The following is a 72089-nucleotide window of genomic DNA, read 5'->3' as shown; positions in this document are numbered from 1 at the left end:
CTAACTTAAAAACTATACTCAATATTTGCCAAATCTGCCCTAAAATGTACAAAAGGCATACATTTCCATTTAAGGCAAATTCCTAAGGTAGAGTTAAATCAACACTGAACTGAGAATCTAAAACCTGGGGCTGAACCTGCATCCCATAGGGGTGTCACCATTTGACCTTGAAGAATTTCTTCAACTTCCCCAAGAATCAGTTCTTCCTCTGTAAAGTCAGGGTAATATCTCACAGTTTGTTGTTGTTTTAATGTCTAAGACCAAATATGATGATGCATGTAAAATGATAAATTCAAAAGTGCAAGCTCAGGGTTTTCCTGGTTGTTCAGTGGTAAAGAATCCACCTGCCAATGCAGGAGACACAGGTTCGATCCCTGGTCTGGGAAGATCCCACATGGCACAGAGCAACTAAGCCTGGGCGCCACCACTACTGAGCCTGTGCCCCAGAGCCCAGGAGCCCCAACTACTGAGCCCACGTGCCTCAACTACTGAAGCCTGAGTGCCCTTTGGTCTGTGCTCTGCAACAAGAGAAGCCACCGCAATGAGAAACCCATGCCCCACAATGAAGAGTAGCCCTCACTCGCTGCAGCTAGAGAAAAGCCTGTGCAGCCATGAAGACTCAGCACAGCCAAAAGTACAACTGAAATACATAACTAACTAACTAAATAAAAATATTTTTACAAACAACGAAACAGCAAGTGCAGCAAGATCAGATGACAAGAGGGTCCACGATTCCCTCTGCCTTGGACAATCTGCCGTGAGCTGTCATTTTTTTTTTTTAATAAAGCAAGTGATAAAAATACACTGTGATTATAACATGCAGCTGCATCAACAGACCAAAATAAACCTGATTAAGACACAGTTCTTTAAAGAGTGATGGTTCCTTGGGTTTTCCCATTCAAGCGTGAGATTCCTGTGATGCCCAGAAGGCAGCCTTAAACCAGGGATTAACCGGAGATGCCAAAAGGATTTGTGGAGAAGGCATCAAGTCACAGGTTGAGACAAAGATGACGGCAGCTTATTTAACCTAGAGAGAGACTGGAAGAGAGTGGTGAGGTCCCTGGGCTCTGGAGCCAGATTCCAGTTCAACCCCTGGCTCACCTACCTTTGCTATGTAAATAGCCTCAGACCAACCTCCCCCTCATCTAAAAGACGGAGACAATCCCTAGGCTTATCCTGAGGACTACATGAGCAACCACCTATGGAGCACTTAGAAGACCTATATTCAACCAAGGAATTCTCATGGGAAAGCAAGTGTGGGGAAACAAAACAAAGTTCAATATATTCACACAGAGGATTGAAGTGTTTTTCCAGCCCATTAAGTAAAGGCCAGAGAAGAAGTGGAGAAGCACCTTCTCATTAGGAGGCGAAACAAAGAAAACCTAAAGCCAAAGGGAATACTAAAATAGACGTGAAATAGACATGACTTAGGCTATGTGTGCCTCCAGTGTGAAGATTATCCACAGAAGGGACACTCTCTGACTTGCTCACTTGAGGACAAAGAAAGAAAACAAAGACAGTGAAGTCACTCAGCCATGTCCGACTCTTTGCGATCCCATGGACTATAGCCTACTAGGCTCCTCCATCCATGGGATTTTCCAGGCAATGGGTTGCCATTTCCTTCGCCAGGGGATCTTCCCAACGCAGGGATCGAACCTGGGTCTCCGGCATTGCAGGCAGACGCTTTACCATCTGAGCCACCAGGGAAGCCTAGTGGGACAGGGAAGCCACTGGAGGACAGAGCGCTAGCAATTTCTGGTCACCCTAAACCTGAGGATCTCTCCGAGGGGTTCAGGGACAGCAGGTTCCACATCGCCTGGCAGCTTGGAGGACATGTGCATTCTGGGGCTTCAGACACTGTGAACCAGAGACTGGTGAGTCTGGGCCTCAGCCATCTAAGTTTCAACAAGCCTCCAGATGGTGGGGACAGGCTCCAAAGTCTGAGAACCACTACCCTCAGCCATCCACTCCCACAAGAGATTAAAAGATCCTGCGGAGGATCACACTTCACTCTTCACTGCTTTATCTAAGAGACTAACTTAGTGTTTAGCTGCAAGAAAATGACTTTCGGTTTAGTTCAGTTCAGTCACTCAGTCGTGTCCGACTTTTTGCGACCCCATGAATTGCAGCACACCAGGCCTCCCTGTCCATCACCAACTCCCAGAGTTCACTCAGACTCACGTCCATCCAGTCAGTGATGCCCTCCAGCCATCTCATCCTCTGTCGTCCCCTTCTCCTCCTGCCCCCAATCCCTCCCAGCATCAGAGTCTTTTCCAATGAGTCAACTCTTCTCATGAGGTGGCCAAAGGACTGGAGTTTCAGCTTTAGCATCATTCCTTCCAAAGAAATCCCAGGGCTAATCTCCTTCAGAAAGGACTGGTTGGATCTCCTTGCAGTCCAAGGGACTCTCAAGAGTCTTCTCCAACACCACGGTTCAAAAGCATCAATTCTTTGGTGCTCAGCTTTCTTCACAGTCCAACTCTCACATCCATACATGACCACTGGAAAAACCATAGCCTTGACTAGATGGACCTTTGTTGGCAAAGTAATGTCTCTGCTTTTGAATATGCTATCTAGGTTGGTCATAACTTTTCTTCCAAGGAGTAAGCGTCTTTTAATTTCATGGCTAGAGTCACCATCTGCAGTGATTTTGGAGCCCAGAAAAATAAAGTATGACACTGTTTCCACTGTTTCCCCATCTATTACCCATGAAGTGATGGGACCAGATGCCATGATCTTTGTTTTCTGAATGTTGAGCTTTAAGCCAACTTTTTCACTCTCCTCTTTCACTTTCATCAAGAGACTTTTTAGTTCCTCTTCACTTTCTGCCAACACTAAATGTAAGCATTATTCATGGCAGTTTAGTCACTAAGATCGTTTCTGACTCTTAACAACCCCAAGGACTGTAGTCCACCAGGCACCTCTGTCCATGGGATTTTTCAGGCAAGAATACTGGAGTGGGTTGTCAGTTCCTTCTCCAGGGAAGAAGGCTTCCGTGGTGGCTCAGATGGTAAAGCATCTGACTGCAGTGAGGGAGAACTGGGTTCAATCCCTGGGTTGGGAAGATCCCCTGAAGAAGGAAATGGGAACCCATTCCAGTACTCTTGCCTGGAAAATCCCATGGATGGAGGAGCCTGGTAGGCTAGTCCATGTGGTCACAGAGAGTCGGACAGGACTGAGAGACTTCACTTTCTTTCACTTTCTTTTCTTTTCTCCAGGGGAGCTTCTTGACCCAGGAATTGAATCTGGGTCTCTCGCATTGCAGGCAGATCCTTTACTGACTAAGCCACCAGTTTGCCAGGACACAAAATCTTTAACTCACAAATATCCATCCAGCTACCACCCTATACACCAGGAGAGACAAAAAGAATAAAGCATAGATATTGTTCCCTGGGAATTTATAACATTATGAGGTACTCAGACCCAGAAATACTAACAAAAATACAAAGCCTTAGCTCCTGCTGTCACAGCTAAGAAGCAACCGAGCAAGGTTCTGGAAGACTAAACACGCAAGGAACACTTACGACAGCAATTGGTCAGGTCTGGAGGGAGGCAAGGAGGTAACAAGGGTATTCTTAGGAGGCTGGACATGCAACTGGGACTTGATTGCCATCCTGAGGAGTCTGGTCTTTATTTTATTTTTCAGTACAAAGTTATTGAAGGTTTTAGAGAAAGATTATGCTTCTCCATGTCCCGCAAACTCAGTTCAGGATGATAGTTTAGTGCAGATTAGAGGTACAGAGGCAAAAAAAAAAAAAGACTAGATAGAAATTTGAAGAATAGACTGTTGTGCAGAGAAACAGAAGTGATGATGAAATGCAAGAAAACACACAGTATAGTTAGGACAGAGTCTACAAGGGCATCAGTGACAAGTTGCTACATGTGTCAAATATGGTCCAAAGGTATCAAAGTAAAATCTAAAAGTTTTGTTTTAAAAGTGTTAGCCGCTCAATAGTGTCTGACTTTTTGTGACCCTATGGACTCTGAAGGAGATCAACCCTGGGATTTTTTTGGAAGGAATGATGCTAAAGCTGAAGCTCCAGTACTTTGGCCACCTCATGCAAAGAGTTGACTCTTTGGAAAAGACTTTGATGCTGGGAGGGATTGGGGGCAGGAGGAGAAGGGGACGGCCGAGGATGAGATGGCTGGATGGCATCAATGACTCGATGGACACGAGTCTGAGTGAACTCCGGGATTTGGTGATGGACAGGGAGGCCTGGCGTGCTGCGATTCATGGGGTCACAGAGTCGGACATGATTGAGCAACTGAACTGAACTGAACTGAACTGAGTGTCTGACTTTTTGTGATCCTATGGACTGTAGCCCTCCAGGCTCCTCTGTCCATGGAATCCTCCAGGCAAGAATACTGGGGTGGGTTGTCATTTCCTTCTCCAGGGGATCTTCATGACCCAGGGATCAAACCCACATCTCCCACATTGCAGGCAGATTCTTTACTGTCTGAGCCACTGGGGAAGACCCTCAAAGTAAAATGAAGCCCCCCAAATATATTTTCCTTCAACATGCCTGTGGAATTGGATATGATGCATTTTCTGATTGTGTAGCTGAAACTGAACTACGTATAATATGCTTAAAATGTATATTCAGACTGGAAAAAAAAATTGAGCTTTATATGACAGGTTACTTGCACAAGAAACAAAACCAAAACCGCAGCACTTTAGAGGGTTAAACTAAAATGGAAACTTGATTATGGAAACCCCTTTAATACTAAGACTGTTTTATTCTCAAATGTATCAAATTTCCACAAGTCCATGTGTATAGTTGAAATGAGTCAGTGATAACATACCAACATCCAATTAGCTGATTTGAGAACATGCATTTTAAACATATCACATCCTTCTTTAGATATCTATGCTGAAAAATCATTCCTATACTACCAACGTCAGGACTAGATTCCCAAATTCTAAAGTTTGTTCTAAATGCTGAAAACATCCGTTTTCATATGTCAATGTTCTCTACTTGCATGGGATTAATTTAAATCTGGTACAAGAAAGTCAGTTCAGTGGCTCAGTCCTGTCTGACTCTCTGTGACCCCATGGACTGCAGCACACCAGGCTTCCCTGTCCAGCACCAACTCCTGGAGCCTGCTCAAACTCATGTCCATCAAGTCGGTGAAGCCATCCAACCAGCTCATCCTCTGTCATTCCCTCCTCCTCCTGCCTCCAATATTTCCCAGAATCAGAGTCTTTTCTAATGAGTCAGTTCTTCATATCAGGTGGACAAAGATTGGAGCTTCAGAAATGGGCCCGGTACTCCCTGGTGGTCCCATGGTCAACACTCTGTGCTTTGACTGCAGGGGCACAGATATGTTCCCTGATCAAGCAACTAAGATCCTGCAAGCTGCCAGCAACTAAGATCCTGCAAGCTGCTTGGTATGGAGAAAGGGGAAAGGAGGAAACAAAAAAAGAGAGAGAGAAGAAAAAAAAAAGGAAGGAAGGAAAGGAGAAATGGGCCTCCCTGTGGAGGAAATTTTGAAAAGAGACCAAGAAGACAAGGACGTATCAGCCATATCAAGTGTAAAGCTCCATCCAAGACCTCTGTGCAGGAACATGTGGCAGACGAAAAGGCACCGGGGCAGGAACACACCTGGTCTCTGAGAGAAATGGAGATGCCACGGGCAGGTGGGCACAGAGGGCAAAGGGGCATGTCCTTGCAGGCCACAGAAAAGGTGGTCTCTCTAGTGCCTGGAATGGCTGGGTAGGGTGGTAAGCAGAAGAATAACATGACCTGATCACACTTGGGCCATGAGTTCATACTTATGTTGTCATGAGTAATGCAGAGCTCATCATCTGAACCCAGAATAATGTAAAGGAGGGAAAAAAAAAAAAAAAGCTCTTGCCTCATAAGGTTATCTGTGGGGTCAACAAGCATAAGAGCTAATACACATTAAATATGGGTTAACGTACTTAGCATCATACTTAATCATCAAGTTGAGCTAAGCTAAAATGTGCATATTTAATTACTGACTGCCTATTCTGTTAAAGAAAAAAATATCATCGCCATCTAAGGGAAATTACACCAGCCTGTTACCTTATGTGTGATGATATGGTACATAAGCACACAGAAAAGGAGGAAGACACGATTAATCTGTTACGACTCCAGCATAAGCCTTCCACCCGGGACCCACAAAAGGCTGACGAGGCCTGTTCACGGTCAGGACGAGGCTGGAGGAGACAGGACTTTCTGATAGGAAACATGTACACGGTGGGTTCCTTAGGAACACGTACGTGGGGCCCACAGCATGGCTGGGACTGCTTATGGCACTGGGTGTTGGACTTCCTGCCTCGAAACGTGACAGAACAAAATTATACAGGATTTCCTGGTGGTCCAGATGTGAGGACCGCACGCTTCCATTGCAGGGGGCATGGTTCAATCCCTGCTCAGGGAACAAGATCCCATATGCTGCAGGGTATAGCCAAGAAAATTAAAATAGAAACATCTATGCTCCATAAAAGAGAGAGAGAGAACAAAATTATAGCCAACGTGGCTCAAACCCAGCTCTGTACCCTTTTGGACACGAGGTTGGCTCCTGCTTGTTGTCCACTCTTGCTTCCCTCCAGTTTTAATTAGATCTTCCTTGTTACCTGTGTCTCCCTAAAAGCCTTCTTAGACATCTTCTAGAACAATCCTGGATACTATCTAATAACAACAGAAACAGGTGGCATAGGTGGTTTTACAGAATACCTCCTTGTAAAGATGTCAGTGGAAATGTACACAAAGTAATCCTGCAGTTGTGCACTGTGCGTGTGTGTGAGTGTGTGCTCTGTCGTGTCAAACCCTTTGTGATCCTATGGACTGTAGCCCACCAGGCTCCTCTGTCCATGGGATTTCCCAGGCAACAATACTAGAGTGGGCTGCCATTTCCTTCTCCAGGGGATCTTTCCAACCCAGGGATCAAACCCACGTCTCCTGCATTGGCAGGTGGGTTCTCTACCACTGCGCCAACTGGGAAGCCACAATTTTACAGGTAGTTAAATATCCAGGATTGGACTGAGGGGGTTTATGGCTGTCTAATATAGAAAACCTGCAGTGTTTATTGAGTGAATAAACCCAGAATTGCAAGTGTAATTATATACAACGTAAAAGTAAATAAGATATCAATATCTGTCTACTCTTCTAATGTTACCTACTAGCACTGCTCTGCATCCTATATCCCGTTCTTGATTTATTTATCCCGGATGCCTATTCTTAGCTCTAAAGCATTAATTACCCTGTGCTTGTCCTCCCTTCTCATTACCAACTTAATCAAATAACAATAAAAGAAAAATAGTAAAGCAGCAAGAATAATAATAGCTACTCTATTAGCAAGCTTAGATATACACACTCTCCCTGGGTTAAATGCTTTATCCATACTGTCTCGTTTGTTTGAAAAACTTAATGAGGAGGCTCCATGATGGTCTCTGTTTCACAGTTAAGACTTAAGGGTGTCCCCATGGTTACAAAGCTAATCGGTGTTGGAATCCAGCCTGACCTCAGACTCAGTCTGAATCCTGGCCTTAACAGCTTCTTCAGTACTGTCTGCTAACACAGCCCAATCTCTATTCCTGTATGGAACCTTCACTTCCCTTTAACACTTGCTAGAAGTAGTTGAAGCAGTTCATTTCTGGGCCACAGGTATTATACTTAACCCACAGTGCTTGCAGCTATAGTTTACACTTTCTGCACAAGTTAACTTCCACATGTCTACCTTCATGTAGCAACAGGTCTGGAAAAACAAAATGAAACAAGATGTACTAAACAACAATGAAAATAAGCATCAAAACATATTTCGGTTGATCATCAGACCCAATGGTCATTCATGAAATTATTACAGGAAGTATAACATACCAGTTCTCAGAAGAAATCAAATTCCTGCGTGTTCTGGTCCTCTTGAACCTCTAGCCCTCCTGAACCTCTGCATAGGAGGCTCATTCCCTGTGGACCAAAACTCCAAGATGAGAACAGCAGGACGATTAAGAGAAGAGGCTGGGCCCTGCTCAGACTACATCTTTTTCTTTCTCGAAGTCAGGAGATTTCCCTGACTATGCACAGAAAGGTCCCCTGGAGGTTAAAGGGGAGTGATGCTAAGGGATGCTATATCCATAGGCTTCTTTAGTAGGGTCCATCTTGCCTAAGAGATGTGTGCACATCAGGAGTATCCTGGACTCTGAACCAGGCAAATCAACATGACTGGCCAAAGGAAAACCGGGAGAAATGCCCCATGAATGCAATTCCAGCTGTTAAGGGTGCAACTTTCTCTCGGGGTCTGCCTATGCATCTGTCCACACATACGCTTTCTCCTCCTATTAAATTCTGGTTTCACTACTTTCTGTCTTTGTGAGAATTCTCTTCTGCAAGGGCCAGGGCCTCGTCACTGACCACTGGCCTAGTGGTTAAGATTCGGTGCTCTTACCGCTGTGACCCAACTTCAATCTCTGGTTGCGAACCACAGCCATGCTTCAAGGCGCTGCAGCCAGGGCCACCTGAGATAGACCTGGAGGGCCTCCACTGGTCCCTACCCTGCTGCTCACAGGCCTTCTTTCAACTCAAGGAAGGTACACACTTTTTCTGTCTCAGAGTCTTAGCACATGCTCTCCTTAGAAGGTTCCATCTTCTACTATTATCCCTGAGAACTAGGGCTCACTCTGGAGGCCCACTTACATATAAGTATCTTTCTCATGCACATGAGCCTCCCAAGACAACATGAGCCTTTGCCCAATATTCTGTCTCCCAGCATCCTGCTGTTTTCACACTTATGCTTTATCTCAGCCCCCCAGTAAGACCAAACACCATGAGGGCAGGCAGTATATCTATTCTGGATTAAACGCTCTGCCCTCAAACTTGCCACAGTATAAGCATAGTACAGATACTACCAGCCTGAGATTGACAGATTCTTCCCCAGTCTTTTATTTGCCCTATACCCAAAGAACTGTCAAAGTAAGAAAACAAAAGAAATGCAGTCTGAATTGTTGCTCTGTTTTTTAGGCAGATGTCAATCATACATTGGCTCATCTTATGAATCAAAATCAATCAGGTGAAATCTCTAAAATATTTCTGGTTCAACTGGATTAAACTATGATAAAAAATGCTAATATTAAGCAATTTTACTGGACAGTCAATTTGAAACACAACTTCATTCAGATACTGGACTCTGCTTCGGATGTCCTGGGTTTCTAATCTGCCAGAAAATGCTGGAGGAACAGTGATTATATCAGTATCTCAGCCCTGCCACTTCAATTGCCCAAGAAAAAATTCCAGGAGTACTAAGAATGACAAAATTGCTACTTCTTGCAACTTGCTCACCCTGGAATTAACTAGCAAGTGATTTCACTAAGTATTAATATATAGCACTGAGATGCTTTTGAATTCTTAAGAGCATATGAATGCATAGATGGTGTGTATTTGTAACGATACACCATTTTTTAAAACGTAGGGATGTTTTATAACTGAGACTTAATGGCTATACAAATGCTTTAATCTCCCCTTCAATTCTTTTGTTGAGAAGCATTACATATTCTAACCAAAAGAGTTCTCACACTTCCTTCTCTGCAACTATTTTTTGCAGATTTACTAAGTGTCAACCACTGGTCAATCCTATAATCACATTTGCTGGGCACATCCCTTCTCAGTACATGCCAAAGCACAGTTATGGATGTCATTTTTTTTTTAAATAATATCACACTCTATAACATTTCAAAAGACACATGATCAATACCATTTAACAGAGAGCTGAGTGAGCAATTCTCTAATTCTCTATTAGAGTTGGTACTTTTAAGCGCATCTGTAAATTTTACTGTTTCAGAATCTTAACTGGATTTCTGGTAATTATATATAAAATCCTATAATGTACATAAGAAGTGTTCCAATTACACGATAGGAAAAAAGGAAAACACACACACATAACTTTACTGCTTGTAACAATTACATCTTATGGAAGCCAGAGGTCAGTTGGTTGTTTATTTTTTAACAAGTGCTATAATTCACCTTACAGCACACTTTTACAAAGAAGCTAAACCTGGTAATTTAGATACCAATTAGAACTGTTAATTTGCTTTAGTTCAAGTGGTGATCTCAGCTACTATTATGCGGCATTTAGACATAATAGTTCTTGAAGAAGACTGCCAAATCTCATTAATCCAATATCTCACATAAAACATTCCATCTCTGTAAGTACTGTAAGCACAAAAGCGGAGCACAAGATCTAACTAAATTTTCCTCTATGTTTTACTATGGGAATAGAATTTTTCTCTCAATAAGATGTAAGTTTCTTTTTGTTGTTAAATGTTAAAAAATAATGTCTTCTGAAATCTCTCTATTGCAAATCACAATCTATATTGTGTTATTAAATGACAGTCTTCTAAGGACTTTCCTGGTGGTCCAGCGGTTAAGACTTCGTGCCTCCAATGCAGGGGCCGTGGTTCGATCCCTAGTTAGGGAACTAAGATCCTGCATGCTGAGCAGTACAGCCAAGAAAATAAATTTTAAAAAAAAAACACACCATTTTTTTTTAAATGACAGTTTTAAATTTCTGAGAAACACTGGAATGTCCTTGGTTCTGCTAAATTGTAAACCACAGAAAATGACTTAGACAGAAAACAAACTACACACACACTTTTTCTCAATGCATACATAGCCCAATTTTACGTCTACATAATGACAAACTACATTATGGCTATATAATTACATATATATAATGACATACCAACCACTCACTTTCACGTTTCAGAATCCTATGAAGTAGAGAGCTCAATGCCATACTTGCATAATCCACAGCCTGCTGGACACCTTCACTCCAACACAAGATAAAAAATGCTGTCACATAACACAGCTGTAACACATTAACAAACAGAAGTGATCCACAGAACTTCTGTCTCAACCTTTACTCTCTCCCCTCTCGCCAGACAGCCAACTCGCTTATCCCAGCTGCCATCAGAAACCTGGAGTCATTTTTCATCCCTCCGTTTCTTACACCCCTGTCCAATTGGTCAGCAAGCTCTTTAATCTTCAGAACATATCCAAAATATGATCTCTTCTCTCACCATCTCCATACCACTGTCCAAGCCAATCGCTCTCGTCCGGTTCCCTGCAAGAGGCTTCCAGCTGAGCTTCCCGCTTCCAGCCGCGCCCTCGTTCAATTCTTCCAAGGTAATGAAAGAATTCTCTTAAAATGTGGATTAAATCATGTCCCTTCTCTTCTCAAAACTCTTCAGAACGACAGTGACAGTGTCCTCACGGCAGCCACTGGATTTGCCCACCCATCGCTGCGCTGACATCATGACTACATTTCCTGTTGGTTATCCTCCTCTGCTCCAGCCACGACTGGCCTCCTTGTTATTCCTGGAGGACACTGGGCTTTCTCACACCTGGGGAACCTCATCCACTGCTTCCTTGCTCTGTGGCCAGCTATCCAGAAAGCTAACAGTCCCACCTTCTTGAAACTATAGCTCAAATGACACTTCTCAATCTAGCCTACCTTGACCACCCTGTTTAAAATTTCAAAACAGTACTCCCTATTTTTTCCTGGTGGCTCAGACAATAAAAAATCCACCTGCATTGCGGGACATGAGGGTTTGATCCCTGGGTCAGGAAGTTCCCCTGGAGAAGGGAAGGGCTACCCACTCAAGTGTTCTCGGCTGGAGAATTCCATGGCCAGAGGAGCCTGGTCGGCTACAGTCCATGGGGTCACAAAGGGTCAGACATGACCTAGCAACTAACACACGCACCTTTTAATACCCAATCCCTTTACCCTTGCTCTACATTATTTTTTTCATAGTATTATCACCTTCTCCTCTAATTGGGTGAAATGAAATGAAATGACAAATAAAAATCGAGACTTCTTCCAACTGCTAATTTAACCAAATATCCATATTTGTATAAGCATGGAAAAATTGTTACAAAACATTTCTCAAAGACTTCTGTTTTAGCCAATATAAACTAGCAAATATGAAGGTATTTGCAACAGTCATTCATGTTTGCTACAGCATTATAAGGACTACTGGTCAAATCTTGAGGACGTTCCCTTTCAAATCACTGAATCTGTTCAAGAATTCATTAACATCCCCTTTTCCTGCTTTGAAGGCACTATGGTTTTATAATAAACTCATATTCCTCCAATTCAAAAAGTCTATCTCAAATGTACATTTGTATAGAACAGTGAAAATTTCAGGAAACAAAAACTTGATGCTTTCCTTAGCATTTAGTACTAAATAAAAGTTTTAGTGAGTTACCTTATAATCCTAAAAAGTAGACATTTTGAAGTGTTACTGAAAAAAAAAATTCATACTACTGCTACTTCTTATTCTTTCTCATTCCCACTCTTCCACTCAAAAGGAGTCTTCATTTTAATCATAATTATTTGAACCTTGTTTCTTGATTACACTTCAGTCTATTTCCTTTGACGTATGGCCAACTCTTCCACTTATAGCCTCCTGACGTCTCTCAAATGTCTTTGCATTTATGGCCAATCCACTTGTGGATACATATAAGGTGACACAAACAAGGCTCATATTGAATTGAGCATCAAAACTGAATATGAATGAAGTAAAGGGAATATCATTTGAAGACACAAGATAAAAATAAAACATCTTCTGTATCCCATTCAAAAGAAGAATTGGGGCTAAAGTGAAATGTGAAGGCTAGTTAGACTTCAAGGCTCAGTGACGCTGCTCAGACCTGATCTGGAGGCTTTGTGTAGCCTAGGACTTCCCACTTTAACAACACAATCTGATGGTATCTATTTTCTCATATTTAACCCTTAAACTGACTTTTGAAACTGAAAGCTTTCTCTCAAAGAGAATAAATTATATATTGATGTCCATACACATCTTCCCTGGTACCCAGCACACTGTTATGCAAATAAATACTCAATAATAAAGCTGTGGATTGTCAGACACTTGCTATTTCTTAACATAAATGGCACATTCTGAAACATATTCTCTTTCACAATCTGAGAGCTGTAGATCTCAAAGGATTTTACTCCATGGGAATAAATCAGGTTATGAAGCCAGCTATATCACAATCGGATCCCACACATAATAGCTTCCCTAGCTTCCAAACCAATTATTTCTCATTGATAAAAGCATTACATGGAAGGACACTACCATGGGCACAACATTATTAATAACTTCCAGCAGTAAATTCAATTATTAGGACAGTAGGTGCTTATGTATGTGTTACATGGGCAAAGCTGTTGGGGAGGGGAGCTCTTTCTTTTTAGTGCTGATTTTTATGAAAATAAAGTCTGAGCACTGGAAGCTCAACTTAACAATTGCTCAGTAAATATCAAAGCGCTACAAGTATGTAAGCATAAAATTGTAACCACCATACTTTGCTTCTTCCATCAAAGCACCACTTCTGTCCAAAATAAATTGAAGACTATTTTAATCACATTTTTGAAGGCAATTTATTATACAGAATATAAGTAATTAGGGATGGTCTGATTTACATTTGTCTGAGACAAAGAATTGGATTTATGATTCCAAATTCTAGAATTCTCTCCAACATTCTCTCTAAAAAATGAATGATGATTATTTGAGATCAGAAGAGGTACACCCTGGGCTAACACCCACTAACCAATCTTAGGTCTAATCTGTGGTCCACACAGAACAGGACTCTGATTTCTTTCAATAGTTTGGGTCTTTATTGGTTCATCATAACTGGATCATAAATACTGGCTAGTTTTTATTGCACTGCTCAGGTCAAGATTTCCACCTCTTCATTATTCCTTGTCTTGTTTTGTCTTTTATTAATCACAGGAGGACATTCCTCCCAAATGAAGGGTATAGCTCCAAGAGCTAACCCAAAGATGCTACTACCAAGGGCCTTGAGTGACACTCAGTTCAAGGAAAAAAGGTTTCATTCACAGAAGCAAAGAGTCATTTAATTTTAAAGTCAGAGAAATGATGCTGAACTTCTTAGAAATGTCGATTATAGTTATACAGCAGAAATCACCGTTGTGCTACCAGCAAATGTGGAAACCACACTAAACAGAGGCAAAACACTGCATTTCTTTACAAATCCTTGAACATGAAAAACGAAGACAATAATCTTAAAATGAAGAAAAGGTGTAGGTTTATCTGAAAGTGTCATTTTCTTCCCTGGAATGACAGCTCAGCTTACTGCACTCAGCCTTGCTGCGGCTGCCTGGCAGACATGGAACTGGCACTCAGGGCACTTCCTAGATCTACCAGGGAGCCTTACAGTCTTCAGCAGAGTTTCTCAAACACAGGAGTCTAACCTTATGGGTCAGAAAACTCTTTGCTTGGTGGGGTGGCCGGGTGGGGCTGTTGCTGCTGTCCTGTGCCTTGAAGGATGCCAACAGCATTCCATGACCCTACAAACTAGACACCAATAGCTCCACTCTTCCTCCCCTAGTCGTGACAAGGAAAGCATCTCTCATCCTCAGATGAGAGTCACTAACCTGAGAGTCCCAATTGCTGCTGTTAATCTGTAAAATGGGCTAATAGCAGAAGAAGAAAAGCATATTTACAAAGGTTTCTTTCAGGATGAATATTCTCAAGTTGCCTTTTTTTTTTTTTTTTTGGTAGCCTATCTGTGACTGAGAGAGATCTTAAGAGGCCTGAGATGGGAAGAATTTTCTTGTTGGAAAAAGGAGGAAAATTTACCAATAACTCTAGAGAGAAAAGGAAAAGAGAGAAAGGGGGAAGAGAGGTGGTATCATCATCAATTCTTTAGCCCTTGATAATGTGAATAAACTCCTGATATAATTGAGATAGGGCTTTCCCAGTAGCTCAGTAGTAAAGAATCTGCCTGTAATTCAGGAGACAGCAGGAGACACACTTTCTATCCCTCGTCAGCAAGATCCCCTGGAGGAGGGAATGGCAACCCACTCCTCTATTCTTGCCTGGAGAATCCCAGTGACAAAGAAGCCTGGTAGGCTATAGTCCATAGCATCGCAAAGAGTCAGACACGACTGAAGTGACTGAAAACACACACACATAAATGAGATAAATGGTTTCTTAATAGAGATAAGAATGGTGTCAGATTTTTACTTTCAGACTGAATCACTATGGCAGAGAAAATGATGCTCCTAAGAGATGTCTCTACCCTTCTCCTCCCTGGACCCCCATGAATATTTTATGTTACATGCAAAATGGAGGTAAGGATGCAGAGAGAACTGAGCTTGCTAATCAGCTAACATTCAAATAGGGAGATAATCCTGGATTATCCCAATGAATCCACAAGAGCCCCCAAAACTGAGGAAAGGATATGATGTGAACAGGACTCAATCTTCTGCTGCTGGCTTTGAATATGGAGGAAAAGGCCAGAAGCCAAAGAATGCAGGCAGCCTCTAGAAGCCAGAAGAGGCAAGAAACAGATTCTCCCCTAGAGCCTGCAGAAAGGAACACAGTCCTCTGTGTTCACCTTGAATTTAGCCAAGTGAGACCCACATAGGACTTCTCAAGAACCAAAAGGGGATAGATTTGTGTCGTTTTAAGCCACTCAAGGTATGGTGTTTGTTACAGTAGCAATAGCAAAATACAGTAGTTATGTATGGATGGGAGAGGTGGACCATAAAGAGGCTGAATGCCAAAGAATTGATGTTTCAGAACTGGTGTTGGAGAAGACCCTCGAGATTCCCTTGGACAGCAAGGAGATCAAAGCAGTCAATCCTAAAGGAAATCAACCCTGAATATTTATTGGAAGGACTGATGCTGAAGCTGAAGCTCCAATACTTCAGCCATAGGATGCAAAGAGTTGACTCATTGGGAAAAACCCTGATGCCAGGAAAGATTGAAGGCAAAAGGAGAAGGGCGTGGCAGAGGATGAGATGGTTAGATAGCATCACTGACTCAATGACCACGAATTTGAGCAAACTCCAGGAAACAGAGGAGGTCGGAGGAGCCTGGCATGCTTTACTCCTTTGGGTCGCAAAGTCAGACACAACAACTGAACAACAACAGTCAGCTCTACCTGACGGTTCACATTAAGAATACAGCCTTTGGCCACAGGGAAGCCTGAACAAATGAACTATCAGGAATTTACAGAAACTGTACAGTGGAAAATGCCTACATCTCAACAGCCTTATCAAGGGGAATGTGGGCCACCACTCATCAGGCATGAAAATCAGGAGCCTTAGCTGACATCTGTGATACAGGAAATAGAAGAAGAAATCCATCTCAGAGACCCACTGGGAGATTTTAAGGGGATTCTGTATGTAAACTGTTGGAGAAGGCAATGGCACCCCACTCCAGTACTCCTGCCTGGAAAAGCCTATCGACAGAGGAGCCTGGTGGGCTGCAGTCCACGGGGTCGCTAAGAGTCAGACATGACTGAGCGACTTCACTTTCACTTTTCACTTTCATGCATTGGAGAAGGAAATGGCAACCCACTCCAGTGTTCTTGCCTGGAGAATCCCAGGGACAGGGGAGCCTGGTGGGCTGCTGTCTATGGGGTCGCACAGAGTCGGACACAACTGAAGCGACTTAGCAGCAGTAGCAGCAGTAGTATGTAAACTGTACAGCCCAGTGCCAAACAAAGGCTTACAATGGATATTCTACTTCATTTCCCCTACAGACACATAGAAAAGCTTTTTCCACGATGGAATAATCTTTCCTGTATTGGCCTGATGACAAGCCATACCTCTGCTCATGCAAAATGCGCAGAGAGCGAGAGAAATCACATGTGATTAGGTCTCTCTCTGACTCCTCAGGAAGATCAATAACTGCATGCTCTTCTGTGTGGTCCAGATCAATACACGATTCCAGTCATCATGAACTCAGTCCAAGTTGCTGCCTCCCTGACACCTTATCGGGAGCAGGAGATAAGCAATAACCATTTTTCTGGATCCCTGCAAGCACATCTATCACTGTGACAAACGCTTGATACAGCATTCTATTTCCTCTACGGAGCCTCATTTTAATATCACAAGTCTGCATGGAAGGCCCCGTGATTCTGATTCAAGCTTGCATCTTAATGCCTTCTAGACTATCAAAGCATAATAAGCTGGTCGACTGATGCAAAATATATAGTGAAGCCAAGGACACTTTCAACGAATTACATTACTCCAGAGAAGTGTGAACCTGCTGGAGGCTGCAGTGCTAATTTTATATCATGTCCATTCTGGCCAAGAAAAGTTGCTCAGGCTTTGTACCGATTTCAGAAAGAAATGTTCAGTAATTATTTGAGGCAAGAAATAATTGCTGTTTTTGATTTTATTTGGGAGAAGATAATAGACAAGCACAGAAAACATTATAGACGAAGAGGAACATCTCAGCTTACTGTCATCAGCCAATCAGAACTTTAATGAGTTAAGATTTTCTTTCTCTGTCCTCCCTGGAGATGGCAGTTCTGTCCCATCGCTAGGATGCTGTGTCACACTGGCAGAAAACTTAGAGGTTACTATTTGGGAGACCAATGATCATCATTTTTAGAATTATTGTGGATTAGGCCTGAGAGTAGCTTGAAGGAGCAATCACTTTTGCCTTTAGTGACAGATAGGGACATTCTTCACTTTCAACAATAAAATCTACCCTCTGTAAGGCCAGTGCAGGTCTCAAATAGTTAGATACAGATCCCTGCACAGCTCAGCAATCAGTGACAAAGCTGTGCTCCTAGGCCATGAACTTTTCATAGGTCAGGGCCATTGACATGTCTATTAAAATGCCAACTTACACTGTAACTAAAGAAAATAATCAAAGAACTAGAAAAATATATCCAAGACAGAAGCGGAATCTACACAAGAGTTGGACACCTAAAATTTTCCCTTGTTTCATGACCTAACCCAGCTCAGGTTCTCCTCCCAGCCGTCCTGGGCTTGGGACCATTCACAGGGCTCAGCATTACCTTGGATCATCCAGGAAAACCCAAGGATGCAGAAGCAGGGACAGCAAGCACCGAGTCCCAGTGTGGGGACAAACGTGACTGCATGTGATTTTTGGCAAGTCATTTTCCCATCCTTATCCTCATCTTTCTCATCCATATTACAGAGTGGCCTTCATGCTCACAGGGTAGTCATTTTCCCATCCTTATCCTCATCTTTCTCACCAATATTACAGAATGACCTTCATGCTCATGGGGTTCCTGGGTGGTCTCACCAGGCTTTTATAATGAGAAACGTTGGCATCTTCACACTGATGAGCAACGATTAGGATGAACTTTACTATAGTGAGTTCCCACCATAAAACGCAGAGTGGGTCCTATGATTTGTGTCAGGATTTGCCAAGCTGTTCTGCGTACCATCACAGAGACCTGGGCTCAACGGGGAGAAGGGATGCAAGTAGGAACCCTCCGCTCTAAACGAAGGCTAGAGGCCACGTGTGGACACAGCCACAGTGAGATGTGAAGTGTGAGGACAGGGGTTCCCAGCCTCACTTACAGCCACTCTCCCTACAGTGCAGCTTTATGGTCACACTGACCACAACTAAGATCTGAGGCTGGACCAGTTGTCAGGAGAGCTTCTGTATGTCCCTCTGTGATCTGACTTTGGTATGAATGCCTATTGGAAACATCGATATTAGGACAGAGTACTAGCTCAAATGAGGGATGAAACTGATATAAACTAAATACATCAAATTAACACCCTTGATGTAAAACAACTGGATGGTCAGGATGAAGACAACCAAGCAATTCAACTGTTCTTTAAAAGTAGCCAGTTCAACAACAACTATAAAAATGAGGAAAACACAAGAAAGAGACATTTCTCCAAAGAAGTTACACTAACAGCCAATAAGCAAATGAGAAGATCCTCCACGTTAGTGGTCACCAGGAAAGAGCAAATGAAAACCACGATGAGATACAATCTCATACCCCTTAAGGTGCCTTTTTTTTTTTTTCAGTTGCACTGAGTCTTACTTGAGGCATGCAGGATCTTTACTGCGGTTTGTGGGATCTAGTTCACAGATTATGGGTGGAACGCAGGCCCCCAACATTGGCAGCACAGAGTCTTAACCACTGGACCACAAAGGAAGTCCCCATAATCTTTATACTTACAAAGAAATATTCAGCTATAAGTATCATGCAACATGAAATGCTGGGAACAAAAGAAAAAAAAAATGTGATTCCACTTATAGGTCATACCTGCTGCTGCTGCTGCTGCTGCTAAGTCGCTTCAGTCGTGTCCGACTCTGTGCGACCCCATAGACAGCAGCCCACCAGCCTCCCCCATCCCTGGGATTCTTCAGGCAAGAACATTGGAGTGGATTGCCGTTTCCTTCTCCAATGCATGAAAGTGAAAGTGAAGTCGCTCAGTCGTGTCCGACTCTTTGTGACTCCATGGACTGCAGCCTACCCGGCTCCTCCGTCCATGGAATTTTCCAGGCAGGAGTACTGGAGTGGGGTGCCATTGCCTTCTCCATAGGTTGTACCTAGAATAGCCAAATTTGCAGACTCTTTGTACCCCCATGGACTATAGCCTTCCAGGCTCCTCTGTCTATAGGATTTCCCAGGCAAGAATATTGGACTGGGTTGTCACTTCCTTCTCTAGGGGATCTTCCTGACCCAGGGATCAAACTTGCATCTCCTGTGTCTCCTGGTTTGGCAGGCTGATTCTTTACAGCTAAGCCACCTTGAAAGCCCAAATTCAGAGAGACAGAAAGTAGAACAATGGTTGCTAGTGGCTGGGGAGATATTACTTCACAGGGTCACACCTAGTCTCCCTGTGGGTTTGAGAATAAAAACTATTTGGCCATAAACTTGAGAGATATTTGGTTGATACTCACAAATCTAACTTTAATGCACTGTGGGCTACCTCTGTGTGTACACAACATGCGGTATTAATATTTTTAATCTTTTTTACTGAAGTATAGTTGATTCACAAAGTTCTGAGCATTTATTTAGTTTTTAATTTTTGACCACAGCCTGCATCATGTGGTATCTCAGTACTCTAACCAGGAATCGAACCTGCATCTGCACCATTGGAAGGCTAAGTCTTATCCACTGGACTCCTAGGGAAGTCCCAATATTAGTATTTTTGATACAAAAGGAAAGACATTTTTAATGGCAAGACTGACTACTGAGCAGGGCCAGCTTTCTCCTGGGGCAGCGTGTCTCCACATCAGCTCCAGTGACACTGTGAGCTGAATATCTCTTGGTTGTGAAGAGCCATCCCATGCATTATAGAATGTTGAGCAGCAGCACTGGCCTGTACCCACGAGATGCCAGGAGTACACCACTCCCCCACCAGCGGTGACAACCATGTCTCTGCCTGCAGGCTTAGAGGCTTCAGTCGTGTCTGACTCTTTCCAACCCTATGGACTGCAGCATGCCAGGCTCCTCTGTCCATGGGATTCTCCAGGTAAGAATACTGGAGTGGGTTGCCATTTCCTTCTCCAGGGGACCTTCTTGGCCCATGGATTGAACCCAGGTCTCCCATGTTGCAGACCAATTCTTAACCAGTGAGCCAGAGAGGAAGCCCCCAACCATATTGCTAGAGATTGCCAAATGTCTTTTGGGGCTAGAGAGTGGACTCACCCATGGATGATAACCATAATGTGGATCAAAAGAGGCTTTTACTGGGCCCACCCCCGATGCTGGCTTTTACTGGGCCCATCCCTGACCCTGGCTTTTACTGGGCCCACCCCCGACCCTGGCTTTTACTGGGCCCACCCCCGACCCTGGCTTTTACTGGACCCACTCCACACCTCCCAACAGCCCCACACGCTCCCTTCTGGCCCCCTTGCTGGGGTCACTCTGACAGATGTGGTGGACTTGGCCGTGAACTCCCTTCCCCTCACAGTCAAACTCTTCATGCGGTGTCTGCCACGTGGTTCTCAGGCTCCAGCAAGGTGTCCTTTTTACAGGAAAGAGAATTCAGGTCCTATAGTGCCTTGAGCACTTGACAGAGGCTGATTTCCTGGAACTCCTCCCTTCTCTTTACTGTTTCATTTCGTTCAGAACCATCAGATTTATAACTCTCTGTATTTCCTAAAAAAGAAAAGATGCTGAAGTCTACAGAGGCTTAGCTGACAGTTTATGAACCAAGACCGACTTTCTGGCCCCCTCTAGACGGTTTACTTGTGTCTCTAGATAATTCCCACTAAGTATGTGGTTCTTCCTGGTGAGGCTGGTTATGTTTCAGTAACTTAAATGGAAGCCACTCTTCACAACTCATTTTGAGACCTGAGTCTGGAGAAGAATAAGAGACGATTGAGGTTGTAAGACTTGTTGCTGGCCAATCTCCTATCCTAGTACTGGGAGGGAGAAATGATTACACATTTGGGGGAGGGTAAAGAACATAGTATGATTTGATGTAATAATTTCTGAAAACTTCCTACAGAAAACCTGTTCATTCCTAAATAGTTACTTAATGATCTCTTGCATGTCTGTCCAAAATTCCCACACAACAACAACAACAACAAAAAGCCAAAGATAGTTCCAAAATATTTACAGTGTGTAAGGCAGAGCACACTCAGAATTATTTATAAGCTAATCGCTGGAATTTCCCTGGTGGTCCAGCAGTTAAGACTTTGCCTTCCAATGCAGGGGGTGCAGGTTCGATCCTGGTCTGGGAGCCAAGATCCCATGACCTCACGGCCAGGAAGCCAATACATAAAACAGAAGCAGTATGTTGACAAATACACTTAAGATTTTAGGACACACAGACACAGACTTATGGTTGCCAGAGTTGGGGGGGAGGGATTGGGGGAAGGGACAGTTAGGGAGTTTGAGATGAACATGTACACACCACTATATTTAAAATGGGTAACCAACAAGGACCTACTGTAGAGCACACGGAACTCTGCTCAATGTCATGTGGCAGCCTGGATGGGAGGGGAGTCTGGGGAAGAATGGACACATGTATATATATGGCTGAGTCCCTTTGCTATCCACCTGAAACTATCACAACATTGTTAATCGGCTATATCACAATACAAAATAAAACGTTAAAAATAAGACTTCATAAATGGCCCACATTAAAACAGTCTTTTTTTAAAAAAGCAGAAAACTTTTTAAAAATAAATAAAAGTTAATCACCATCAAACTCTGGGAGTTAGTGATAGACAGGGAGGTCTGGTGAGCTGTGGCCCATGGGGTCGCAAAAGAGTCAGACACAACTGAGAGACTGAACTGAACTGAATCACCATCATGATCCCACCTGAAATGACCTGACATGACATGTTATGGTGGAAACAGTTATTCTAAAATATGACCATCTTTTCCAAACCAAACAAGGCAACCAGTTGGAGGGTGAGCTATCACAGGTCTCCCCCTGTGAACAGGGCATGGACTGAGATATATGCAGGGATACCTGAAGATTCTTTTCACTAACCCTTATTTAATCTTCCAAGGTGAACTGGGTCACAAGGAGATTTTATTGACTACCTATGTGTTTAGATACCAAGGGAACATTTAATGCAAAGATAAGCTCGATAAAGGACAGAAATGGTATGGACCTAACAGAAGCAGAAGATATTAAGAAGAGGTGGCAAGAATACACAGAAGAACTGTACAAAAAAAGAGCTTCATGACCAAGATAATCACGGTGGTGTGATCACTCACCTAGAGCCAGACATCCTGGAATGTGAAGTCAAGTGGGCCTTAGAAAGCATCACTACGAACAAAGCTAGTGGAGGTGATGGAATTCCTATTGAGCTATTTCAAATCCTGAAAGATGATGCTGTGAAAGTGCTGCACTCAATATACCAGCAAATTTGGAAAACTCAGCAGTGGCCACAAGACTGGAAAAGGTCAGTTTTCATTCCAATCCCAAAGAAAGGCAATGCAAAAGAATGCTCAAACTACCACACAATTGCACTCATCTCACACGCTAATAAAGTAATGCTCAAAATCATACAAGCCAGGCTTCAGCAATACGTGAACCACAAACTTTCAGATGTTCAAGCTGGTTTTAGAAAAGGCAGAGGAACCAGAGATCAAATTGCCAACATCTGCTGGATCATCGAAAAAGCAAGAGAGTTCCAGAAAAACATCTATTTCTGCTTTATTGACTATGCCAAAGCCTTTGACTGTGTGGATCACAATAAACTATGGAAAATTCTGAAAGAGATGGGAATAGCAGACCACCTGACCTGCCTCTTGAGAAATCTGTATGCAGGTCAGGAAGCAGCAGTTAGAACTGGACATGGAACAACAGATTGGTTCCAAATAGGAAAAGGAGTACGTCAAGGCTGTATATTATCACCCTGCTTATTTAACTTATATGCAGAGTACATTATGAGAAATGCAGGGAGGGAGAAAGCACAAGCTGGAATCAAGATTGCCGGGAGAAATATCAATAACCTCAGATATGCAGATGACACCACCCTTATGGGAGAAAGTAAAGAAGAACTAAAGAGCCTCTTGATGAAATTGAAAGTGGAGAGTGAAAAAGTTGGCTTTTAACATTCAGAAAACTAAGATCATGGCATCTGGTCCCATTACTTCATGGCAAATAGATGGGGAAACAGTGGAAACAGTGGCTGACTTTATTTTGGGGGGCTCCACAATCACTGCAGATGGTGATTGCAGCCATGAAATTAAAAGACACTTACTCCTTGGAAGGAAAGTTATGACCAACCTAGATAGCACATTCAAAAGCAGAGACATTACTTTGCCAACAATGGCCTGTCTAGTCAAGGCTATGGTTTTTCCAGTGGTCATGTATGGATGTGAGAGTTGGACTGTGAAGAAGGCTGAGCGCTAAAGAATTGATGCTTTTGAACTGTGGTGTTGGAGAAGACTCTTGAGAGTCCCTTGGACTGCAAGGAGATCCAACCAGTCCATCCTAAAGAAGATCAGTCCTGGGTGTTCACTGGAAGGACTAATGCTGAAGCTGAAACTCCAATACTTTGGCTATCTGATGTGAAGAGATGACTCATTGGAAAAGACCTTGATTCTGGGAGGGATTGAGGGCAGGAGGAGAAGGGGATGACAGAGGATGAGATGGCTGGATGGCATCACCGGCTCGATGGACATGAGTGTGTGAGTAAAGTCTAGGAGTTGGTGATGGACAGGGAGGGCTGGCGTGGTTCGATTCAAGGGGTCGCAAAGAGGTGGACACGACTGAGTGACTGAACTGAACTGATGGGTTTACTACAACTTTATCATAAAGTTAACATCAACATAAACACATGGCGTGTAAGTTCCCTCTTCATTCTGAATCAATTAGAAGCAGGGCATGGAATTTAAAACACAGTATCCACTTTGTTGCTGGTGAAGCAGAACTGTTAAGCTTGAATTGTGGGCAGAAGCAGTAATTCCACAATTTCCAGTTCTGGAGTGGAACCTTCCCAACTGAGTGAGGTGCTGGAACAGAGGCCAGTTCTGTGACACCTGCCCAAGGAGAAAGTAATAAGAAGGCGAGAACATGAACTTAGCAGAAGCCTTGCTCTAAGTACTGACCTTCAACACACCTGTTCCAACAGAAGGACTGGTGGGTGACATGCCCCCGCTGGTAGTAAGGAAGAAGTAAAGACTAAAGAAAAAGAGCCCAGAAGAGACCACCTACTATTACCTCATCCAGGGAGTCCAGGGAATGGGAACGCTAATACAGACTTAAGATACACTTTCTTTTTTAAAGTTACTTATTTGGAAAAGTTTTAGAGACACCATCTCACTAATCTGTATTCTTGAGAGTCCTCTGGACTTCAAGGACATCAAACCAGGCAATCCTAAAGGAAATCAGTACTGAATATTCATTGGAAGGGCTGATGCTGAAGCTGAAGCTCCAATACTTTGGCCACCTAATGCAAAGATCTGACTCATTGAAAAGACCCTGATGCTGGGAAAGATTGAGGGCAGGAGGAGAAGGGGACGACAGAGGATGAGATTGTTGGATGACATCACCAACTTGATGGACATGACTTTGAGAAAGCTCCGGGCATTAGTGATGGACACGGAAGCCTGGAGTTGCAGAGAGTCAGACACAATTGAGTGGCTGAACCAAACTGAACTGAACTGAATCTATATTTATTCCAGATAAAGATTTTTTTCCTATTATGTTTGATAGTGTATGTGTTACATGTGGGAAACAGTCACAGTAACATCTGAGCGCTTAAAGGTAATATTCAGGTTAAAGTCGTACAATGGAGATTTGATGGCATTATTTTAAATGAAGATGTACATGTAATCACTGTTACTGTATATATTGCATATTTTTTACAACTTCTTAGCTTTGTTTCTGCCAAGGTGCATACTGTTTGTTACTCCAGTTAATGACTTTATCTCTCAGCTTTTCTCTGCACGCCCTAGTACTCTATGACAATGCAACAAGGCTCTTCCCTTCTCAAGGAAACCCCTTCACAGCTCACGTGTGAGGACATATAAAAGGCTCCATGTTTCTCATTCCATTGGGCATTGCTAGTTTTTTTTCTAAATCTGAAACATAGGGTACTTACTTTTTCATTTTTGCTCATAAAACCCATGTCCCAGAGAAACAACTTGTGGGAAAGGTTATTATTTTAATGTTATTCTTCAGTCTCTAATTCATGTCTGACTCTTTGAGATGCCATGGACTATGGCACGCCAGGCTTCTCTGTCTTTCACTATCTCCTGGGTTTTGCTCAAACGGAAGTCCATTGATTGAGTCAGCGATACCACCCAACCATCTCATCCTCTGTCATCCCCTTCTCCTCCTGCCCTGTCTTTCCCAACAGCAGGGTCTTTTCCAATGAGTTATAAGTTTAGTTAAATTGTCATGTTTGTATATAAGTGCATACATTTTCCATTTTCATAGCAGCCATATCATGACAAATATAGACTTTCAAGCCCTACTATTCTATTCAATAGAATGCTGATCACTTTTACAGACATGCTTTAAAGAAAAAGAGGGGGGAAAGCAAACTTTGAACCCATTAACCATACACTAAGGCTCTCTCCTAGTTCTACGTGAAAACAGCAACCTTTAATGATCAAACGTTTTTATTCCTATGATGTTTGTGATTGATATTTTCACTTGTGAAAAAATTAAACTATATAATCCCACATATAAAAGAATGCATATGCACCAATGATTTATGTTGACATTTTCAACCCTGAAAAAATTATCTAATCCCAAATTGGTTTGTACAAGTGGAAAACAAATATGATTTTTTCACCTCTTAACTGTTTATGGCCATATCCTCCTTTTTTTGTGAGTCATTTAGAAATAATTTTTCTATAGAACTACAAGCCTTTATCCACTTAAGAAAAAAGGTTTTCCAACTGTTAAATCATTCTGGTAGAAACCTGTGTTCTGTTGAGTTTTCAACACTAGCTATCAATCAGCCTACTGTCCCATCTATCGGCAAACTTTATACTTACTTCCCTTACCCTGAAGCCTCAGTTGTGGCTTTCTAAGCCCCTCAATTCACCTGTGCGAGTGTGCTGCTTTTATGATTGTCAATCGAAGATATGCAACCCAATCAAAAGTCTTCACACCCTGGCAAAGAAAAAGTGCTGCCCAAAGCACCTCAGTGCTTGGGATTAGACTCTGTGTTTTACTAGTAAGATTCTCTATTAGCACATGGAGTTTCTGGTTTATGAACAAGGGCAAGGCAGCAATCAATGTCATCAAAGTCAAATATCGGCTCCACATTGGATCACTGTTGCTTCCATAACAGTTTCAAGGGAGCCTTCTTGATAAGAAATTAAATAGACTAAATCATTAAGAAAGTGTACAGATTTTCCATTTTCATAATAGCCATATCATGACTGAATCATGCTACATGAGAGATTTAATCTGGGACTATTCAACTAATAAATGAGAAGAGCAGGTCCACTCCTACTCCTATTTGTTTGAAAGAACAGAAAGACGATGTTAAGTATATGATTGTATATTTATAACAGTCATAAAGTTATACATATAACCTTTCTTGAGGGCACAAGTGGTAAAGAATCTGCCTGCAGGGCAGGAGACACAGGAGACGTGTGTTCACTTCCTGGGTCAGGAAGATTCTCTTGAGGAATTGGCAACTCACTCTAATATTCTTGCCTGAGAAATCCCATGGACAGAGGAGCCTGGCAGGCTACAGTCCATAGTGTCATAAGGGGTGAGCATGCACACACACACACATATAGTCATTCAACAAGGTGACTTGGGTCACAAATGCATTTCACAGAAAGGAATTCCATTTCTAAAAGTCTACAAGTTTAACACTCAAGAGCTAAAATCAATATAATCATATTTCTTCAACAAACTGTGTTTGTGTATACACACATATACATATGAAAATGCATATAAATATTTAAAACAGAAAGATCACTCTGCATGGAAAATGAAGCTGAGAGATATAGTCCAAAGAGCCTAACCTGCATAAAAAGTTATCCTAAAAACAGCAATATTCATGAACATTTAATAATGTTATGAATTGAGATAAGTATCCATAGCTAGTATTGTTTTGCTTTGCATTTTTGCCACTTTAATTGGCACTGACTTATAAACATTTCCTAGAGTTTATTACAGTGTCTCAAAGTTAACTTTGTTTCTTATGTCTTTTCTTGTCTTATTGTAAGGTCTGAGGTCAAAGAAGCGGTGAAAGCAGACATTCTGTTGTTCCAAATGGTATTATAAACTTATGATTTCAGTAGCTTTTAGTTTAAGTTCATGAGTGAACTAATTCCTAGTTCATTAAGAATTGCTAATTATGACCAACTCAATGGACATGAGTTTAGGTAAACTCCAGGAGTGGGTGATGGACAGGGAGGCCTGGCGTGCTGCAGTCCATGGGGCTGCAAAGAGTCGGACGTGACTGAGCAACTGAACTGAACAATTATGACCTAGTATTAAAATTTATTATTTTTAAAAAATAGTGATTGAAATGATCATTGGTTTCTCTCCTTCATCTGTTAACGCACAGTGATTGTTGGCTGGTCCCTTCTGTGGGTCCTCAGATCCACCCCTCCACGTTCCTGGCTCTGCCCTGGCCCCCTGGCCCTGCAGGCAGTTTTCTGTGCTTCTGTAACAGTAGACTTCCACCAGGGTTTAGACAGGAGGCTCAAGCAGGAGGCTGGATGGGAGGAGGGAGGAGGCAGAATATCCCGCTCCCTTCCTCTAGCCTCCCACAGCCTCTCTGACAGCTGCTGTCTCTCCTCCTTGGCTCTGAGTCCTGCTGGATGGGCTTCTCCCTCTGGGAAGTACAAGCCTTGGGTTCTGGCATTGCACCCCGCTCTCTCTCAAGGCCATGGTTTCTCAATCTAAACAGTACTGACACTTGGGGGCCAATTAATTCTTTGTTATGGGAGCTGTCTTGTGCATTGTAGAATTTTTAGCAGCATCCCTGGCCTCCATGTGCTAGACAGTAGCAGCAACCACACCCAGTCATGACAAAGGTTATTAGTTGCTCCTTGTGGGGAGAGGAAGCCACATAGTCTCTGAGTGGGAAGCACTGTGCTAGGCTAATGGGAGTCATGCTTCCTGAGGCTTAACTCTGAGTTTTCTCTGCCTCCTTATTACACTTGTCAGTTTTTCTCTCGACTAACAAAACCAGTCTTCTATATTAAATTCTCTCTGCTGTAAATACTGAAGTGGTCTGTGACTAATGAAATGAACTTTTATTACTGAATCATACTTGGATTCTTAGGAATGGATATAGTATGTATATTCATAATAACTGACTTTTACCTGCCTTCATTTTATTCCATTGCTTTTTTTTTTCTAATTTCTTAAGATGAACACTTCGTTCATTAATTAGCAATTATTCTTATTTTCTGATATATGCACTGAATGCTGAAAGTTGGTCTCCACATGCTACACCAAATACATTCTTTGAGAGTTACTATTTGTTGTTTTAACTGGCATTCATTACACTTTCTAAAGTTCATCATGATGTCTCTAAGTTAACTTTTAATAATAACTTTGAGGACTTCCCTGGGGTCTGGTCGTTAAGAATACACCTGCCAATGCAGGGACACAGGTTAGATCCCTCGTCCAGGAAGATCCCACATGCCATGGGGCACCTAAGTCCATGCTCCACAACTGCTGAAACTTGAACACTCTAGGGCCCTTGGGCTGCAAATACTGAGCCCACGTGCAGCACCTATTGAGGCCCACACACCCTAGAGCCCACGCTCTGCAACAAGAGAAGCCACCACCACAAGAAGCCCGCACACCACAACGAAAAGTAGCCCCCACTTTTGGCAAACGGAGAAAGCCCATGAGTAGCAATGAAGACCCAGTACAGGCAAAAATTTTAAAAAGTAAAATAAATAAATAAAAATTTATTAAGACTTTGAATTATTACTATAAACCCAGCATATAACAAGTCATATTTAACTTGCAAATGAAGTATTTTTCAAAAGATAAGGAAATAACTGTTAAACTGTATTACCAATACTTGAGTATGTTTGCAGATAATCTCCAATATTTAAGGCATTTATTGTTGAGAAGCTTTTATTTCCTTGTTACTGCTCAACCTGCAGCTGGAAAATAAGAGGTCTGAAAAAAAATTCTAACTTTTAATAATATCATCATTATCCTCATCAATATCATTATCATCATATTCTGTTTGCAAATATCACTGACTTTAGGACAAAGACAAGAGAATCAAATGTGAAGGACTAATGCCTTATTTTACTTGGGAAGAAGTGCTATAGTACAAAAGGAAGAAAAAATACAACTTCAAGTTAAAAACATGCAATTCTATAAGACTATATATATAAACTCACCTGATATGTGAAAGCATGTAAGCACCAAGAGCAGCATGCAAAATTTCGAGACTTTCTTTTATGACAGAATCAAATAAATGAATCTTGCATAAACGCAAAGAAATGCAGAAGACAATTATCTTTTATTCAAGCTCTCTGCTTTTGAAAGTGTTTTCTACAATAGTTTAACAATGTTACACACACACACAGAGGCATACACAAAGGAACAGAAATTTTGGACGCAATCAGAGATCTACCAAAAAGTGCGATTTTATTTTTTCCTGAATTGCTTTTCATTTCACGAAAAACTACATAAATGTGTATTAACACACATGTTATAACAGAGCTATATTAAAAGACAACTCTGTTACAGATATTGCACATTTTCCTGACTCTTCCCTGAAGAATTTCTTCTCAGTTCTTTTTGTGCTCTCTCCTCACCATGATGTCTTGTAAAAGTGCTCACTTGACGCCACGATGAGCTCCCCGGCGAACAGGTCAGGGCAGGCTCGAGAGGAACACAAGAAATAAACAGCACCTGTTCCGCTCTTTACTTCCATCTTTAGGGTGGATCAAAGGTTGGGAAAAAAAAAAAAAAAACAGCGGAAGCAACTGATGGACAGTGTTCTAACACCCAAGCGCTAAAACTGAGCACAATGACATGACAAAGTGACAAGAAGCTGTTTCTAGAACCTGGAGGTGAAGTTTGAAGCTTAAGATCCATGGACCATGAAATTCGGTGTCTGACTCTTTGGGGGGATCATTAGTGCGGAACAGCCTGGACAAAACCCTTCCCAGATTTCCTCGGATCCCCACAGAGAATATGAGGGTCCGGAGAGCAGGAAACACCACGTGGGCAAGCCAACATCACCTCTGCAAGGTGCGAGGAGAGAGGGGGCCGCCTCCGGGGAGCTCCGCGGAAGCGCAGACTGGCCTGGAGGTCTCAAATTAACCACACTTTTTCAGTCCTATGTCCACAATTACACCGGAAGCTTTCTCCAGTGCTCTTCAAGGCCTCCTCCTCGCTCTTTGATGGCCTCGGCCAGCTCCAGCCGCCCCGCACGCTGAGAACTGCCTGCCGAGCAGCCTACGGTTTCCATGGAGACAGTGCCTGCATGGAGAGGGAGGGCTAGGCAGATGCCAAGTGGAGCAGTGAAACCTGACCACCACGTCACCGCCTCCGAGCTCCTCCTGGACAGTCGCGTTGGCGACAGGGACAGGAAGGCAGGGGAAATGACAGGGCAGAGAACAAACTGAGATAAGAAAGAGATTTCAGATTGGCGAGCGTCTCTCGACAGGATGCACTGTTTCTACAAAATAAAACGGAAAAATCAGGTCCTCACGTTTATTTAAAAAACGATATAGATGCACGCATATGCACCTGTGGGTATATATAAGAAAAGTTTGATCTGCCTTTTCTCAGTGTTCAGCAAACAGCATTTCTAGAACAGTTAATTTTCAAGGAAATAAGTGAAAAACAACAAGAGGGTTTTGGAGTGTGCTACCATTTTATTTGAGCACGTTATCATAATATTTATTCCCCATCATGATTCACGCCCTAGTCAGTGCCATTAATGAGACTTTGATATTCATCATCTCCTACTTTGCTGAAATCCTTGGTTTCTATTTTATGTACAGGAATTCAGAAGCAAGATTTGTTTCACTAATAAAAACTGTAGGCTCACAAAGACTAACTCCTAAAGTTACAGTACATACATGCTGTTTAACTCTCATTCAAGGAGTCCACCAACAGTTCATTTTTCTGTGGTGTGTTTAGGGATCCTCATCATATTCTGGTTTTCCTCACCCTCTGGGTATATGGTAGGACTGGGCTTCCCTGTCCCTTTAAATTTAAGCACAGCCACATAATTTGCTCTGCCCAATGGAACAGGATTGAGTGATATATGACATAATATTTCATTTCCCCTTCCCTTCCTCAAAGATCAGAGAAAAACAGGTGAAGATGTAGGAGCCACTGGCCTGATTCCCAGAGTAAAAAGGATTATCCAAGTCTCCATTCCCACGTTTCACCAACCCATGCTGTGGATGAACCAACTTTTACTCTTCTAACCAGAGATCAAATTGCCAACATCCGCTGGATCATGGAAAAAGTAAGAGAGTTCCAGAAAGACATCCATTTCTGCTTTATTGACTATGCCAAAGCCTTTGACTGTGTGGATCACAATAAACTGTGGAAAATTCTGAAAGAGATGGGAATACCAGACCACCTGACCTGCCTCTTGAGAAACCTATATGCAGGTCAGGAAGCAACAGTTAGAACGGGACATGGAATAACAGACTGATTCCAAATAGGAAAAGGGGTACATCAAGGCAGTATATTGTCACCCTGCTTATTTAACTTATATGCAGAGTACATCATGAGGAACACTGGGCTAGAGGAAGCCCAAGCTGGAATCAAGATTGCCAGGAGAAACAGCAATAACCTCAGATATGCAGATGACACAACCCTTATGGCAGAAAGTGAGGAAGAACTAAAAAGCCTCTTGATGAAAGTGAAAGAGAATGAAAAAGTTGGCTTAGCTCAACATTCAGAAAATGAAGATCATGGCATCCGGTCCCATCACTTCATGGCAAATAGATGGGGAAACAGTGGCTGACTTTATTTTGGGGGGCTCCAAAATCACTGCAGATGGTGATTGCAGCCATGGAATTAAAAGACGCTTACTCCTTGGAAGAAAAGTTATAACCAACCTAGACAGCACATTCAAAAGCAGAGACATTACTTTGCCAACAAAGGTCCATCTGGTCAAGGCTATGGTTTTCCAATGGTCATGTACGGATGTGAGAGTTGGACTATAAAGAAGGCTGCGAGCCGAAGAATTGATGCTTTTGAACTGTGGTGTTGGAGAAGACTCTTGAGAGTCCATTGGACTGCAAGAGGAACCAACCAGTCCATCCTAAAGGAGATCAGTCCTGGGTGTTCATTGGAGGGACTGATGTTGAAGCTGAAACTCCAATACTTTGGCCACCTGATGAGAAGAGCTGACTCATTTGAAAAGACCTTGATGCTGGGAAAGATTGAAGGCAGGAGGAGAAGGGGACGACAGAGGGTGAGATGGTTGGATAGCATCATCGACTCGATGGACATGAGTTTGGGTGGACTCCGGGAGTTGGTGATGGACAGGGAGGCCTGGTGTGCTGTGGTTCATGGGGTCACAAAGAGTTGGACACGACTGAGCAATTGAACTGAACTGATGATACTGAAGCAGCTGACATCTGGAGAGTCTTTGTTAAAGCAGCATAATAAAGCTTATCCTAAAGGATGCACAACTTCCTCAGTCATACATATTTTTAAATACTTATGTTCATTTCTATGAAGTGCCCAGAGAATTACAACAGATTCTTTTCTAGATGACCAAAATACACCCTAACCCTAGTACATGAATGCTCCATAGTAAACAGAAAACAAAAATTCTTTAGCAGTTCACTTTGGGCTGAGGTTAAGACTAAAAGACTTATTAGCACAAGAAAGAAGCATGTAAGATAATGATGATAAACAATTAGTAAACCAAGAAGGCCTTCTACCACAGGTAAGGTGTGACAGTCTGTGACGGTGCTGGTTTAGTTGCTAAGTCATGACAGGCTCTTGTGACCTCATGGACTGTAGCCCACCAGCCTCCTCTGTATATAGGATTTCCCAGGCAAGAACACTGGAGTGGGTTGCCTTTTCCTTCTCCAAGGGGGATCTACCTGACCCAGGAATCGAACTTCCATCTCCTGCAATGTCAGGTGGATTCTTTACAACTGAGCCACCAAGGATTCCCTTGTGACAGTGTACAACACACAATAAAGGCTCAGCAAGTTTTATTATTATTAGTGTTAAAGTCAGAAAACTGCAGGTCCTTACTGTGTCCACAAGATTCTATGTGGGTAGGTCCGGATGAATTTCAAAAAACCAATAATTTTTTTTTTCTTTTTTTTAGTATCAATGTGTCCCGTGCAATATTTAAGATGCATTTATACTGAACAACAACAACAACAAAATGCTACTGTTTATGTGCAATTCAAATTTAATTAGGTGCTTTTTCATTTGCTAAGTGTAGCAATGCTAACCATAGATATACCCTGGGAATTTCATAGGTTGTGTTAAGAGGGGTACTAGTGAGGCATGATGGAGAAGGCAATGGCACCCCACTCCAGTACTCTTGCCTGGAAAATCCCATGGGCGGAGGAACCTGGCAGGCTGCAGTCCAAGGGGTCGCGAAGAGTCGGACACGACTGAGCGACTTCACTTTCACTTTTCACTTTCATGCATTGGAGAAGGAAATGGCAACCCACTCCAGTATTCTTGCCTGGAGAGTCCCAGGGATGGGGGAGCTGGGTGGGCTGCCATCTATGGGATCGCACAGAGTCGGACACAACTGAAGCGACTTAGCAGCAGCAGCAGCAGTGAGGCATGAAATGATATCAGTGTTCTTTGTGTCTATAAAAGACACACACTAAACAAAATATATTAAGTGAGAAATTTTAAAGATTTTGAGTTTTCATATAATTGTCAGCCATCTCCAAACAACAAAAAAAGGCTTTCTTTTGTATTGTTTTGTTTGTAAATTTGAGAAATTATTTCCCCATCATCTTAACCATAAATCCAAGAAATGATTTATTATTTAATAATTAAGAAAGCAAAAAAAAAAAAAAAGAAAGCAATTTCAATAACAGTGTTAAAATATCAGGACACAGTCCAAGCATTTATTAAAATCAAAGAAAATCTCCTCTCCTTTACTGAGATCTTTAAAAACTTTGAGCAGCATCTTAAAAATAGTGTTAAAAATCAGAATTAAAGGATAAATAACTTTTAAACTTTTAAGGTAGTCTTAGGTTTCCAGAAAAATTACAAAGATAGTGCAGAGAATTCCCATGTACGCCAAACCAAATTTCCCTCATTCCAAACATCTTATACATTAGTTTGATACACTTGTTACAATTAACTGAAGAACTAGTACTGATACATATTTATTAACTAAAGTCTAAACTTTCTCAAATTTAATTTTCCCCTAAAATCCTTTTACTATTTCAGCATACAGGATAATAAGCTACATTTAGTCCAAATCTCTGAGTTCCTCTTAGTTCTGAGTTTCTCAGATGACCTTGAATGGTCTGAATCAGATATTTTGTAGAATGACCCTCATTTGAGATTTGGCAGATATTTTTGCCATAGTTAGACTGGAGCTAGAGGTTTCTGGGAGGAAGCCACAAAAATCAACTGCTGTTTTTAACATATATCAAGGGTACAAACTAGACTTTTTAAATTGATGACTTTTATGATCTGCTCACTCAGATTCTTGGGAGTTAAATTATATGTTAATGACTGAGCATTACCAATACATGTAGCCTGAACACTGGGACAAGAGCTTCAACTCAGGATCTTTAATTATATAAATGAATGGTATTCTAATAAGGATTTGAACATGATACAGAATGATTATATGACATCTGAAAGTGCAAAAACAAGAAGGCATTGAAACTCAGAAAAGTCTCATGTAAATATTAGAAGGGGACTTTTATGTGCCCATTAAACACATCCTATGTGGCTTAAAGACCAAAGGCATAACCTTACAGAATAGCAAGGCTGAAAAACCAGGAGAGACAGAATCACTGATGAGGATAAGCAGAGTAGCTGTCTTTATGCAAACAGTGGCAGCATACAGCTCAGCCTCCAGGGCCAAACATGCCAGCTGACAGTTCTTTAAGATTCTCAGGGACTTAGGCTAATTCCTTCTAGCCTGGCCCACCTTAAGCCAATCAATGGTTCCACCCCCCTCCATGACCTAAGAGCTGGCATATCTCCCTTAGTACTTTAAAACACAAGATAATTTGAACCTCTTGTCATTAATTCACCCAACTGTGAATTTGAAGGGGAAAACAGTATATTATTTTGCAATTACTAATTAGCTCTTCAATGAATAAGATTAATGATAAGGTTTAAAAGGCCATTTTCATAGGTCAGATACAGTTTTTTTAGTTGCTAAGTTGTGTCAGACTCATTTGTGACCCCATGGACTGTAGCTCATGAGGCTCCTCTGTCCATAGGATTTCCCAGATAAAAATAGTGGAGTGGGTTGCCATTTCCTTCTCCATGGCATCTTCCTGACTCAAGGATTGAACCCATGTCTCCTGCTCTCAGGCGGGTTCTTTACTGTTCAGTTCAGTTCAGTCACTCAGTCGTGTCTGACTCTTTGTGACGCCATGAATTGCAGCACGCCAGGCCTCCCTGTCCATCACCAACTCCCAGAGTTCACCCAAACTTTTGTCCATCGAGTCAGTGATGCCATCCAGCCATCTCATCCTCTGTTGTCCCCTTCTCCTCCTGCCCCCAATCCCTCCCAGCATCAAAGTCTTCTCCAATGAGTCCACTCTTCGCATGAGGTGGCCAAAGTACTGGAGTTTCAGCTTTAGCATAAGTCCTTCCAAAGAACAGCCAGGACTGGTCTCCTTTAGAATGGACTGGTTGAATCTCCTTGCAGTCCAAGGGACTCTCAAGAGTCTTCTCCAACACCACAGTCCAAAAGCATCAATTCTTTGGCACTCAGCTTTCTTCACAGTCCAACTCTCACATCCATACATGACCCCTGGAAAAACCATAGTCTTTACCATTAGAGCCAGCCAAATACAGCTGCACATCAACAAATTCATGTGGTCCCATCTTATGCTCTCAACAATCTAGCTATGGAGGCCTAGATCTGTATTTTCTAAATTCCCCAAAGGACTCTTAAATAAATACCTTTTCAAGTTATGTAGCACCCCCAGTAAACAATCTGCTGAAAAACCCATTTTCCTCTTTGTGTAAGACTCAATGCCAAACGTGGAAATTCTTAGACAGCATGTTCGGTGTCAACAGGACTGTTAGCAGTGTGAGAAGGGGCCAGACAGCCTTACACCAAGCTCTTGAGGTGACTGGCATCTGAGCATGCACACAGATGACACATTTTCAATTATAAAACCCCGAAATGTTCTCCAAGACTAAACTGTGTCAGTGATTTTAAGACATGATTTACAGACAGATTCAGAAGCTAAAGATTCAGAAATGTGTAGCCAATACAAGGCTCCAAGAGAGAAACAATATAACCCAAATTATTGCTTGAGTGGGTAGCAACAATTTAAACATCAAAAGGAACTGCCTTAAAACACTCCTGTTATGTACGAGGAACTTCCCCCACCTGAGTACACTTGTTCTATAGCGTCAAGCATTTTCTCTGTGCAGGTGTTACATTTCAGAGTCATAATTTGACTAATGGCATAGTTAATTTAAGGGTTTCCCAGGTGGCTCAGTGGTAAAGAATATGCATGCAAGGCAGGAGACTTGAGTTTGATCCCTGGGTTCAACAGACCCCTGGAGAAGGAAATGGCAACCACTCCAGTATTATTGGAAAATAATACTGGACAATCCCATGGACAGAGGAGCCTGGCAGGTTACAGTCCATGGCGGTCTCAAAAGAATCGGACAAGACTTAGTGACTAAACAGCAATAACAACAGCTAATTTAAATAAAGAAGAGATTTTGAGATAGCAGAGTCTAAACTCTAGGAAAGTTTATAGAAGCAAATGCTTCTTCATTAATAATAACTCTGAGATAACCTCCTGAATGAAATGAAATAAAAGTAAATATGAAATTACTAAAATACCACTCCTCGAGACACATAAAATGGTTTGTGATATTTTATGCAGCATTGTTTTTAAAATGCATATACCTAACACATTAATTGGAGAAGGCAATGGCAACCCACTCCAATACTCTCGCCTGGAAAATCCCATGGACAGAGGAGCCCGGTAGGCTGCAGTCCATGGGGTAGCTAAGAGTCGGACACGACTGATCGACTTCACTTTCACTTTTCACTTTCATGATTGGAGACGGAAATGGCAACCCACTCCAGTATTCTTGTCTGGAGAATCCCAGGGCCAGAGGAGCCTGTTGGGCTGCCTTCTGTGGGCTCACACAGAGTCAGACATGACTGAAGCGACTTAGCAGCAGCAGCAACACATTAGTATTTTTTTATAAAATAAATCAAAATTTCCAACATATATATTCAAGGTCTTTTGCCAAGACTGACATGCAAACAATTTTACAGTACTTTAAACCCACTCCAGTACTCTTGCCTGGGAAATCCCATGAACAGAAGAGTCTGATAGGCTACAGTCCATGAGGCTGCAAAAGAGGAAGACACAACTTAACCACTAAAGAATAACAACAACAACAAAAATGCTTTATTTTTCTTTTGGATGACAATATTCCAAATCATAGATGGTATCCTCAATTTAATTACAATGTAAAATGTAATATAAGTTTACCTTAAGAAAATAAATCTTGTTGCTGTTGTTCAGTTGGCTAACTCCTATCTGACTGTGATCTCATGGACTGAACTCCTGTCTGACTATGATCTCATGGACTATAGCCCACCAGGCCCCTCTGTTCCACACTATCTCTCAGAGTTTGCTCTAAAACAAATCTACATCTGATAATTTTATATAGTATTTATTCCCAACCTTGCCATTACGTGCTATACTTGATTATGTCTGGATCAAAGAATATCCTGGAAGCTCTCCTTTAAATCAACATTTCCCTATTTTGAGATGATGGCTTTTGCTCCATGAAAACATAAACTCTATTTTTTTGTTCTAAAAGTAAGTTTCATATCCTCCTGCAGCAAAATTCCTGACATCTTTGTATTCCATTTACTATGAGATAAGTTAGTTAGTGTTAGTTGGTCAGTCATGCCCAGCTCTTTTGTGACTCCATGGACTGTAGCCCACCAGTATCTTCTGACCAGGTATTCTCCAGGCAAGAATACTGGAGTGGATTGCCATTACCTTCTCCAGGGGATCTTCCTGACCCACAGACTCGAACCCAGGTTTCCTGTATTTCAGGTGGATTCTTTACCATCTGAGCTACCAGGGGAGACCACCTCCCTTTAAAAAACAATCTTGAGGATGCCAGGAACTCACATAACAGCAGACTTGTCAGGCAAATGCATTACATTAGATCTGCATGTGGAAATACAGACACTCTTACTAACTAATCATCATATTGACCTCTGATCTCCATTCAGAAATAGATTAGCTGTCTTTTGTCTTATCATCCTCTTTCAACATATATCTGTGATGTAATAATTATTATATATTAAAATGTTTTTCCTACATAAGACATCAACTTAGAAGTCAGGCATGCATTAATGCTTGTAAGTTCCTATTTGTACCACATCAGACCAACCTTCACGGAGCTTCCATTCTAATGGGATTAGACATAAAAGTAAACTTGCATACCGATAAATAGATCAGATGATTTCTGGTTCTCATACATGTTGTGAAGAAGATCAAACAGGGTAATTGTTAGGAGAGAAATTGAGGGGGGGGGGATTTGCTTGAGCAAAATGATCAGGAGAGGCAGAAAGATGGCCAAAGTCACTACAGCCTCACAAACAAAGGGGAGAGGGAGGGAGGTGAGATAAGACAGGAAGACACTGGATGGTTTTCTGTTTGTCACTTCCTGGGTTATAAGCAAATGCAAGATATGAGTGAATTTAAGGGAATCGTCAGGCTGTGGTGGGGATTACGAGCTGCTCAGAAGCAGAGGAAAGGCAGGGTGGCTATCTAAAGGCTTGCTACCAAAATTCTAGTGGTCTTGGATTATCATGATAAGAAGTGAGAGGTTCAATCAAGATAAGAAGCCCCCATGCAGTTTTGAAAAATACATATAAGAAGAACTTTGGTATACAGAAATGTGTCTCTAAGTAGTCTATCCAGCATATTATTCAACATGTGACATTCTATATCTTTTCTAAATCAAAGTAAAACATTTAAAGGTTACAGAATAATTAAAAATACCTTAAAGAATGACTCACATTATCAGCCAGTAATTCTCATTTATTGAGGGACTAACTCAATACCAAACACCCCAAATCTGTCCTCAACACTGAAGCCTTGCTGCTTTTGCCCTGTGGCTTCTATTATGGATGGGATGTTTGTGCCCTCCCAAAATGCATATGTTGACACCCTAACCCCTAATGTGATGTTATTTAGAGACGGGGCCTTTGAAAATTAACTAGGGTCAGATGAGGTCAGGAGGATGTGGTCCTTGTGAGGGAATTAGTGGCCTTATAAGAAGTGAAGAAAGAGACATGCTTGCACCAAGGGAGGACCATATGAAGACACAGAAGGAAGGCAGCTGTCTGCAAGTCAGGAACAGAGTCCTCACCAGGAACTGAGTCAGCTGCACCTGGACTGTGAACTTCTCAGGCTCCAGATTATGATAAATACATGTCTGTTGTTTTAGAAATCAGACACCTCATCTGTGGTATTTTGTAGCAGCAGCCTGAGCAGACTAAGATAGTCTCATACAACGCTTTCATTTAGTGAAGTCCTTTCAGGGTCAGACTACACTCTCAAAACAGACATGCCATTGCACATGTGTTCCCTGCCTTCTGTGACTGAGGGGATATGTGTGGTCTCGCTTTTGAATGGGGTAAAAGTTATGCCACTTAGCAAGGTACTCAATTATCTACTCAGTGCTACAAAGGAGTCTACAGATCAATGTTCTACCATCTTCTCCTGCTGATCTGCAAACAGCTTCACAAATTCCTCTGACATCATGACATTCTCTATGACATCACACATCTGCACATTCCAACACCTGAAATCTCACTCTACACCTGCATTTTAAGCTTTATATGTATGCATAGCTTAGCTTCTTCATATGATGGTGAACTTTTCCACGTGCACTTATCATTGCACAGTATTCAGTACCACATGGACATACTGGCATGACCCACCTGCCTGGTCTGTCCTTCTCATTCATTGAAATTAATGTAGAAACAGCCTGACCCTTTGCCAAATACCCAACATGAAGTAACTCAGTCGTGTCTGACTCTCCGTGGCTGAAGCCCACCAGGCTCCTGTGTCCGTGGGATTTTCCAGGCAAGAACATTGGAGTGGGTTGCCATTTCCTTCTCCAGGGGCTCTTCCCAACCCAAGGATGGAACCCAGGTCTCCCGCTTTGTAGGCAGACGGTTTACCATCTGAGCCACCAGTAGTAATACCCAAAGTTCAGTAATACCCAAAGATAACTATCTTAAAAAGGGCCTATGTACCTCAGTGTTTATTGCAGCACTTTTTACAAAAGCCACGACATTGAAAAGTAGCCTAAATGTACATCAACAGATGAATGAGCAGAGGATGTGGGGTGCATATATATATATATATATATATATATATATATATATATATATATATAGTGGAATATTACTCAGCCATGAAAAGGAATGAAATTGGGTCATTGGCAGTGATGTGGATGGACCTAGAGGATGTCATACAGAGTTAAGTAAGTCAGAAAGGGAAAAATCAAATATTATATACTAACACATATATGGCATCTAGAAAAACGGCACAGATGAATATATATGTGGGGCAGGAATAGGGTGCAGATGCAGAGAATGGACAGAGAATGGACATAAGGCACAGGGTGAGAAGGGGGGTGGGATGAGTTGGGAGTGTGGCACTGACATATTTATACCACCATGTGTAACTCAGACAGTTAGTGGGAGGCTGCTGCATAGAACACGGAACTCAGCTCTGTACCCTGCGATGGCCTAGAGGGTGGGATGGGCAGAGGTGGGAGGGAGGCTCAAGGGAAATGGAATATATGCATGCTTACAGCAGAGTCACTTTGTTGTACAGCAGAAACCAACACAACACCTTAAAGCAATTATACTCCAATAATAAAATAAAAATTTTAAAAAGATACATTAGCAGTAAACTTGCAGGTAACAGTCATCTGCATATTAGGTCCAACAAATAAGAAACAGAATTCTCCCTGACAGTCCGCAAAGCAACTTATTCTAAAAAGTAAGAAGACAAGACAAGAGGCACCAAACACAGCTAGGTAAACATCACATTAAGACAGGGACAGAAACTGTGAAACCAGCTCTGAGTTTAAGAGCATCTTCTTTGTATCAGAGTTAAAAAAAAAAACTCATCCAGCCACCAAACCCTCAACCTGCCACACCTCAAATAACTAAAATGATAACTAACTGCAGGTAACAGCATGTAAATTTACATGCAGATTAAAAAAAAAAAAAAATCACCTGAAGAGCTTCCAAGCCTAAGTGAAAATGACAAAATCAACTATTAATTCAAAAATCTGTTATGTCGCTCCCGAAATTTTTATCCTCCCTTTCAAAAGATGAAATACAGAAAAGCAACTGTAATGACTAACATGCCATAAAACTTAAAGGAATCACTCTGCTTCTATTTCCTCCCACATCCTGTTCCACTCAAGATGGCACTTTATCAGGCTGTCCTCCAGTTCTCCCCCTTGTAGGTCTGTGTCACCTCCCATTCTGTAGGCATGACTACTATTATAAAACACATTATTTGTCAGGCTACCAGGGAGACACATAAACTCTGATTATGACACCGTGTAAATATAAAGTATTTATGGTTAGCACTGAAAGATCTTGAGTCCTAGTAGAAATTAGTGCATCCAGGTGGCTCACTGGTTAAACAAACAAACAAACGAAAAACCCACCTGCCAAGCAGGAGATGTGGGTTCAACCCTTGGGTTGGGAAGATCCCCTGGAGGAGGAAATGGCAACCCACTCTTGTATTCTTGCCTGGGAAATCCCATGGACAGAGGAGCCATGAGGACTGCAGCAAAGCATCAGACACGACAGTGACTGAACAACAAGGAGAACTGGCATGTGGGAGGAAGGAAGGGGAAGATTTCAGACGTGTGATGGGAGCCCAGCAGCACTGCCATCTGAGTTTGAAATCCAGGTTTGAAAAGGACAGAAGTAGCTGCTCTGCAACTAGAGAAAACGCCTGAACCGCTGGAATGCATGCGTGCTCAGCTGCTTCAGTCGTGTCTGATTCCTTGCAACGCTATGGACTGTTAGCCCTCCAGGCTCCTCTGCCCATGGGATTCTCCAGGCAAGAACACTGCAGTGGGTTGCCATGCCCTCCTCCAGAGGACCTTTCCAACCCAGGGATCGAACCCGTGTCTCCTGCATCTTCTGCACTGCAGGTGGATTCTTTACCACTGAGCCACCAGGAAAGACCAAGCTACTGGAGGGGGCCCATCACTTGACTCTTGAAGTAGCATGTTGTCTGCCACTATTTATAACTTGGGATTCCCTGGTAGCTCAGACGGTAAAGCGTCTCCCTGCAATGTGAGAGACCCGGGTTCGATCCCTGGGTCGGGAAGATCCCCTGGCAACCCACTCCAGTACTCTTGCCTAGAAAATTCCATGGATGGAGGAGCCTGGTGGGCTACAGTCCATGGGGTCGCAAAGAGTCAAACACAACTGAGCGACTTCACTCATTCATTTATAACTTATTACTCCTTCAAAACTCATATTCAGTCCAGTTTGTTGACTGAATGGTTTAATCAGCGAACAACTGACCAGCCCGTTAAAAAAAAAAAGCTATGTTGCCAAAGGCAGCTTAAGCTGCCTGCTCCTTCTCACTTAAAATGCCCATACTACTTCACAGATATTAGCAAATTCCCACCCCATGTATCAGAGCTCCCCAGGACATACTGTTTTGTGTGTCCACAGTCTGCATGTGTAGTAGAAGATGAGATGTCACCAAGTGTCAGTTTCCCCCAGTCACTCTCTTGGTCCATCCTCTCACATTCTGCTTCTTTCTAGGGTTCACGTGTATAAGTAAAAAGCACCTCATAATTTGTCTCAACTGTTGGAACAAGAAATACATAATCACTATACAATTTATCAGGGTATCCCAGATGGTGCTAGTGGTAAAGAACCTGCCTGCCAATGCAAGAGACTTAAGAGACACAGGTTCAATTCCTGGATCAGGAAGATCCTCTAGAGAAAGAAATGGCAACCCAGTCCAGTATTCTTGCCTGGAGAATCCCATGGACAAGAGAAGCCTGGCAGGTTACAGTCCATCGGATCATAAAGAGTCGGACGTGACTGAAGTGACTTAGCACACACATACAATTAATCACACAGTCTTCTCTCAGCTGCAGAAAGACTTTAGATTTATGAGGGGGGGGAAAAAAAGGATCATACCTGAAACTGCTAAAAGCAGCAAGCCAAACCATAATTAGCATCTCCTCTTGTGTACCTAAAACTTTGCTACTCACTAAGAAACATTCTCAGTGACACATATTAAGTCCCCTTCCTTCAAAAGTCATATAAGAATAGGGAACAAACTAAAGATTTTTTTTTTTTTTTTTGCTCTAACTTACACATGATTTCTTCCTATTGGCAGGCTACATTTACAGTGATAAGAATTCTGTGAAATTTTGTTCCAAGTATTTAAGGAAATGTGCTCAAAAAAATGGAAGCCAGCTATGGTTCACACTTCTAAAACTGTTCTGATAAAGCCTTCCAGGCGCCAGACTCGGCAGCCCACCAGGAGAGAAAATAATATTCTGGGGACATTTCTACAGACTTCAATCGCTGAGGAACAATAGGGCTTCATTCTGTTTCCCTTTTAAGCAGCAAGTATCTGTGCAAAAAAAGAGAAAAAAAAATAGAGGGAAAATTTTTTTGAGCCAATTTGGTATAACCTATAATTTCTGAAGTGCTATAAAGAAAGAACAGGAATTACTTCCACTGACAAATAAAGGAGAACTCTTCCTCTAGGTGAGACCCAGTGGCACGAAATATGTCTTTACAACCATCAGAGAATTGGGCATTTTATAACACTATTAGTGATGGAGGTCAGAGACTTAGTCTGAAAACACAAGAAAATCTTCTGATTTCAATTCATGAAAATTAAAAAAAAAAAAGATCATCCTATTTTTGAAGCGCGTCGAAAGTTCCAGGGAATATATTTGACACTTAAATGCTTGTTATGATTCAGCCTCTCAAAGCATTTTCTTATGAATTATCATCCCACATTCACAAAAGCCCTGTGGATTTTGATCCCAATGAGCAAAAGACAAAATAGGCACAGATGTGCAAGGTCACAATAGAAAGCTAGTACCAAGCATGACTTGGATGCCAAAACTCAGAACTCTAATCCAGTGTCCCCTCTAGGGCGCCACAGCTCTGAGTACCCCAAACAAACTAAACACAAAGAAATCTTAGTGTACAGATCATTTTAGATGATGGGAACAAAAGTGTGCATATAGCTCACTATGATTAGCAGAGCGTTTACCACGTGCCAACTGTTGTCCTAGGATTTTAGAATCAGTGATAAAAAGGGACTGATTACCAACATGGAGTAGGCGTGGGGAGAAGCATGATCCTATATGACAGCGGTCCCCAAACTTGTAGGCAGCAGGGACTGGTTTTGTGGAAGACAACTTTTCTTAGAGGTAAGGAGAAGGCAATGGCACCCCACTCCAGTATTCTTGCCTGGAAAATCCCATGGATGGAGGAGCCTGGTGAGCTGCAGTCCATGAGGTCGCTAAGAGTCGGAGACGACTGAGCGACTTCCCTTTCACTCTTCACTTTCACGCATTGGAGAAGGAAATGACAACCCACTCCAGTGTTCTTACCTAGAGAATCCCAGGGACAGGGGAGCCCGGTGGGCTGCCGTCTATGGGGTCGCACAGAGTCGGACACGACTGAAGCAACTTAGCAGCAGCAGCAGCAAGGGGGTTTGGTTTCAGGATGTTCCTCATAAAGATCTCATAACCAATATCCCTTGCGTGTGGAATTCACAACAGGGTTTGCACTCCTATGAGAATCTAAGGCCTCCACTGATTGGATAGGATCTGGAGCTCAAGCGGTAATGCAAGTGATGGGAGCAGCTGTCTGTACAGATGAAGCGTCACTCGCTTGCGCACCGCCCACCCCCAGCTGTGCGGCCTGGTTCCTAACAGGCCATGGATCAGTACTGCTTGGTGGCCTGGGGGTTGGGGGCCCCTGCTATATGATTGCGTGCACTGTATATATGATACACGTAGATATATGTATACGTAAGCATAAGATTACTAAATTACTAAAGTAATTGAAGTCCAGTAATATATGAGGTTCTCTGCTATGTATTTTAAATCCCTACTCTTAATTTGCCCACACAACAACCTGAAGACACAGGAATTACTATTTCCCCTCCATCAACCATGACACTCAGTGGTAACTTACCCTTCCACTAAAAAATGGAAAAGTTGAGCTAAGAACTCCATCTTGTTGAGATACAACTATTACGCTATTCCCTCCACAGTTCAAAAAGTGAGGGAAAAACTGAAAAAACATAGCAAAGCATAATATTATTACTATGACAGGTTAATACAAATCAGGAACAAGACAGAACAACTGCGAAATGTGCAGAAGATACAAAAAGATAATTCGTCAAAGAATTAGGGGTGTGTCATAAATGTATATGATACTTAACTTTAGCCTGAAATTCAACAAGAAGCAAGCTAAACCACAGGAAAACATATTTCCTTTGTTTAACTGGAAATTGTTAGTTAAAGGTTTTTTTTAAATTATAATATCCAGTGTTATTGCTGCCTTGCCTGAAGAAAAATAAATTACAGAATGTTTCTGGAAGACAATGTGATAAAATGTATCAACAACCCTGAAAACATCCAGTTCTAGGAAAGTAATCTAGAGAAAATGACCTGATGAGAACTATGTTGCTTTAATTATAGCACCATATATACCACTCTAAAATGAAAGCGCCATCAACCTCCAAAACCGGCAAGTTATTTAACACACTGATGTTATATAAAGGTATGGAAAACAGACACTAAAAATATGAGAAACACTGTCTCATATGTTAAAAGGTAACAAAAAAATATGAGAAATCTTCTCAATTTCAAAATGTATATGGGTTAGCATTTCTGCTAAAAATACACTCATTTTGGTGGCTTGATATCATGAATGAACTTTAGCTTCTTTAAATCAGTCCTTTATTTTCCAAATTTTAATGAGCATGCCTTTAAAAAAAAAACAGAAAATAATAACAAAGCATTATTTGAAAAGAGAAAAATGTTTCATTAATGTGCTGCAGAGTTCTCAAGAAGACAACTTGCTAAAATTATTAACGCTCAATACATCTCTCAAAAGTTAAAAGCAATAAAATCTAGGCATGGCACTGATTAGAATACACACAATATATACTCCATGAATGATGAACCCTGTCAACTTTAAATGAGGTTCACTAATATATTAGGTTCTCTGCTATGCATTTTAAATCCATACTCTTAATGGACTTAAGTCCATACTCTTAATTTTAAGTCCATACTCTTACTTGGAGAAGGCGATGGCACCCCACTCCAGTACTCTTGCCTGGAAAATCTCATGGACAGAGGAGCCTTGTAGGCTGCAGTCCACGGGGTTGCTAAGAATTGGACACAACTGAGCAACTTCTCTTTCACTTTTCACTTTCATGCATTGGAGAAGGAAATGGCAACCCACTCCAGTGTTCTTGCCTGGAGAATCCCAGGGACAGGGGAGCCTGGTGGGCTGCCATCTATGGGGTCGCACAGAGTCGGACATGACTGAAGCGACTTAGCAGCAGCAGCAACTCTTAATTTGCCCATACAACAACCTGAAGACACAGAAATCACTGTTTCCCTCCTCCATCGACTATGACACTCAGTGGTAACTTATTCACTCACTAAAAAATGGAAAAGGAGAGTGAAGAATTAGTCTTGTTGAGATACAACTATTAAGCTATTCAGCTAAGTAATGAAACTTATCCCAAAGCCGATAGATAATATTAATTGCAAAAATTTAAGGGTGCAATTTTTTTTTCTGTGTAGTGATGTATTATATTACCAAGCTATATTTGGAGGAGAGATAATATATAAAGAACGAAACACTTGAAACTCTGCCATAAAAACTACGTTCTTGTGTTTGTATGGCTATGTGAGTGAGTATGTATACAATTTTTTGCCTTGATTTTCTTCTTAACCTTCAGCACCATGAATATTGCCCATATAATCAACTCTTCTTCGAAAAGACAACTCACAGCTACCTAATATTCTTTTGGATAAAGGTGCCATTGCATGCCTATACATCTACTATGTGTTTAACATTATAATAAGTCCCCTACATACAAATTTTAAAGTTGCAGACTTTCAAAGATGCAAGTGTGCATGCTAGCCCCTATATGCCAACTGTCGTACTATTGTTGTTGTTCAGTTGCTCAGTCATGTCCGTCTCTTTGCAACCCCATAGAATGCAGCGAGCCAGGCTCCCCTGTCCTTCACCATCTCTAGGAACTTGCTCAGACCCATGACCAATGAGTCAGTGATGCCATCTAAACATCTCATCCTCTGTTGTCCCATATCCTCCTACCTTTAGTCTTTACCAGCATCAACGTCTTTTCTTTTTTTTTTTCTGGGTATAGGGTACTTTTATTGATGGTACGTGACAAGGCAGGGCTCGCTAAGCCCCTCCCTTTCCTCAGGGCCTTGGGGATGGAAATGTGTGGAGGTCAGGAGATTCTCAGTGTGGTGGAGGTGGGGCAGGACTCCCCAGCAGCTGAGGAACTCTCTCTTCCTCTCATGCTCCTGCTGGGGCTGGGGGTCCAGGGACCTTACTCCTTGGAGGCCATGTGGACCATGAGGTCCACCACCCTGTTGCTGTAGCCGAATTCATTGTCATACCTGGAAATGAGCTTGACAAAGTGGTCGTTGAGGGCAATGCCAGCCCCAGCATCGAAGGTAGAAGAGTGAGTGTCGCTGTTGAAGTCGCAGGAGACAACCTGGTCCTCAGTGTAGCCTAGAATGCCCTTGAGAAGGCCCTCTGACGCCTGCTTCACCACCTTCTTGATCTCATCATACTTGGCAGGTTTCTCCAGGCAGCAGGTCAGATCCACAACGGACACGTTGGGGGTGGGGACGCGGAAGGCCATGCCAGTGAGCTTCCCGTTGAGCTCAGGGATGACCTTGCCCACGGCCTTGGCAGCGCCAGTAGAAGCAGGGATGATGTTCTGGGCAGCCCCTCGGCCATCACGCCACAGCTTCCCGGAAGGGCCATTCACAGTCTTCTGGGTGGCAGTGATGGCATGGACAGTGGTCATATGTCCCTCCACGATGCCAAAATGGTCGTGGATGACCTTGGCCAGGGGGCCAAGCAGTTGGTGGTGCAGGAGGCATTGCTGACAATCTTGAGGGTGTTGTTATACTTCTTGTGGTTCACGCCCATCACAAACACGGGGGCCCCAGCAGAAGGTACAGAGATGATGACCCTCTTGGCGCCACCCTTCAAGTGAGCCCCAGCCTTCTCCATGGTAGTGAAGACCCCAGTGGACTCCACCACGTACTCAGCACCAGCATCACCCCACTTGATGTCGGCAGGATCTCGCTCCTGGAAGATGGTGATGGCCTTTCCATTGATGACGAGCTTCCCCTTCTCTGCCTTGACTGCCGTGGAACTTGCCGTGGGTGGAATCATACTGGAACATGTAGACCATGTAGTGAAGGTCAATGAAGGGGTCATTGATGGCAACGATGTCCACTTTGCCAGTATTAAAAGCAGCCCTGGTGACCAGGCGCCCGACGCGGCCAAATCCGTTCACTCCGACCTTCACCATCTTGTCTCAGGGATGCGGCTGGCACAGCACAGAAGTTACGGCTATCTGTCGAACGGGCAGGAGCAGAGAGCCTCAACGTCTTTTCTAATGAGTCAGCTCTTCTCATCAGGTGGCCAAAGTAATGAGCTTCAGCTTCAGCATCAGTCCTTCCAATGAATATTCAGGATTAATTTCCTTTAGGATTAACTGGTTTAATCTCCTTGCAGTCCAAGGGACTCTCAAGAGTCTTCTCCCACACCACAGCTCAAAAGCATCAGTTATCCAGTGCTCAGCCTTCTTTATGGTCTAACTCTTCAATCCATACGTGACTACTGGAAAAACCGTAACTTTGACTATATGGACCTTTGTTAGCAAAGTAATATTGCATGGTATTACTATACTTTTCAAGGTACTGTAAGATTTAAAATGTTTTCTTTACTTTTCTATGTACATACTATTTTTGTAAAAAATATTACAAACCTGTTACAGTACAGATTAGCAATAGGGCCTTCCCTGATGGCTCAGTGTTAAAGAATCTGCCTGCTGACCCAGGAGACATGGGCTCAAACCCTGGATTGGGAAGATCCCCTGGAAAAGGAAATGGCAAAGCACTCCAATATTCTTGCCTGGGAAATCCCATGGACAGAGGAGCCTGGCGAGCTACAGTCCATGGGGTGGCAAGAGAGTCATGCATGACTTAGCGACTAAGTAACAACTATCAGTATACAGCTGACTGTTATTTGGGTACCTAGCCTAACTGTTGAACTTAGGAACATGCTCTCAGAATGGAACTCATTTGCATGTAAGAGACTTACTGTATATTCTTTTCCAACTCAACTCAAGTTGAACAGTCTGATCCACACACTACAACTCCCGGTCTTCCTGCACCACCTTCCATATCCTGGGTAAATGCGACATGATTCCTACCATCTCTGAGACTGTCTCCATGATACTGATCTCACCTGTGTGCCTTTCAGGAGGACTCCTCCACCTCCTCATACAGTGACTCCAAAATTACCATTTCAGCCACCAGCGAGGAATGTGTTAGAAACAAGAGGCTGAATTTCAGCTCTTTTATATTTGGAAGACTTGGTTTGCTGCCAAAGAAATTGCTCTTCCTGGAAATTAAATTATTCTGTGTTACTGAAGGTAATGACCGCTATGTTACTCTAATGTTTGAAAGTCCAAATAAAACATTTGAGAGAGAAGAATAAAATATATTTTAAGAAGTGAGCTTTCTTTTTCTTTCTTTCTTTTTTTTTAGTTTGAGTAGTCATGCTTGGAGTCAAATCAAACATCCTGTCTATTTGGAAATTTAATTTTTTCTTCTTTCTTGACAGTGTCCATTATTGCTCTTATTCAAAGTTAAAACATGAAACAATAACCAAGCTCTAATTATCTACACTGAGGTAGAAAATGCTGTGAGTAATAGCAAGCATGGGTTATCATTTGTACACCCTTTGGGAAGTCAGATTTTGACACTGTCCTTTCTATGCCCAATTCGCATCACTTACAAGACCATCCAATTACTGACAGTCCAAGTCTAGCATGGGGAGTAGGGAAGAAGTGAGCTATTTTTAAGTCGGCAATACATAAATCAGCTGAATTTCACCAACCATACTTTCTATAAATAAGCCAGGGTATTGGACATTCCCCTGGTAATTCCTCATATAGTGTCAAAATACCATCGAATACTTAAAGAACTCAACCACCAAGCAAAATATCATTAAAGACACTACTCCAAGAATTCTACAACTAGAATTCTTTATAAACCATGTCAATAAAGGGAATACGATTTCCGCATTTGTGATATTTCCTTCCAGGTGAAGGGAATTTAATTAATGCAACATCTCCAGTTTCTCTCTGGCCCTTGTCTTTCTCTGTCTCTGAAGAATAAAGGAAATGGCTGGCTAGCTGCTTCTTTTCTTCCTCTGGAGAACTTCCTACCTGCAGAGAGCAAGGGGTGGTCTCTAGAGCTTAAAGCCACCTCTGTCCCTGTGGAAGGGAGGAGAGAAAGCCAAATTCCTGGGCTGTTATTCAGCATCACAGCAAGCTATAACTAATCAAAATGGATATTTCCCTCCAGGGTGGCCACACCTTTATCCCTTTTTCCTTCCCACATCCCAACTTTTTTCAGGATCAGAGAGGGTTGCAGAGGAGGGCTGATAGTTTTGGGGTTCCTTAGAGATGTATGGATGTGAGAGTTGGAATGTGAAGAAGGCTGAGCGCCGAAGAATTGATGCTTTTGAACTGTGGTGTTGGAGAAGACTCTTGAGAGTCCCTTGGACTGCAAGGAGATCCAACCAGTCCATTCTGAAGGAGATCAACCCTGGGATTTCTTTGGAAGGAATGATGCTAAAGCTGAAGCTCCAGTACTTTGGCCACCTCATGCAAAGAGTTGACTCATTGGAAAAGACTCTGATGCTGGGAGGGATTGGGAGCAGGAGGAAAAGGGGACGACCAAGGATGAGATGGCTGGATGGCATCACGGACTCGATGGAAGTGAGTCTGAGTGAACTCCGGGAGATGGTGATGGACAGGGAGGCCTGGCATGCTGCGATTCATGGGGTCACAAAGAGTCAGACACGACTGAGCGACTGAACTGAACTGAACTGAGAGATACCACCAATTAACATTTCTGCACATTTTATCATCTGATGTAAATGCATACCTTTCTGTGATTTATGTTGTTGCATATTTAAGGGAGAGAAGATTACAATAAGCATTATAAGATTATTGAGATGCTTCCAAACCAAAAGATTTAGAACACGTGTACAAAATGCATTCTTCTTAATACATATAGATTGAATCAAGTGTAATGACAGTTGTGAAAGCAACATCTACTAAGCAAAAAGTGTTATTAATGAAAAATCTCCAGTCCTCACCTGTGAAGGATAAATGTAATAATTAATTTCAATGATAGAATTAACTGTTCCCCACCATCTAATGCTATAAACTAAATATCCCATTTTAATACATTCCATATCATTCAAAACTCACAGAAGCTTTGATACTTAGAGTAACTTAACCAAACATAATTGGCTTACCCACTTACTTTGATCCAAAAACCAGAAAGGTCTTTTATGATAACATGAATTTTACTCTGATAACTTATAATTGGCAATTCCCACAACAATACACAAACTTGAACATAAACACCTACATTTTTTGTCAAAATGTTTCTCTGATTGAAGATGAATTAGTCTCTTATTACACAGGACACATTCTGTAACAAATTCTAAGATTCACCCAAGTGTTATTATCATAAGGATTATGTTGAAGGTATCTGTTCTACCTCACAGGAGCTGGACCGAATCAAACCCACAGGAGTTCAACACTTCACTGAAGCAACCAAGAGTGGAAGGACAAGGCAAAATGTCCATTTATCATCAAAAAGGTACCAATGGACACAGACTTTCCCCCCCAAGAACATGACTATAATTGGAGGTGGGGTGGGTCTTTTCTTTGTGTAACAAATTTAGCCATTTAAGTTTCCTTTTTCCTTGTCACAATGATGTTATGATGGGATTTACGCTCTGTGGTTCTAAACAGAGCAGCTGCTTAATATTTGACCTCACAGAAAATGACACTTATTAAACTGTCTATAATATTCCTGTTACAATGTTAATCTTTGTAGAATATTTGGTTTTAAACAGGTGACTAGAATAATATTAACAGGGTGTGAAAATTTTGCAATTTCTGACTAAGAATCTTTTTAAATTAAATTAAGATTGCAGTCTTTTTAAGTAATGGTGCTAGGGGATATAATTCGTTTCTCTATTTGCGTAACTATTATACATTTTAATATGTAAAGGACTGGCATATTGTAGAGTAGAAAAATTATATTTTAAACGCAAATCTACATAATAAAGCAATAATACAAAAGTAGTAGAGAAAGAACATATCTAACAGGTTTTGTTAGAGAGGGTAGTGGCTTTTATATCACACAATATATAAATGTATTATTACATAATAAATGTACATAATACTATATGATAATTATATAAAATTACATGAATGTGCTATGTGTTATAAATACATAATATTTAAGTACTCATCTTAATATGGAGGTACCTATCTTTTATATTTATACAAATATTTATAATTATAAGCCACTTACACACTTATTTCACTCTGAGACTGGCTCTTTGAGATTTCTTGTCTTATTTTACTCCTTTTAAATTAAAACATACAAAGATATTATATATCATTACTAATTATATATCATTACTAATTATATTCCCCATGCTGGACATTTCATTCTTATGACTCAGTTATTTTGCATGTTTAGTTATTTAATGTAGTATGTATTTCTGCTTTATTGACTATGCTAAAGCCTTTGACTGTGTGGATCACAATAAACTGTGGAAAATTCTGAAAGAGATGGGAATACCAGACCACCTGACCTGCCTCTTGAGAAACCTATATGCAGGTCAGGAAGCAACAGCTACAACTGGACATGGAACAACAGACTGGTTCCAAATAGGAAAAAGAGTGTGTCAAGGCTGTATATTGTCACCCTGCTTATTTAACTTCTATGCAGAGTACATCATGAGAAATGCTGGGCTGGAAGAAGCACAAGCTGCAATCAAGATTGCTGGGAGAAATATCAATAACCTCAGATACGCAGATGACATCACCCTTACAGCAGAAAGTGAAGAGGAACTAAAGAGCCTCTGGATCAAAGTGAAAGAGGAGAGTGAAAAAGTTGGTTTAAATCTCACCATTCAGAAAAGTAAGATCATGGCACCTGATCCCATCACTTCATGGCAAATAGATCAGGAAACAGTGGAAACAGTGTCAGATTTTATTTTTCTAGGCTCCAAAATTACTGCAGATGGTGATTGAAGCCATGAAATTAAAAGACATTTACTCCTTGGAAGGAAAGTTATAACTAACCTAGATAGCATATTAAAAAGCAGAGATATTACTTTGCCAACAAAGGTCCATCTAGTCAAGGCTATGGTTTTTCCAATAGTCATGTATGGATGTGAGAGTTGGACTATAAAGAAAGCTGAGTGCCGAAGAATTGATACTTTTGACCAGTGGTATTGGAGAAGACTCTTGAGAGTCCCTTGGACTGCAAGGAGATCCAACCGGTCCATCCTAAAAGAGACCAGTCCTGGGTGTTCATTGGAAGGACTGATGCTGAAGCTGAAACTCCAGTACTTTGGCCACCTCATGTGAAGAGTTGACTCATTGGAAAAGGCCCTGATGCTGGGAGGGATTGGGGGCAGAAGGAGAAGGGAACAACAGAGGATGAGATGGGTGGATGGCATCACCAACTTGATGCACATGAGTTTGGGTGAACTCCAGGAGTTGGTGATGGACAGGGAGGCCTGGCGTGCTGCGATTCATGGTGTCGCAAAGAGTTGGACACAACTGAGCGACTGAACTGAACTGAAGTGATACTTATGTAGGACCCATTTTACATTTGAAAAACTGAGCTAAAAATTGAGAATCACATAAATGGCCAAAGACATACAGCTTAATAAGAGACATAGCTGGGATCCCTCCAAAACCAGTGCTCTCTCTCACCTTTGCACCTATTCAAAGCAGAATCCAAAACAGCATTATACTATGATAAATAATTCTAATATCATCATAAATATATTAAAATATGAACTATGTATATCTGTTATAGGGCAAAATGCAACCTCTTTTCTAGGAATATATTTCTGATCTAAGTAATGGAAGAATAAGTTCCAATATATGTAATACATTTCACAGATAACTATTCAGGAATTCACCAAGGGATACATGTGAATACTTACCTAAGATGGAAAGCTTCTAGGGAGCATTTTTTCACTTATTTAGTCATTATTTGCAATTTACCAAAAATTAATTGACACAAAGTATAACTTCAATATCCTAATAGAGCTAAGACTTCCTACAAATCAATTAACTATGATACAGAGCTTGAAATTACACTCAGCTGCTATGTGATCAAAAGATAAACAACTGGAGGTGTCAAAACTATATGTTTTTGTTATGAGTCTTAACATTTTTCATGGTCTAAAAGCATAGTATGATAAAACATTTCTGTGAATTTCCTGGGCTGGAGATACTGTTTATAAATATAATTGAGTTCATTAAAGTCAACTAAGCAGTTTATTAATCAGTATGCTAGACTGGCACAGGATGTGATAGAAATTCTTTTATGTATGATATGTTTAAGATTTTATATTAATATAAAAGCTATTGATTTAACATATAATAAACTTGAAGCCAGCAACAAGTATAAGGAACTATCTCACTCAAATTAACTTTTCATTCATATCCAAGTGTTCCTTATCATAAAGCTATCAAAGTACCATAGTCCTAAGAATACATTTGCAACATGGGCCATGAAAACCATCACGGACACCAACTGAAGAGTTTGTCACAAAAACCATCATGGATATCAGCTGAAGAATTTGTCTTGAAGGTGTGTTTCAGCCAGCAAAGACCCATTGTACTACACCCTGGATGGAAGTACTAGATTTAAAAAGACCTGCTGGTCTTCTGAACTATAGGTATTTAAGTTAGGTACTCTCAACTATATGTCATCTTTTATTAATAAAAATTAAAATCTTCATAAAAATAAATACTTTTGTGTCTATTTAAAATCCTAGCCCCAATCCCCCACTAAATAAAATAAAGGTAACGCAGAGAAACAACTATAAGTAGGTACGCATATCTTCTAGGGTAAATCAACAGAAAAAGAAAAAAGAAAAAAAACACACACTTTTGGCAGCTCAAAATGGCAACAGTTCCTGTTTTAGTTCAACTAAGTTGTTACAACCAGATATAGTGAACCAGAGAAACCATACCTCACTTTATGGAGCAACAAATTATAATAAATTACTTTAAATGTAACTTTAGTATTTTCTTACATGAAGACAACCTGATGAAAATACTCTGGAAAATTCTTCAACAATTTCACATAAATGCATACCATATAAAAGAGAACTTTGAAAAAGCACAACAGACACTGTCAAGTTCTACAACATTGTCAGGAAAAATACTTAGTATTCACTTGTATGCCAAAAGTAATGTTATTGGGAATACTATAACTTCATTTTTAACCGTAAAGGCCATCATGTGATACTATCCTGAGAAGTGATTTAACAAAATTATAATCAACTAATTCAACTAATATCATCAGAATTCCATTTTTCTCTCTGATGCATTATTTCAGTGACAGAAAAAGAACTTGGCTTGTATTCTAATTGTGAAAGACATGAAGTTGCTGGAGATACTGTAATTTGACAGTGCGTGACTATTATTTCAAACAATGAAAATATTAGTGACATCTCTAATGATTAGGCTCTACAATGACACAAACATACACCAAATTAAATAACTCCTTTCCACGAGGCTATGACAATTTTATTAGAGCAGTGACCTCCTGTACTCCCTACAATTTCCATTCAATCAAGTACTATCATTTGCAACCCACAATATAACATAAGACATGAATCCAATACTTGCAGTTTTACCCACACCCATAAGCTGCTCTCTGTGAACACATGGAGGCACAGAGTAATCTCTACTAGTCCTTTAGGAAGCATGTTTAAAGCTGAAACACGAGATTCAAATGGAAAGTGAAAGGAGAGACATGAATGTATACTTCACCGACTGCTTCTTTTTGCAAGAAATTTGATATGAAAACAATGCAACAAGCTCAAGAGTGTGCTTGAAGTGCTCTTGGAAAGTTTTCTGAATGTGAATAAGGTGAAACTAAAGCAATATTGGTAAAAAAAAAAAAAAAAATTCACAATCGTCCATTAACTAGAGCCACAAAGATCTTGCTAGTCTTTCTGTGATGCTGAGATATGTTATCTGTATAATCACAGGTCTCCTAAATATCAGCATCTAACCCCAAATACAATCATTTTCATTCATACCCTGAGATCATGAAATCTCCAGACCAGTGGGAATGCCACTGAATGCTCTCCCCAAAACATTAAAAAAATGGATCCTGCATGTGGCAAAGAGATTTCACCGTGCTTTAGAGCATCGAGTCCATATTACAGGATGCCTGCCCCTATCTGTCATACTTCTCATAGAGCCAGCTCCCCAAACCAGACACAGGTGCACTCCTGTAATTCGATATGAGTCATATCCACCACTTTTTCCATGGGATTTTAAAAGTGGCGCAGCTCTAAAGCCTCTTAGTCCTGCAGGTGAAGTACTAACAGCGAAGAGATCAACTAAACTACCCTAAGTAGCTGATGGTAGTTTAAAGCTGCTGATGGAAGGGTGCACAATGAGATAACTCTTAGGTAGTTTCAGCACCTCCCTATATAAGTCGTTGCAGAAAATTGCAAGCATCTCAAATATTCGACACCTAGTTCCCAAAAGTGAAAACAGATACAGGTCAGGCCTGATACCATGGTTAGGAGGCAACGCTTCTCTAAACCAACATATCCTCTTGGTAACATCAGGCATGAATGTTAAAAACACCTTTCAGAGCCAAAGCGAACCAGATCAGTTCGGGAGGAGGGGGGACCCACCATAGAATAACAACGTGCCCCTCTTTTCCCCCACGCTCTTCTCTATCCCCAACATTTGGAGGGAAAACACAACTTCAGGCATTTTCAGAAGTAACTGTTCATGGTGGGAACCACACACACACACACACCCCAAAACCTCTTAGACTGTTTTCCTACCACACAGACCAGGGAGCCTGCACCACCTCTAGCGACTTAATTCTGAACGTAGTGGCTGGAACCCGCGAAGCAGCCATCGATGGAAATACATTACACACCAGAATGAGAGGAAGGTCGGCGAACAAGAAAAGCAGCTGTGCTTTCGGCCATTAATTACCGATCACCCAAATATCGCTTCGCAGCTTCCCACCCACATGCACAGCGTTCCGAACCTGGGTTTCAGGCGGCGCTTCCCGGAGCTTCGCTATCTATTGTCAGGACGCAGAAGCCCCCGAAACCTGGGAATCGAGCTGAAAACGCTGCCCCTGAAACAGCTAAATATAGACCCAAGGGGCTCTGGGTCTGGCAAGCAGCGGGAGACGGGAGAAACAGCCATGCAAGCATATGACTAAGTATTTCCATTTTGTTCTAGCCAAACATCGTAATGACATTGAACATAAGGGCAAGGCTGGAGGGGACTCCTCCCCACCCCCACCCGTCTTCTCCCGTATATTAGGGACGTCATGAATGCCACGGGTAGGTTCGGGAGGGTGGCGGGGCGCAGTATTGTTGGTGTTGCCCTATATTCGCCTCCTCCAGGGGAGATGGGTGGCGGGGAGGGGAGCACGCAGTAAGCCACTCGGTAGCAGCTCCGAGAAAGGCACTAACCCCGGCCCCCAGCTCCAGGCTCGCCGTCTTCCGAGCGAGGGGACCCGGTGCGATCGCGGTCCTCCCCCGGCCAGGAGCCGCCGAGGAGCAAACCCCCACCGGCGGCGAGGAGGAGCACGACGCCGAGCGGGATGCGCCTGGCCCCAGCCGCCCGGCCAAGGCAACTCACCGAACGGCGCGGCGCCCGACTGCCTCTTCGCGAACATGCACCCGCCGCCAGCGACAGCTCCTCAGTCCGGGGAGAGGCGTGCGCGCCGCCGCCCGGCTTCAGGGCAAGGTCCTGACCTTGCCCAACTGCAGCATCTTCCGCTTTTGTTGTCTGAGCGCGGCCGCGGGACAAGTGATGCCGGCGGGGAGCAGGGGCGAGCGCCGCGGGGGAGAGGCGGCTCCCCGACGCGAGTGCGCGGCGCCCGGCCCGGCGGCCCCTCCGAGCGCAGCGCGCGCAGCGCCCCCTGCCCGGCTCCGCGGGCTCCGCGGGCTCGGGGCTCCTGCGGGCTCCCGCGGGCTGCTGCGGGCTGCTGCGGGCTCCGGGCGCCGCCGGCCGGGCCGGGAGAGCCGCAGCCGCCGCCGCGCCCGCCGCTCCGCTCGGCCGGTTGCCGCCGCGGGCGCGAGCCTGGGGCCGCCGCGGCGCCCGGCGCCGAGCGCTCCCGTGCTGCGCCCCGCGCCACCTGTGCCGCCGCCGCCGCCGCCGCCGCCGCCGAGGGCGAGGCTCCTCCCGCGGCGCGCGGCAGCCTCAGCCTCCACCTATGCCTCGGCGGCCGGCTCGAGCGCCCGGCTCGTGAGGCAGCGTCCGCCCCGCCGCCCGGACCTGCCCCGGGTGCCGAGCATGCCCAGTGCCGCCGCCGGAGCGCCGCGCTTCGCCGCGCTTATTCCACTTCTCCTGGTTTTCGCGGCAGCAGCGGGGGAGAGGGGAGGAGGCTGCGGGTTGGGAGAGGGCCGAGCATCCTTGGGAACGCACACCCCGGCCCTCAAATGGGTGGATGCTCGCGAACCCGGCGAAAGCTGGAAGGGACCGGAGGAAGGCCTGGAACGCCGGGTTAGACCGAGGCTCAAAGGGCCAGTTCCTTCATGTACGTGCAACATGCTGACAGTTTATTGTGTGGCAGATGTCAGCGTGCAAAACAAAGGGCAGGGATGGAAGGGGTTCTAAGGGAGCAGGTGTGTGGGTTGGGGCCGGCGGCAGGCTGACTGTGCCTGAGCTGGGTGGAAATGGAGTCTCTCAAATCCTGTGGTTCTAGACCGAACATCGCCAGGACAGCCACCTCCGATCTCCCCACTGCGTCTGTCCCGTCTTCCCGTCACTTCCAGTACTTCGATGAAACACGCTGTTCGCGGGAGGAGAGACTTTGTCCTTAAATGAAATCCCTTTGATTTGGAACCTGGAATGTATGTAACTTCCTGCTAGAAAGACTTGGCTAGTCTGGAACTTGAAAAGATAGTAATGCTAAACTCCCCTCCTCCCTCCTCTTTCTTCAGCGCCCCCTCTTCTTTCTTCCAACTTCGGCACTTCAGCCACCTCCTCTTCCTGCTCCTCGGCCCCCTCCACCTCCCAGTCTAAGATGAAAACCCTTATGCGTTGCTTCCCCCAAAGTTTCCCTATATCCCCTGCATCGTACTCTTCATTTTCAGCTTGTTTTTCTGTGTCACCTCCTGGTTTGACAGCTGATTGAGTCCTTGGGGACTTCTCTCTACCTCTCTTGCTGTGAAACACAGCAAGTAGAAATCACCGCAGTGAACAGTGAAAGTCTTGTTAGAAAACAAGACCCTTGACTTGCGCCCAAGAGGACCTCTGGGCCTTCACCCGAGTCCTCTCTTTCAAAAGTCATGTCTGGACTCAGTCCTATTGCAATTACAAGACTTAAGACAGGCATAGTGCACCGTTCCGGGGAGGGCGACTTCCTAATAATGTCACAGCGCACCATCCCTGACCCTGTGGATCCCAAACTGACTGTGGTTATGAGCTTCTCCCCTCTCCCCCTCCCCGGCGCTGGTTTCCATGACACAGACAGGCATGAGAGCCGTCCAGGAAATTGTCGTCAGAGGGATTTGAGGGGCTTGTGATTCTCAGAAAGAGTTGCTCTTTTGTGTCAAAAGAGATTATCCAACTAAGTTAAATGACCTGAATATTTATCCCGGGCTATTCTCTAGTATTCTTTGGAGGAAGTTAATATAATCTGAAGTAAGAGCAAACGAGGAACGTTTAAACAGGTTTGCCATGGTCAGGTTCATCAGACTCTTGCGATCCCATGGGCTGTAGCCCTCCAGGCTTCTCTGTCCATGGGATTTCTCAGGCAAGGATACTGGCATGGGTTGCCATCTCCTCCTCCAGGGGATCTTCCAGACCCAGGGATGCAATCCTCATCTGCTGTATTGGCAGGCAGATTTTTTAGCCCTGAGCCACCAAGGATGTCCTTTAAATGGGTTAAATAAATAGAAACAAATGAATGGGGCAGCATATTAAGCAAGGACCTTTAACAACAGTGCAGATGCTCATTTTTAACTCTCCTACCTCAGGGCAGGGCAGGCATAGATATACATAGGCTTGGTCTCACCTGCAAAAGTAGTCCTCCAGCCTGGCTCCAAGTTTAAAGCCAGCTCTGTGTTAAAATACTTTGGACTCCTCTGAGGGAGGACACTGCAGGGCCATTTTCAGCAGATGTTGAACTATATTTTTTATTTCAGGTCTCAGAAAGGCAGTTCAATTACTGTGGAGTATTTGGTACAAGACAAATTAGCAGCACTGTATCCATTAGGCCACATTATGTTTTAAAGGATGTTCCTTGTTTTCACCATAGCTTTGGTCAGATTTATGGGGGGAAATTTTAACTGTGCCTTTTTGCATCTGTGTACTATTTGAATCTTTTAACTCAGGAAGTCTTGGAGGGTATGCAAACTTGGAGGGTAGGTCAGTTACAGTTTGGATTAAATCTGAGATAAGTGTATAGATATCATCCATAGTAAATCTATGCGTCTTTTATGAATATATAGGTCTAAGTTAGAAACGTAATTTTCTACAATTTTTTTAGTTGTTTTTGAGATGAGTAATAGAAAACCCTATTCACTAACTGTACACCTTGGAAATGACCCATAGGCAGTTCTTATAGGCTTCTTTAAAGGGAAGATGATCCCTGTTCTTCTAACATAATGTGTACTCTAAGATATTAGTAAATGCACAATTTGAAAATATTGAAAAATAAAAATGATACTGGGTCGTGTTCCATCTTGGAATGACTCACTGCTGCCATCTTTTGCTTCTTACTTATAGATAGTTTTTGTAAAAAGGAATAATCTGAATTCTCTAGTTCACTATGAGACCAACAATTATTAACTCATTATTTTCAGGTTGTAGTACTCAATGCTGAAAGAGAAATCTTTACTTTTTCTTCTGTGTATACATCAAAAGAATTGTGTGTTCAGAAATCACATCTAAATATTGAAAGTTCTACCTCTTGGTTTTTCAAATCACTTCAAAATTTGAAGCAAATAGGTTTTTCATCAGGTTGGGAAGATCCCCTGGAGAAGGGAGAGGCTACCCACTCCAGTATTCTGGCCTGGAGAATCCCATGGGCTATATAATCCATGGGGACACAAAGAGTCAGACAGGACTGAGCGACTTTCACTTTCATGCTTTACATGGGGATTTTATTTATGGTTTTTAGGAATAAGATCAAATAGTTTAAAATATTCTTATACGTGAATGTATCATTTTTTATAATTTAAAGTATGCCAATTCTAGGAGAGTGACACTTGTTTGATTGAAGTGATTTAAATATAGCAGTGTTACTTGCCTTGAGGTTCAAAGAGAAGATAATATTCCTGTAATTTTTAAAATGAATTAATCATTGATAAACAACTGGAAATTTCTCAAGTTGAAATGTTAATCTATTAGTGATTGTTGTTGCTGCCCAGCACTTAAATAGGAGTAGTACTGACACTCCTTTAAAATATACATTTTAAATTTTAAATAAAATTCTTTAAAATAGGAACATAACTATATATATGTATATATATGTACACATATATGTTTCTTGTTGTTGTTTAAGTCACTAAGTTGTATCTGACTCTTTTGTGGCCCCATGGACTGTCTCCCACTAGGCCCCTCTGTCCATGGGATTCTCCAGGCTGGAGAATGTACTGGAGTACATTGCCATTCCCTCCTCTAGGGGACCTTCCTCCAGGAACAGAACCTAGGTCTCCTGTGTCTCCTGCATAGGCAGGTGGATTCTTTATCACTGAGCCACCTGGGAAGCCCATATATATATATATGACTAATAAACACTGTTACTGAATCACTGCAGATGGTGATTGCAGCCATGAAATTAAAAGACACTTACTCCTTGGAAGGAAAGTTATGACCAACCTAGATAGCATATTCAAAAGCAGAGACATTACTTTGCCAACTAAGGTCCGTCTAGTCAAGGCTATGGTTTTTCCAGTGGTCATGTATGGATGTGAGAGTTGGACTGTGAAGAAGGCTGAGCGCTGAAGAATTGATGCTTTTGAACTGTGGTGTTAGAGAAGACTGTTGAGAGTCCCTTGGACTGCAAGGAGATCCAACCAGTCCATCCTAAAGGAGATCAATCCTGGATGTTCATTGGAAGGACTGATGCTGAAGCTGAAACTCCAATACTTTGGCCACCTCATGCGAAGAGTTGACTCATTGGAAAAGACTCTGATGCTGGAAGGGATTGGGGGCAGGAGGAGAAGGGGATGACAGAGGATGAGATGGCTGGATGGAATCACCGACTCGATGGACAAAAGTTTGGGTGAACTCCTGGAGTTGTCGATGGACAGGGAGGCCTGGCGTGATGTGATTCATGGGGTCACAAAGAGTCGGACACGACTGAGCAACTGAACTGAACTGAAAGTAAGTTTACTAATTTGAATTAACCATTTTAATTAAGACCAATGTTCAGGTTATTGAATTATTTGGTTTGAAACTTCACAGTTTCACACAAACTACCTTTTACTACTGCTACTACTCATGTGATGATGTCATTCATTCATTCATTCATTCACCAGCAAATGTTTATTGAACATCTTCTGTGGTTCAGATGCAAGATAAAATTGCGGAAATCAAGAGCACACATAACAAGAAAACAGAATCCCTACCTTCATGGAATTTAATTATAAATTGGGGTTATAAATTTTATATTATAAATTGGTGATGGAAGAAAAGAAAGCACACTGAGAGATAACCATGCTCAAGTTGCCTTGACAGTGAAAGTGAAAATGTTAGCCACTCAGTCCTATCACACTGTTTGCAACCCCATGGACTGTAGCCCACCAGGCTCCTCTGTCCCTGGAATTCTCCAGGTAAGAATACTGCAGTGGGTAGCCATTCTCTTCTGCGAGGGATCTTCCCAAATCTGGGATCAAACCCAGGTTTTCTGCATAGCAGGAAGATTCCTTACCATCTGTGCCATGCTTATTTCTTTCTAACAAATAAGACTTGGACTAAAATAATCATCAGTACCATAGGCATATAAGGCATATAGACAATGTGCTATGTGCTTATAGTATTGATGATATGCTTATGGTACTGATGAGTCTTTTATTCAATGTCTTTCCTTCCATGTTTTCTCATTGTTTTTGCCTTCTCCAGGTATTTTGTGATTTAGGCCAGGCATGGTAAGAAAACAGGGCTTATAGTACTGAAGCAAAGCAAGGATACAGAGTGCTTTCAGTAATGGCTAAGGTTCTTAGAGATCCTTAGAGATTCTTAGAAATCATTGGAAATCCTTAGAGACCTTTGGAGATCCTTGAAGATCTGGAGCTTTCCTTGTGACTCAGCTGTTAAAGAGTTCACCTGCAATGCAGGAGACCTGGTTAAATCTCTGGCTTGGGAAGATTTCCTGGAGAAGGGAATGGCTACCCACTCCAGTACTCTGGACTGGAGAATTCCATGGACTGTGTGGTCCATGGGGTCACAAAGAGTTGAACACAACTGAGTGACTTTCACTTTCACTTTCTTGGAGATCCAGTGGAACATTCATGAACTCAATGAAAGAGTCAGTGAGGAGGGAGGTATCTAGCAAAGGCACCTACACATATCAGAAGTTACAACCTGGTACTAAAATGTCTAAATCCTATGTAGGCTAGTCCTAAATAGGCAATGAGTCAGAAGTCTATGTCAACAGCCATTGGTGAATAACATATACAGAAAGATGACATAAAATTACAGAGTGTGAAGCCGGAAAGAATTTTAATAACAGGCATTGACAGCAAGGGGAAATAAATGTTATGATTTATCAGCAATGCTTGTAGACCTAATGGACTTCTAGAGGATGAAGTAACTGTCTCCCCAAATTGGTTGGCTTGATACCCACAGACAAAGGATAGGAAGGAGAATCCTGTGAAATAACACCCAAACAGCGGAACAGGGAAGTTCTTATCAAGGTTCATCTAGACTTTCTAGATAAATTTTAAGGCGGAGTTGATATAGCATAAAAATTTCATCCATAAAATTTCAGTTTTTTCACCAAACACACAGGTCAGTGGTTCTTAGTGGAAGCATTACTGTTTCCAGCTCATAAATATGTAAGAAGGTATTTCCTTCTTGTCACTAGCATTTAGTGGTCTCGAGGCACATATTTTAAACATTCTGTAATTATGTGACAATCCGACAGGAGGAAGAAAAAACCTGTATCATTCACAACTTTTCATCCAAGATTGTTAAGACCTTTTCCTATGTATCTAAGCCTACCATATTGCTCCATTTTACATAGAAGCATAAATAATTTTTACATGGTTTTACTATACATTGAATTTTACAGGAATTGAATTTACAATGCGGGAGACCCAGGTTTGATCCCTGGGTTGGGAAGATCCTCTGGAGAAGGCAATGGCAACCCACTCCAGTACTCTTGCCTGGAAAATCCCATGGACAGAGGAGTGTTGTAGGCTACAGTCCATGGGATCGCAAAGAGTCGGACATGACTGAGCGACTTCACTTCACTTTACTAAACATTGAATTTTACAGGAATGCCTCTACGATATGAATTATGGAAAGATTTAACATTGTTTTATTCAGAAATTGGCCAAGATTCGTTCATAAGATTAAGAACAATGTCACCAGTAGTATGCCCGCTTGCTTAGTTGTTTGGTTCAGTCGCTCAGTCATGTCTGACTCTTTGCAACCCCATGAATTGCAGCACATCAGGCTTCTCTGTCCATCACCAACTTCTGGAGCTTTCTCAAACTCATGTCCATCGAGTAGGTGATGCCATCCAACCATCTTATCCTCTGTCATCCCCATCTCCTCCTGCCTTCAATCTTTCCCAACATCAGGGTCTTTTCTAATGAGTCAATACTTCGAATCAGGTGACCAAAGTATTGGAGTTTCAGGTTCAGCATCAGTCTTTCCAATGAATGTTCAGGACTGATTTCCTTTACATTGATGGGTTTGATCTCCTTGCTATATAAGGAACTCTGAAGAGTCTTCTCCAACACCACAGTTCAAAAGCAACAATTTTTTGGCACTCAGCTTTCTTTCACATCCATACATGACTACTGGAAAAACCATAGCTTGGCTAGATGGACCTTTGTCAGAAAAGTAATGTTTCTGTTTTTTAATATGCTCTCTAGGTTGGTCCAGAGAAGGCAATGGCACCCCACTCCAGTACTCTTGCCTGGAGAATCCCATGGATGGAGGACCCTGGTAGGCTACAGTCCATGGGGTCACTAAGAGTCAGACACAACTGAGTGATTTCACTTTCACTTTTCACTTTCATGCATTGGAGAAGGAAATGGCAACCCACTCCAGTATTCTTGCCTGAAGAATCCCAGGGATGGGGGAGCCTGTTGGGCTGCCAACTCTGGGGTCGCACAGAGTCGGACATGACTGATGTGACTTAGCAGCTGCAGCAGCAGCTAGGTTGGTCATAGATTTTCTTCCAAGGAGCAAGCATCTTTTAATTTCATGGCTGCAGTCACGATCTTCAGTGATTTTGGAGCCCAAGAAAATAAAGTCTGTCACTGTTTCCACTGTTACCCCATCTATTTGCCATTAAGTAATGGGACAGGATGCCATGATCTTCGTTTTTGGAATGTTGAATTTTTTGTTTGTTTGTTTGTTTTGTTTTAAATTTCCTTTATTGCAATCTCTTTTTATTTTACAAACCAATAAATACATACATAAAGGTCCACAGAAATGGAATGTTGAGTTTTAAGCCAACTTTTTCACGTACTCCTTTCCTGATTCAGAACCAGTCCAGTGTTCTGTGTCAAGTTCTAACCATTGCTTCTTGACCTGCATACAGATTTCTCAGGAGACAGGTAAGGTGGTCTGGTATTCCCATCACTTTGAGAATTTTTCAGTTTGTTGGGTTCCACACAGTCAAAGGCTTTAGCATAGCCAATAAGTAGATGTTTTTCTGAAGTTCTCTTGCTTTTTTGATGATCCAACAGATGTTGGCAATTTGACCTTTGGTTCCTCCTTCTTTTCTAAATCCAGCTTGAACATCTGCAAGTTCTCAGTTCTTGTACTTCTGAAGCCTCGCTTAGAGAATTTTGAGCATTACTTGCTAGCATGTGAGATGAGTGCAATTGTGCAATAGTTTAAATATTCTTTGGCATTGGAATGGAAACTGACCTTTTCTAGTCTTGTGGGCACTGCTGAGTTTTCCAAATTTGCTGGCATATTAAGTGTAGCACTTTAACAGCATCATCTTTTAGGATTTGAAATAGCTCAGCTGGAATTCCATCACCTCCACTAGCTTTGTTGGTAGTGATGCTTCCTGCTGCTACTGCTGCCAAGTCGCTTCAGTCGTGTCCAACTCTGTGCGACCAGATAGACGGCAGCCCACCAGGCTCCCCTGTCCCTGGGATTCTCCAGGCAAGAACACTGGAGTGGGTTGCCATTTCCTTCTCCAATGCAGAAAAGTGAAAAGTGAAATTGAAGTCGCTCAGTCATGTCCGACTCTTCGCGATCCCATGGACTGCAGCCTACCAGGCTCCTCCATCCATGGGACTTTCCAGGCAAGAGTACTGGAGTGGAGTTTCATTGCTTCCTAAGGCCCACTTAACTCTGCATTTCAGAATGTCTGGTTCTAGGTGAGTGATCACACTATCATGGTTATATAGGTCATGAAGATCTTTTTTGTACAGTTCTTCTGTGTGGTCTTGCCACCTCTTCTGCTTCTGTTAGCTCCATACTCTTTCTGTCCTTAATTGTCCCTGTCTTTGCATAAAATGTTCCCTTTGTTTCTCTAATGTTCTTGAAGAGATCTCTAATCTTTCCCATTCTATTGTTTTCCTGTTTCTTTGCACTGATCACTTAGGAAGGCTTTGTTATCTCTCCTTGCTATTCTTTGGAACTCTGCATTCAGATGGATATATCTTTCCTTTTCTCCTTTGCCTTTTCAGTTGTGTGCAGCTCTTTGTGACTGTAGCCTGCCAGGCTCCTCTGTCCATGGGATTTTTCAGGTTAGAATACTTGAGTGATTTGCCATTTCTTTCTTCAGCTGAGCTTCCCGACCCAGGGATCAAACTCACATTTCTTATGTCTCCTGCATTGCAGGTGGATTCTTTATGTACTGTGCTATCAGGGAGGCTCTACCAATAGTATATATCTCAACACAGCAGACTCTTGCATCAACCTGTTGTTATAGCCATTATCTTTATGCTAATGCTACATGTAGGTACAAGTGTCTAAGTATTTGGTTAGCTATTCTAGCTTAGTTGTGACCACGCATTTATATAAAGAAAAACATAATATTTTATTTTAAAATAATTTTCCTTTTTTTCTTCTTTATGTTTATGTTAGACAATTATGGGGGCCCTTAAAAATACATTAATACCTGTGAATTTCTTTTCAAAATAACAGAATAAACATTATGCAGTATTTGTTATAGAAATAAAGCATTGGGTTTCAATAGGTTTGAAGATGAAATACCTAAACGATTTACTTAAGAAATCAATAGACTCAATTATAATCATGTATACTGTAGGCCCAAGGAGAGAAGTTGGGGCTTCCCACCAAACTTGTTCATTATTCTATTCTTGTTATAGTATAAAATTTATAATTAATGATCAATCACATACATAGGCCTCAGATTGGCCTGAATGCATAGAAAGAATTTACAAATTAATCCTGATTTTCCCTCAGTTTTATGATCTCAGATTCAGCTTCTTTCCTAAATCCCCAATATTTGTCCCTATTACTATTTTTTGTGTTGTTTTGCTTTAGAACTTCAATTTGTCTTTTCAGATTTTTTTTCTGCACTTTCTCTATTCACTCTACTAATTCAGCCAAAATATTCTAACTGATTCCAAATCACTGTTGGTTACCTTCCCGACATCTATCTTCTCCATCTTCCTTTTGTACAGGACCCAGAGATTGTTCTGCATGGCATGTGACTGCCGATAAAATAACACTTCTCTGCTTCTATTGCTGCTGCATGTAATCTGCATGTAGACATGAGAGACTGAGGGAGTATTCAGAGAGCGGTTTGCTTTTGTGGAAATTTCCCCCAGTATTGCTTGATCCTTCCTCCTTCCCACAGTCTGAAAATGCAGACTGCAGGCTGGATTTGGACCGTGGGCATGAGAGCCACAGACCAAAAATGACTAAATCTGAAATCAAAGGATTTGAAAATTCACTGAAGCTGCTGTACCAACTTGGGGCTTCTGGTCCTCGAGCTTCTTATTAAGGGAGGAAAATTAGCCTGTGTTTGGTTAAGCCACTGGCAGTCAGTTTCTGGTCTGTACAGTCAAATGCTATCTCGGGTCCATTCAATGCATGTTCTGTAATCTCACCCTCTGCTTACTATAGCTATGATCACTTTAAGTACTTCCTTTGCAATATATTGTCTATGAAACTTAAAGTTTTTTTTCAATGAAATGACCACATGAAAAGGTCTGAAATTACATGTATTATCAGATAAATCAATGATAAACCAATCTAACATAGGATGATATTGTCACTGACCAATGAATGAAGTTAGGTTGAAAATTTTGCACACTGAGTCCACCCTATATAATCCAATGATTTTTACACGGTCTCCCAAAATGAATAACTAGTTTTCAATTCCTGGTCTCCTTAATGTTTTCCACTTTTCCAGGGTTACTCTCAAGGTTGTATAGAGTTCATATTGTGAACTGTGTCAGTTTTCTCATTAAAATTCTTGAAGATCCCATCTTAGTAACTAAAAAATAAACAAAATTTTGCCTCAGATTATGGTGTGAATTACATGAATGAATCAATCTACAGCAAACATTATGGCTAATATTAGTGATGACATTAAAATGTCCTTTGGCTCCTGCTGTTCTAGCTGCTATAGCAAAGCATACGTATTATCTGATTGCCAGATAACCAGACATCAAGACATCATCAAGACACAGACATGATACCATCTTGTCAATGAATGCTTTTCATATTCATTTTTCCTAATAAGCATTAACTGGATTTCTTCCACATGCAGATAATTATATCTTGCAGACTAATGATGAGAGTCTACACTGATCTTCCTTTTATAAACAGGTTGAGTTTATTGCCTTCACTGAAGTTTTAGAAATTCCAAAATGTAAAATATCTAGACTAAAGCCAAGTGACTATCCTCTTTGTTGTATGTCATGATGGTATATGTTTTATATGCTATCATGAAAGAAATATTGGTTGCTCTATACAATTTATCACTTTAGCTTATCTGTTGATAATAACGTTATTAAATGGTTCCCATGTTCACTAAGATTTTGTCTGTGTATGTGGAATATGTACATGGGTGGCTAGAATTTATGATTCTTGCAGTCATACCCATCAAACTTGCAGAATTACAGAGAATAAATTTTCTAAATAATTGAACATTATATAAAATTTTGTTTACTTAAAAGTAACAAATTCTCATCATAAATAAACATTAAAGATATTCAGGCGAGAATACTGAAGCTGGTTACCATTTCCTTCTCCAGAGGATCCTCTGGACCCAGGAATTGAATCAACATCGCTTGTGTCTCCTTCATTGGCAGGTGTATTCTTTACCACTAGAGCCACCTGGGAAGTCCATAAACAAATTAGAAAATTCAGAACACTAGGAAAAAAATCATAGTCTCATGACCCAGAACTAAAGCAGTTTGTTTTAATTATAGTCCATAAATGTACCTCCTCTTATTCAGTTAAAATTATGTTTCTATAATTTTTCCATTTCATTTTTATAACTAGCACTTTCCTATTATAAGGTTAGATCATTCTTTATATAGCCAATTTTCTATTTTATACATTTGGCTGTTATTGCATAATTCATCCCATGATACTAAAGTTTTAATTAAGATTGTTTTCTCAAATTGTTGGAAATGAACATCCCAACTGAAAAAATAGACCAAACTTCTATTTCTGATTAAGATGGAATCATTTGTGGCAGCCCAAAACTCCTACTGAAAATAATTATAATTAGTGAATAAAAACCAAAAATATTTCTCTAAAGTATCAGAAATCTACTAAAGCAAAAATGAACAGAGGAGCCATGATTTTCTATAAGGAAGGATATGGAGGGTTGAATCAATGCTGTATATATGCTTTTGTCCTAGAACCTTTGCCAACACTAGATGCAGTGAGAGGCTGAGTTTTGAGAATTTTCCCAGGCATAGGGTCATTGTTTGAGATACAGATGCAAGCAGAGGTTTTGCTGATCTCCTAGGGCTTCCAATAAAAATCTAATCATGATCCCCATGAAAAGGGGGAAACAGAGAACTGAGGCTTAAACATGGCTGAGTTTCCCTGCAAAAATTTTGTTAATTTCTGAAACTGAATTAGGCCAGAAAGTTAAGAAAGGAAGGCTCTGAGAATCAGAATATAATTTTAGCAGTGTTGTGCAGAAGAGAAAAACCTTTGTAGCCAGGATCTTCCTGAGACAGTGCCTTGGGAAACTCATCAAGCTTTAAGTTAAAACCCCTAGAAGGTTGCCATCTGAGAGAAGGGAAAAACAGAGATAGATGGACACTTACCAGTTTTACCTCAGCGGAATTCAGTTAAGTCCCTGATTGTATTAGAGGTGACCAGGTCATCTATCTGATTAACAGAGGAAAGAGTGAACACTTTCAGGCAAACCTCCAAAATGTTTCATATACACTGTCCAACATTCAGTAAAATTTATTATGCAAGGAGAAGAACAAATGATCAATAGCCAATGAACAAATCTATATTAGAAATAGACTCATAGGTGACATAAAAACTGAAGTTAGTAGACAAGATATTTAAAATATAATAATGATCAATATGTTCAAGAAAATACAGGAATGCAGAAAAAAATAAAGGAAAACATGAAAAGATGAAACAGTTCACCAGAGAATTGGAATCTATGAGGAATAATCCACTGGGAATTCCAGAACTTACAAATATAATAACTGGGAAACTATTTTAATAATAAATTTTAGTTAGCCCATTATATGCAAAATATTATCAAATGCACATGTAACATTTGACAAAATCAACCACATGCTGAATTATAAACCAGGCTACAACAAGTTTGAAATGCCTGGAATCATTCAGAGCATATTCTCAGACAATGGTGAAATTAAATCAGAAATCCATAATTACTGTGGTGATCATTTCATAATGTATAAAATTATTGAATCACTAAGTGGTGCACATGAAACAAATATAATATTGTTTATTAATTATAACTCAATTTAAAAAATAGAAAGCAGAAAATTCTACCTGTTGGGAGCTTTATCTACACTGAAAGTGAAAGTGAAGCTTGCTCAGTTATGTCTGACTCTTTGCGAGCTGGTGAACTATACAGTCTATGGAACTCTCCAGGCCAGAATACTGGGGTGGGTAGCCTTTCCATTCTCCAGGGGCTCCTCCCAACCTAGAGATCGA

At 41.9% G+C, this 72089-nt stretch overlaps 1 pseudogene; it reads right to left on the bottom strand.

Moving 5' to 3' along the window:
- Window positions 1-47805: 47805 nt before the first annotated feature.
- LOC138094397 (glyceraldehyde-3-phosphate dehydrogenase pseudogene) lies at window positions 47806-49032 on the bottom strand (annotated as a pseudogene).
- Window positions 49033-72089: the final 23057 nt, after the last annotated feature.

This window comes from Capricornis sumatraensis, chromosome 18 (assembly GCF_032405125.1).
Source record: "Capricornis sumatraensis isolate serow.1 chromosome 18, serow.2, whole genome shotgun sequence".
NCBI lineage: Eukaryota > Metazoa > Chordata > Mammalia > Artiodactyla > Bovidae > Capricornis > Capricornis sumatraensis.
Note: the sequence above shows the minus strand (reverse complement) of the source record. Positions and strands in the feature narration are given on the sequence as shown.